The 72089-nt window shown below is 42.1% G+C and overlaps 1 protein-coding gene across 1 annotated transcript; it reads right to left on the minus strand.

Moving 5' to 3' along the window:
* Positions 1 to 11287: 11287 nt before the first annotated feature.
* Positions 11288 to 12469, minus strand: LOC126252379 (collagenase 3-like). The gene has a single exon (XM_049953270.1). It carries the CDS (start codon positions 12467 to 12469, stop codon positions 11288 to 11290), a length of 1182 nt encoding a protein of 393 aa, XP_049809227.1.
* Positions 12470 to 72089: the final 59620 nt, after the last annotated feature.

Raw genomic sequence — 72089 nt, forward strand, 5'->3', positions numbered from 1 at the left:
TGTTTCCTCAGCAGTTTCTCCAAGTTTCTTTCTGAGTACCTCATTCGATCCCGTTCTCTAATTTAATCTCGTTGGTGATCTGTTATGTTTACTCCCAGCCCATTCATTTCCTTCCTCTGTGAAGCTAAATGCACTTCTCGCTCTTCATCTGTTTCATTTCGTTGAACTCTTTCTGTTTCCTTCTTTTGACTTCACAACTGGAAAGGTCTCCGTCTCTTTTATATTTCGACAACGCGTTAAATGTTAATGTTGCTTAAGACAGCAAAATTCGACTTTTTACACTATTCACTATTTTTCATCAATTCATTTCCATTTAAATTTATTTCACTTTCTATAACTTTTACTTTTTCTTGATCCGCTCTAATCAGTTTCCGAAATTATAGTGATGCGTACAGGGTTTGTCCGAAAATATGGAAACATCGCTAGGAATGCATGCTCCAACATAAATTAAGATGTTAGCCAAGCCTGCAGGTTGGACTGTTGTGTTTGAGCTCGAACGGCAACTGTGCGTACCCTCAATTGGTTGGGGCAAGTGGCAGTCGCGGTCAGATCAGTGTTCTGTGTAGCTGTGAGCGCATAATGTCAGAGATAATTGAATAAATATGAAGGGAGACATAGGGCCAGAAATCTATCGACGCATCAAGCTTGGCTGGCAAGCATTTGGGAAGAATTCAACAGCATTCAGATCAAAAATGCCAGTAAATCTAAGAAAGTAGTATTTGATCAATGCATCCTTCCTGTGATGACGTGTGGCTGCGAGACATGGACACTGAACTCATTTACAAAAGGGAACCTTAGGACAGCACAGAGAGCTATGGAGAGATCAATGCTGGGCTATACAAGAAAGGATAGGAAAAGCGCAGATGACATCCGGTCTGTGACGAAGGCTACTGACATCTTAGAGACAGTAGGTTCCTTGAAATGGCAGTGGGCTGGCCACGTCGCAAGAAGAAAAGAGAACAGATGGACGAAGCTAGTACTGGAGTGGAGTCCGAGAGAGTACCGGAGGCCTAGAGGAAGACCACCAGACAGATGGGACAAAGACATCAAGAAGATCGCTGGTAACACCTGGCAGAGAACTGCCCAAGACCGTCCCACTAGGAGAAGACTGCTGATAGCCTACCTGAATCCACGACTCGAAGAGGCAAAATCATTTAATGATTGAATTGGCTGATGATGATGATGATGAATTGAATTGGAAGACGGGAAGATTATTGGTGCTCGTATCGTGTGTCCCACAACCGAGGTAGCCGAAGTATTTGATGTTTCAAGAGGCACCGTTTCGCACATTTATACGGCCTACTTTTGAAACTGAAATTAGTTTGTGGCAGCGGTTAAGGCTCTTTGGAATGATGTAAACGTCTGTACGTGAAGGTGTTAAGCTGTGATGTGTTCGTCACTGCGCCCTACGTGCCATCAAAAATGTAAGTGAATGCACTAATGAAATGATCCAAACATACAAATCACTTAATGTGCACACTAAAAACGAATGCATGTTTCTGTTCAGGAATATATTTCTATACATAACGTCACTGGCACACGCAGCGAATGAACCTAATGACACTTCAGACTGATGTAATGTACATGTAACTGGAATGCATTGGTGATGGCAGCATGTTTCCGAAACACGCTGGGCTAGTTAAACATCGCGAAAAATTGACTAAAGCAGTAGAAATTATTTCCTAAATGTAAATGTACTTTTATTATTGCTCTCAAATCTCTCAACTCACGAAACGCGTGTTTCTTGTGACAAGTTAATTTAATTCGTATGTGAAACTGCGAAGAGGTGATCAATGTTTTTCTTGGATGCCCAAACACACGTTGGTGGACAGATCTTTTGATGAAACTTCCTGGCAGATTAAAACTGTGTGCCCGACCGAGACTCGAACTCGGGACCTTTGCCTTTCGCGGGCAAGTGCTCTACCAACTGAGCTACCGAAGCACGACTCACGCCCGGTACTCACAGCTTTACTTCTGCCAGTACCTCGTCTCCTACCTTCCAAACTTTACAGAAGCTCTCCTGCGAACCTTGCAGAACTAGCACTCCTGAAAGAAAGGATATTGCGGAGACATGGCTTAGCCACAGCCTGGTGGATGTTTCCAGAATGAGATTTTCACTCTGCAGCGGAGTGTGCGCTGATATGAAACTTCCTGGCAGATTAAAACTGTGTGCCCGACCGAGACTCGAACTCGGTACTGGCAGAAGTAAAGCTGTGAGTACCGGGCGTGAGTCGTGCTTCGGTAGCTCAGTTGGTAGAGCACTTGCCCGCGAAAGGCAAAGGTCCCGAGTTCGAGTCTCGGTCGGGCACACAGTTTTAATCTGCCAGGAAGTTTCATATCAGCGCACACTCCGCTGCAGAGTGAAAATCTCATTCTGGAAACATCCCCCAGGCTGTGGCTAAGCCATGTCTCCGCAATATCCTTTCTTTCAGGAGTGCTAGTTCTGCAAGGTTCGCAGGAGAGCTTCTGTAAAGTTTGGAAGGTAGGAGACGAGGTACTGGCAGAAGTAAAGCTGTGAGTACCGGGCGTGAGTCGTGCTTCGGTAGCTCAGGTGGTAGAGCACTTGCCCGCGAAAGGCAAAGGTCCCGAGTTCGAGTCTCGGTCGGGCACACAGTTTTAATCTGCCAGGAAGTTTCATATCAGCGCACACTCCGCTGCAGAGTGAAAATCTCATTCTGGAGAGATCTTTTGATGGTCACAACATGTGAATGGAATCTTAATAAACAATACAGATAAAACAGTTTATTTTCATCATTTTATTTGCTGGCATTTACAAATGAACTGCGACCTCGTTACTAAGACAGGTCATATTTTCACAATATTAAATTGTACATATACAGGATACGAAGCATATTTGATTTCTTCTTTTTTTTACAAAATTTAACAATTTTGCAGCTTTTAATTCTTGTAAAGTTAAGAGGACCTTGACGTCAAAGGGCTGCATTTTTATACCTCTCTCTCAGTGCATATTACTCTTGATCTACAATGCGGAGAAAGTACTGTTTTTTTTTTACCAACAATGAATGACATTAACTCAAGCTGTAAAAGGAAATTTATTGAAATATCTGTTATAGTTTAAGAATTACAGTATGTTTCCTAATAGATGTTTTTATAATACATGTTCCCATTCTGGTACCATTTTCTGGTCCATCATCATATGAACCTCTCGCCCGCAGATGGCGTCATTCTACATCTACGTTAGGTTCCTTAAATGCAGCCTGTGCTGTCCTCTATTCCTGCATTTCTGTTACAATGTAATACGAGGTGCATTCAAGTTCTAAGGCCTCCGATTTTTTTTCTCCGGACTGGAAAGAGATAGAAACATGCACATTGTTTTAAAATGAGGCCGCGTTCATTGTCAAGACGCCCCAGAGATGGCAGCACCATACGGCAGATGGAATTTTACCGCCAGCGGCGAGAATGAGAACTGTTTTAAATACTTAAAATGGCGACGTTTTCCTTACTTGAACAGCGCGCAATCTTTCGTTTTTTGAATTTGCGTGGTGTGAAACCAATTGAAATTCATCGACAGTTGAAGGAGACATGTGGTGATGGAGTTATGGATGTGTCGAAAGTGCGTTCGTGGGTGCGACAGTTTAATGAAGGCAGAACATCGTGTGACAACAAACCTAAACAACCTCGGGCTCGCACAAGCCGGTCTGACGAAATGATCGAGAAAGTGGAGAGAATTGTTTTGGGGGATCGCCGAATGACTGTTGAACAGATCGCCTCCAGAGTTGGCATTTCTGTGCACACAACCCTGCATGACGACCTGAAAATGCGAAAAGTGTCATCCAGGTGGGTGCCACGAATGCTGACGGACGACCACATGGCTGCCCATGTGGCATGTTGCCAAGCAATGTTGACGCGCAACGACAGCACGAATGGGACTTTCTTTTCGTCGGTTGTGACAATGGATGAGACGTGGATGCCATTTTTCAATCCAGAAACAAAGCGCCAGTCAGCTCAATGGAAGCACACAGTTTCACCGCCACCAAAAAAATTTCGGGTAACCGCCAGTGCTGAAAAAATGATGGTGTCCATGTTCTGGGACAGCGAGGGCGTAATCCTTACCCATTGTGTTCCAAAGGGCACTACGGTAACAGGTGAATCCTACGAAAATGTTTTGAAGAACGAATTCCTTCCTGCACTGCAACAAAAACGTCCGGGAAGGGCTGCGCGTGTGCTGTTTCACCAAGACAACGCACCCGCAGATCGAGCTAACGTTACGCAACAGTTTCTTCGTGATAGCAACTTTGAAGTGATTCCTCATGCTCCCTACTCACCTCACCTGGCTCCGAGTGACTTTTGGCTTTTTCCAACAATGAAAGACACTCTCTGTGGCCGCACATTCACCAGCCGTGCTGCTATTGTCTCAGCGATTTTCCAGTGGTCAAAACAGACTCCTAAAGAAGCCTTCGCCGCTGCCATGGAATCATGGCGTCAGCGTTGTGAAAAATGTGTACGTCTGCAGGGCGATTACGTCGAGAAGTAACGCCAGTTTCGTCGATTTCGGGTGACTAGTTAATTAGAAAAAAAATCGGCGGCCTTAGAACTTGAATGCACCTCGTATTAATGTGATCTGAACATTCGTTTTCGTGACACTCCGATGACTATACGTTCAGTCTTTATTCTATGTTTGCCTGTCTTCACTTGTGTCTCTGTCGTGTGGCCTGCTACCACTGCTAGTGTTGCCTGTGGAGTCCCGCGCTGCCACCTGTACTCCCTACGCTGCAACTACTCTTTATGCAGCGCTCTAGACGTTCTGTCCGTGCTGTCGTCGAGATCGGCCCACAAGGTCTGATCTTCAAGTGACTGTGTAAGTCGCCTTGTGAGAGCGCTAGTCGTCTTACCTGCGACCAACAGTCACAGAACAAGAGTATGTGTTCTGGGGACCTCTCTTCTGACAGGCACAAGCAGCCTCCTGACCGAGATTTACAGGCAGCAAGTGAGTGGAGTAAAAGCGTTAAGAAATGGACCATGTCCTGGTTGAGATTAACATGTTTCATGTTCAATCACTTCATTATGACGGGGAAGAAAGCATATACCATACGATCCTTTTCACAGTTTTCCCACTCCCTATGCCAAGAATTCACTCTCCAGGTTTTGAGTTCATTTCCTCCCCTAGTAAGTCTCTGACAATGTCTTATCTGCCCGTTTGCAGCCAATTTGTTGCCGTGCGATTCTTAATAATTATGTTATCAGGTATCGCGAGCACTACGACTAGTGCCTCCACCGACATGGTACCTAAAGCTCCCGATAGCCGCAGGAGCACACTCCTCTGTCCGCCCCTTACCCCCCCCCCCCCCTGGTATTAGCTGCTGTGCAGAGGCGATATGCCCACACAGTGGCAGCAAAACAATAGAATACTGGACAAAAAAATTCACCAACCCTGGAAATAGGACTCTGATACCGTCTCTATACTTGATAATGGCCTCAGTTCGCCAAGGAAGAGGGTCCAAAAATATCTTTCAGTATGCCATATCCAGCTGAAATGATGAGGTTCTCCGCAGAATCGGCGAGGAAAGGAATACATGAAAAACATGAACAAGAAGAAGGGACAGGATGACAGGACATTTGTTAAGACATTAGAGAATATCTTTCTTGGTACTGGTGGGAGCTGGATAGGGTGAAAACTGTACAGAAAGGCAAAGATCTGAATGCATACAGCAACATAATGAGGACGTAGGTTGCAAGTGCTACTCTCTGAGACGAAAAGGAAGGCATTCGTTGTTGATTATACAGGGTGGTCGGAAATTCTCGTGACAAACTTCTAGACATGTAGAGGGTAGTGAGTAAATAACATTTTGAATAGGAACCCCCATGTCCGGAAACGTATCGTTTACGTTCTATGACAGTTGCAATGCTGATGATTATCTCATCCACACCCACGTGAGGAATGTAATTAGGCGTGACCCAGTACAACTGTTGCAATCCATTTGAAATGAATACTGACTCGTTCGCCACGCGGTTATACCATCACGGCCTATCCGTCTATCACCATACCGTCTGTTGAGATGTCGCCGGTCAGCCAGTGAAAAGTGAGGTGGTGCTCCGTCATGCTGAAACCACATTTCCTGACGGACATTCAATGGCACAGCTTCCAAGAACGGGTCCAGTACGTGTCGTAGGAAGACTAAGTATGCGGGTCCCGTGAGCTTGAATGGGAGGTATGGTACAAGGAATTGGGAGACCTAGCGCATTTTTCATATAATCAAAAAATCGCAATAAATCAAACATTTCTCGTAATTCACACACAAAAATCAGAAATAAATCGATTATTTTTATACTTTTAAAAAATCTCGATTTTTTGCGCCAGCCAAGCCTGCACGAAAAATCGCAAAATAAAAGAAAACAAGAAAATTAATTAAAAATAACATCAAAAACCTTAAAAAGTCATCCATTTAATCAAAATTTGAAAAATTACCCTGCACAAGCCTGCATCAGCCTGAACGAGCCTGCACAAGTAAATATATAAGTAAAAGAACATCATTGATTCATTCATTGGTTAAAAGTATTTCATGCATTGGTTTCCCAGTTTTCGTTTCTTTTAAACCTTTATATGTGAAGAAAATATTTTTTTCATCATTCACTGCTTTCAGAGTATGTTTGTCAAATATCTTAACATATCTATCTGGTAATGTAATTTTAAATTGTCCATCTAGGATACACTTAACTTTCTTACCGAAGTTAGTATCAGCAATTTCAAAGTTAGATGCTTTATACTTTCTATTAATCTCAAGTTCATTCAGCTTTATAAACTCATATGAGTTGTTTAACTTAGCGAACAATTGATTATTCATTTTCGTTTGTATTTATATAGGAATAAATTTACTAAATATTTATTAAAAAATTTCTTTCTTAATAAATGGAGGAAAAAAGTCCACTGTCAGTGAAAGTGTGTAATAAATGTGGTGAGACCAAGAGCTTGGACTATTTCTATAGAAATAAGAATACAAAAGATAAACGTTCCACTGCATGTAAAACTTGTTCAGATGAGATACATAAAGAATACTGCAGAAATAATAGAGAAAAAATTCGAGCATATTTTCATAACTATGTAGACAGACATCCAGAAAGGTATGCAATCACAAATAATGAAAAGCTAAAAAAATACCATGAAAATAAGGAAAAATTGCTTGAGAAAGTTCCTTGTGAGTGTGGTAAATATGTATGTAAAACATATCTCAAAAAACATCAACAAACAGGTGTCCATATGGAGAGGCTCAAGAATATGGAGAAAATCAAGAAAATGGAGAACACTAAAGTTATTGAATAATTATTGAATAAATTTTTCCCCTAATAAATGGAGAGAAATCTGAGAGCTCAGAATCTCAACACTATGAGAGTTGTTGATCTTAGACCTCTAGCTAGGTCTCTTGGTATAAGAGGATATTATAAAATGACAAAAGATGAATTAATCAGAACTATTGCTAGACATTATTATAATGTTAACCAAGTTAAGAAAGTAAATTTTGATACTCTACCATTTCTTGATGCAGATATAAAAGAAGAATATAAAGCAGAATCGAAAGATCTGAAGAATATATTTCCATTCTCTACAGATGTATTTCAAGAGCCATCAAAGAAAGATCTGAAGAATATATTTCCATTCTCTACAGATATATTTCAAACAACAGCAAAGAAGGAGTTGAAGGAAATATTCCCCTTCTCAACAAATGTATTTGAAAAGCCTAGAACAAGAAATACCAACAGGAGTTATTCTGCTGAGAAAGCTTTTTCAAACAGATTGCAAACCATCAATATTGAAAATACTAACAAGTTGATAGATCCAAGGTATTTCCTTACTTCTGTTGAAAAGGATGTGTTTAAATTAATAAAAGATAATTTAAAGATCCACAATGGCTTAAAAGTGAATATGCAATTATTCTGTGAATTTAAACTACCCAATAACAATAAAACTCAAACATTTAAATTTCAGTCATACAATCATACAATTACTCATGAGAAAGATATTAACAAATTTTTAAAGAATTCAAAAAGAGAACAGTTACCAAAGCTAACAGAGTTTCAAGCAAGAGGATCAGGATGGACTTTAGAAAGAGTTATTGGATTACAAATAGCAATTAACAGATATAATCCTCTAAGAGGATCATCTTATATTGAATTGCCAGAGGAAATAAAAAATAAAAAAGCGTGTATTAATGTGAAAAATAATGACCAAAAATGTTTTCTTTGGGCTATTAAATCAGCACTCTATCCAGTACAAAAGGATCCACAAAGAGTGACCAAATATAAAAAAGTTGGACTTGAAATTGATGAAAAACTAAATAAATTCCAGTATCCAATTAAAATAGAAGACATTAAAAAGATAGAAAATGTTCTGAATATCTCATTTAATGTATATTCTTATAATGATTTCTATTCTGTCTACCCACTAAAAGTGACAGGAAATAAAAGAGATAAACATATTAACTTACTATATTTTAAAGAAAAAGACAATGGACATTATTGTTGGATTAAAGACTTATCAAAATTAGCATCAATGCAGATTACAAAACACAATGGTCGCAAATTTATTTGTGATATGTGTTTACTCCACTTCAATTCTGAAGAAAAATTGAAAAAACATGTTCCAGATTGCTTAGTAAATAAACCGGTTAAAGTAGAACTACCATCTAAAGGAGACACAATCACATTTGAAAATTACAAGAATAAAATGAAAGTTCCTTTTGTCATATATGCAGACTTTGAGAGCTTGTTAAATAAAATTGACACATGTCAACCAAATCCAGATGAATCATATACGATGAAGTATCAGAAACATGAACCGTGCGGATTCTGCTATTATATAAAGTATGCTAATGGACATTATAAAGATCCAGTTATATATAGAGGGCCAGATGCAAAAAGCAAATTCATTGAGATGATTAAGAAAGAAGTGGAGGTGATAGGTGATATTTATTCTGAAAAAGAACCAATGAAACCACTAACAACAGACGAAAGAAAAGCATATTCTAAAGCAAAGATATGTCATATCTGTGAAGGTAAATTAAGTGAATTACCTCCTTTATTGATGAGATTAAAACATTCTATAGAAAATAAAATAAAACACATTAATGGTCAATTGGAGTCATTAAGGAAAAGAAATATAGATGAAAGTAATGAGAAGGTACAAAGATACAAAAACTCATTAGAATATAATAATAAGCAATTAGAAACTTTCAATGATAATGTAGAAGGTAATATTAAAAAAGTTCATGATCATGATCATTTAACTGGTTTATTCAGAGGTGCTGCACATAGTTACTGTAACCTACGATATCAGTTACCAAGATTTGTCCCCATTTATCTCCACAATCTCTCAGGATATGATTCACATTTATTTGTAAAAGAACTTGGATATGATGAGAAACCTATAGATCTGATTCCAAATAATGAAGAAAAATACATAAGCTTTGGAAAATGTACTGAAAATATAAAGATGAAGTTCTTAGATTCATTCAGATTCATGGCTTCTTCTTTAGATAAACTCTCATCTAATTTGAAGAAAGATCAAATGGAAAATACCAAAAAGTTCTTTCCAGAAGGTAAAGTGGATCTGGTTATCAGAAAAGGTGTTTATCCATATGATTACATGGACAGCTGGAAAAGATTTGAAGAAACACAACTACCATCAAAAACTGAATTCTATAGTAAACTGAGTGATTGTGACATAAGTGATGAAGATTATGAACATGCGAAATTAGTTTGGGAAAAGTTTAATATAAAAAATCTTGGAGAATACCACGACTTGTATTTAAAAACTGATGTTCTATTACTAGCTGATGTATTTGAAAACTTTAGAGAAACATGCATGAAAGCATATAGTTTGGATCCAGCATGGTACTACACAGCACCAGGATTAAGTTGGGATGCAATGCTGAAAATGACTAAACAACCACTTGATTTATTACATGATTATGATATGATATTGATGATTGAGAAAGGAATTAGAGGTGGAATATCACAATGCTGTAAGAGATATGTAAAAGCAAATAACAAATACATAAAAGATTTTGATAAAGAAAAGGACTCAAATTATTTAATGTATCTTGATGCTAATAATCTATATGGATGGGCAATGTCACAATATTTACCTTATGGTGAATTTGAATGGTTGAATTATCCTCAATTTTATGTAAACCATTGGAGAAAAAACATTATGAAAATGGAAGATAATTCTGAATATGGGTACATTCTTGAAGTGGATTTAGAATATCCAGAAGAATTACATGATGAACATAAAGATCTTCCACTTGCTCCAGAAAATAAAATTATTTCAGGAACAAAAGAGTCAAAACTAATAACAACATTACAAAACAAAATGAAATATGTGATACATTACAGAAATTTAAAACAGTATTTAAAACTGGGGATAAAGATGACAAAGATTCATAGAATTCTCAAATTTAAACAGTCAGATTGGTTAAAGAAATACATAGATTTGAATACTCAAATGAGAACTAAGGCAACAAATGATTTTGAAAAAGATTTCTATAAACTGATGAATAACTCAGTGTTTGGGAAAACGATGGAGAATATAAGGAACAGAGTGGATATAAAGTTAGTATCTGATGCTGAAGTATGTGATATATTAATAGCTAAACCGAATTTCAAGTCTAGAACAATATTCAATGAAAAATTGGTTGCAATACACATGCAGAAGATAAAAATACATTTCAATAAGCCAATATATGTGGGTATGAGTATCTTAGACTTATCAAAAGAACTGATGTATGATTTCCATTACAATATTATGAAACCGAAGTATGGGGATGATATTGAATTGTGTTATCAAGACACTGACTCATTCATATATAACATAAAGACTGAAGACTTCTACAAAGATATGAAAGAAATGGTTGAACTATTTGATACAAGTGACTATCCAAAAGATAATGAGTATGACATACCACAAGTCAATAGGAAAGTTTTGGGTAAGATGAAAGATGAATGTAGTGGAAAAATTATGACAGAATTTGTAGGGTTAAGAGCTAAAATGTATGCCTATAAAGTAGACGAAAAAGAGAATAAAAAATCTAAAGGTGTGAAGAAATGTGTGGTGAAAAATAAAATATCGTTAGAAGATTATAAAGATTGCCTCTTTAATAATAGGGAACAATACAGAACAATGAATCTCATTAGAAGTGAGAAACATGAGATATATACTGTAGAAGTGAATAAAAAGGCTCTAAGCCCACATGATAATAAAAGAATTGTTTTAGAAAATAAAATAGATACATTACCATATGGTCATTATAGTAAATCAACAACATAAATGACATTAGTTGAAATTCTCTAATTGATTAAGTGATTCTTTCAAATTGCTTATGATATCCAACATCTTGGAAGTAGATTTTGAACAATCTATTCCAAATAATGAAAGATCAAATTTACCTGCTCTAACAACAGAATTTGTAAATTCACTATACTCATAGAATGTTTTATCTTTAATAAAGTATAATAATCCATTTGTATATCTGAAACTAGATTCTATACCTGGAGGTATTCCTGAAAATTCTTTTGTAATACGTCCATATTTTTTACTTATTCCCTTACATTCATCAATTTCTACATAATAAACATCATCAAAAAATATAAAGCTTTTACCAGAATATGTGTTCACAGCTGAATGTAGAATTACATTTTTTCGTAATGAAAGAGATGTTAAAGATGTTGGATAACCAAATTTTAACCTAAAAGAGGGTATTTCCATTATATACAGTTTGTTGTCAATGAATAAAATAACATCTCCAGATGGTCTTTGATATGCAGCAGTTATATTGTTAAATCCTTTTGGAAGAAATGTTAACCAATCACTTATAAGTTGTGGTTTAGTGCGAACATCTAAATTATCCAAATCCATTATCCAAACCCATTTCTCATAGTAAATATATAGGACCTGATCGACAATCAGAAAGTTTTTAATTTTATTATTCAGCTTACATAATTCTGGAGGATCTAAATCTTTTTCTTCATCATCAGTCTCCTCATCTTCCTCATCATCATCATCATCTCCTACAACTGGTTTCCCATATAAACTTTGTACTACAAGAATATCATCTTTACTTAATTCAATATTGGAACTGTTATATAATGGATACATGATTGAGGTATTTTCTGCTGAATGAGGAATTCCTAATGTATGACCAATTTCATGAACTAAAACTGCATAAAAGTTTATCTTCTCTTTTGGAGTATTTGTATCAATCTCAAAGTACCAATCTTCATCTTGATCCATATGGATTTCTACAACATCATTATTAGAATTTGGGTAATTTGCATGAGCCAGTACACCAGATTTACCATCAAATCGTTTAGGACAATAATGTTGTCCACTTGATTCTTTCCTATGCAAACGTCTCTTATTTGAAATGATGATGTCATAATTTGAACTATCTTCTTCAAAAATTATATCTGTATGCTCTTTCCAAGTATTAAAAGCAATTTCACTCAATTCTTTCATTCTTTTCGATGAACCTGCATAATACCATTTAATAGTTTTCTTATTCCATTTAGCAATATGTGAGGTAAAAGATACTGCATGATCTTCTACACCACATCGAGGTTTGTTTATCAGATCTAAAGTTTCTTGATCTATTTCACCAGTAGGTTTCAAATTAAACTTCTTTTGGAATAAAATTAAGGCATTTTTGATATCTGAAATTTCCCCAATATTTGCTGACTCTGCTTCGAGATATCCAAATTCCTGTAAATACTTTATAATGTTTTCTTTTTCATTACTATCTTCTCCTGTAGCTATCTTCACTAACAACAAGGTTACAATTAATATTTTCATTTATATAGGTTAAAATTATTGAATGAATAAGAAAATAAAAAATCTCTACTTCCACATTATTTATTGTCTTTAGTGTACTAATAGCCAATGTCTACACTTAAAATAAAAAAGAAAGATAAAAGAATTATAGTATAACATTACTCTTATTAACCCAACTATTGTGAGAATTATCGAAGCCTAACCACTTAACATATACCTTATCACCTTTCTTCTTCAATATTTTTTCAACAAGATATACATCTGGGTAATTTGCCTTCTGTAATTCATATTCATAGAAAGAACCTTTTATCTCCTCACCACTACTGTCTTTTAATTTATATGTAACTGGATTGGATAACACAACATCTGTTATTTCAAATATCTCTGTTGACCAGTTAGCAGTATATCCCTTTTCAAATATTCCTTTCAGTTTACTAATTCTCACTTTATCTCCAACATTATACTTATTTTTCTCAGTGACTGTAACAACACTCTGTGGTTTGTAATTCTTATCAACTTCTTTTGGTTTCATTTTTGTTGTTCTATGCTTTGTATTGTTGTAATCATTGACCAATTTGGAGACTAAATCAATCCACTTATAATTACCTTGAAGAGCGAATCTCTTCCACATTTTCTCTTTAAGTGTTCTGTTAAATCGTTCTACAACAGATGCTTTCATCTCTGTAAAAGTAGAATAATGATTGATATCATACTGCTTCATGAGTTTTTCAACATCTTTATTATAGAATTCTTTACCATTATCTGTTTGTAGATGTTTAGGATACCTTTCATTGAGTATTCTTTGAAAAGCATCAGCTACATTTTTACCTGTTTTATCTTTAACTGGAATAGCCCATGCATACTTTGAGAAAACATCAATTACTGTTAATAAATATTTATAGCCTCTATTTATTTTTGAAATTCCTTTCAAGTTTCCAGAATCCATTTCTACTAAATCTGCTTGCCATAAATCATCAATACCAAGTGAAATAACACTTCTTCTAGGAAAATTTTTTCTCATTGGTTTATGCAATTCATTTATAATTTCTTCACGAATATTCACACTTCCAGAACCAACTTTATTTTGATCTAAACAAAATTTTTTTTAATGAATTTACTCTTTTTGCTTTGACATACTGTGCAAATACCTTCAATTCTCTGTCTACCATTTTTAGTTGTCACTCTTTGAGGATGATGTGTCTCTGTATACTTCTTACACTTTAAACACCAAATGTGATCATTCATTTATAAGTGATAAAAAAGATAAAATAATTTAAGATGATTCTCCTTCAGATAATAATTCACCAAATACATAAATTACAACATCTACAGGGACTGTTTTAACTGATTCTTTAAGCCTTACAGTTAGAAAATTTCCTTTACTTATTACTAGAGATTGACTTTCCGAGTTGATTAAGCTTAGTTTGTCAAATATACTTATAGCAATATCAAAATCTTGAATAAATAGATCACTATTTATATTTTTACCAAGTACCATGATTCTTCTTAGTTTGAAGTTATACTCAAAACTATGCATCTTTTCTTCATCTCCAGTAAGAAAAGTGAATTCAATTATCTGTTTATCATACACTCTGTTCTGAAAATTGTCTATTTGTGCAATATAAGGTGCTAAATCAGTTTTTGTGACATAATCAAATAAAACTTTCTCAATCTCTTTTTTACTGTAGTAGTTACTGAACTGTGTTAGAATACCTGAGTATTCAGCTTTACTAACAACATCCAATAATTTGTTTTCAAGATACTGTTTTGTAACTGCATCATATCCACTTATTGGATCAGCTATATTAACTATTCTTCTTCCCAGAAAATTGATATAACTCTTTGATTTCTTAAGAAGATCTGTAAAATACTTTTGAAACTTGAGAAAATTCTTTTCTACATCTTTCAGCTTGTCTAAATCGGGTAACACTATATCACTTGTCTCAGCTATCTTATTTCCAAAAATGTCCATTTAATATATTTAAAATTTCATCAAACGTATAACCATCAGAGAAGAGCATTAAAACTAGTAAACATAAGTGTCCACAGATATATTCATCAAATTTTTGAATCCTTTCTACATTATAATACAACTCATCTGATCCTAAATATTTAAGCAATTCTGTTGGAATATTTCCTCCGAATGAATCAAACACATACTTCTTGTTACTGCTTTTATAATAACAAATCCAGTGTGTGCCAACATGATCTGATGTATCTAAATTTACGATACCACATTCAATTTTATTTGGCTTTAATGGAAGTTCATCAATCATGAAAATTCCTCTAAAGTTCTTAATTTTCAGTTCTTTTACTAATTTTTCTATATCAAAATTACTTAAAGCGTGTTTATAGTTCTCAATTATTTTTTGAAATTTTTTTTTTTAATCCCAGTACCTTTCTTCTTCTCCATCTCCAAATTATGTCTCTTTTGTTCTACCAATTCAGCATCTTCTTTCTTTTTCTTCTGAACTGCACTTGTAATTGCTGCAGCACCTCCTGCTAATGATCCTAATGCACCTAATGCCGCAAATAATAGTGGGAGAAAACCTCCTTCATGTTCATTTAAACCAGAACCTTCTTTCTTTTGTTTCAAGTATTCAAAGATTTTTTTAATAACTGGAATACCTAATGTCAGAATAAGAGAGCCACCTTTTTTAATCTGATTAGACTTTTGTCTCTTCTGAACATCAGTTAAATAATTATCAAGGAAATCATATTTATTTAATTCATCTCTGGATAATTTTATCTTTACAGATTTTGGTTTAGTTTTACCACCTGGAGTAATATTATAGTCAATTGAAAATGACTTCATTTATATAGGAAAAAAATTTATGTTATAGTCCCCAGCCATTATCATCCATTTCAATACCCATTCCTAATTTTCTTTTTCCATACATTATTCCTCTTACAGCTGTTGCTGCTAGTTTTTCACCAACTGATGCATCTTTACTGTTCATTCTTTCTTTTGCAGCTAGTTGTAGTTCTTTATCAGCTTCATGCCTATGTTCTAAATCTTTATGATCTCTGTATGCAATATCATGTTTCTTACAAGCCTCATCTAATGGATTGATTCCTTTATCCCCTCGTGCCAATCTTTCTTCTAACTTCGTAAAGGGACCACAATATGAATATCCTGGAATATGCATCTCAGGAAATGGTGCATTGCTTAAAACCCAGTTGACTAATCCTTTACCATATTTCTCTGATTTCCAGAATGTGTGTGGTAAATTATTCAAAAATCTGATTAAATATGGAATACCTTTAGGATTATTAATTATAAAATCATTAAATTTGTTTGTTAACATTTTTGTTATTGCCACCTTTTCATTGTGAAAGTTTTTATTTCCAGCTAATTCTTCTCCATGAATAACAGTTAATCGATCGATTAAATCTCTCACATCATTCATCCAAACATATTCAACAGGTTTCTCTGTATACTTTTTTATCAATCCTTCACCAGATCTTGTTGGGCTTGATTTGTTTCTCAGTTTCTGCCATATTGGTTTAATTAATTCATTATATTTATCACTTACACTGGATTTGGGTTTCTTAGAATCTGGATCATTGTTTTGAAATATTGCATTAGTTAATAGTAAAATATCTTCGTATGTATCTAAATCTTCTTCATAATATCCATCACCATCAACACTATTTTGAGTTAAGAGTTTCATTAAATCATCTGTTGCTTTGTAAACTTTTCCTTTGATTAAAATGGTGTCATTATTAAATTTAACTTGTGAATCGCCTATATAATGTTTTCCATTTTCAAATCGTAGCCCAAATACTCTGTCATTAAGAGCTCCAAGGTATTTTGATACTGTTGGACCAATATAGGTAGTTGGAGGCAATAATTTCTCTCTACTCATCTTTTGTTTTTCTTTTTGTTCTACACTTTTCAGCATTTGTTCAAGTTGTTTCTGTTTTTGAGGTGATGGAGTAGAAACACTTGGAATATCATCATCTTTAGGGAATAAACTTTTCTCAAATGATGTTTCAGTTGGTGTTGAAGGAATCGGAAATATATCATCATAATTTTCTTGATGATGATGATGGTAAGGAACCATCTGTTTTTCAACTTCTCTGTTTTCTTCAATTGCTTTCAACACATTATCACCTAAGCCCTCAATTCCTTCCTTAACTTGTTGAATTGCATCAATAACAGGCTGATCTTCTTTTTTATATTTCTCATACTCTGTTCTCGGTTGTTTCTTCCATGTTCGAAAAGCTTCTTTCAACTCTTCTTTTTTCTTTCTATTTCTCTTTGCTTTCTTAACAATTTCAGGATCATAACCACTATGCTTACTAACCTCCTTAGAGTGATCGTATTTTGCGAACATTTATTAAGGAGAAAATATTGTCATTTCTGTCGATGTTTATTAATCATCTTAAACATACGTGTTTAATATTCACGTTGATGTTGATGTTTATTAATCATCTTAAACATATGTGTTTAATATTCACGTCGATGTTGATGTTCATGTTTGATGTTTATGTTCACATAACAAGAAATTTTTTATTCTATCTCTGTACTTTCCATCATTCGCTTTCCTTGTTAAATCTATTGTAATAAAACCAAAATCATCATTCCAACATTTACTACACATTTCTTTAAACTCATCAAATTTCAGATCTCCACCTACAAACTCGTGATAAATGTGATTCAAATTTGTGTCATCCTGTCGAAATATATTCAAGAAATTGAGATTATCTCTCACTAATTGTTTTGGAATCTTGGAATATGTCTGAGCTAAATAAAAACAATCTATTCCTTTATGCCTACCTCTAGTAAAGTATTCTCTAACAATGTCCTGATTTTCAAGAATGAAATCGTCAAACAAAACAACTGAATTATCTTCACATTCATCTAGACTTATTGAATCTTCATTGTTATCAATGAAAGTAACAATTTTGTCATCAATTTTTTCTTCAATTTTATTACACTTTTTTATAAACTCTTGGTATTTTGGCTGATCCAAACTTTTAGAATAAACATACAAATGATTTATTTTATCCCAATTTAACCACCCTGGAGCTAATATATAGTTATCGATCATTAGAGTTGTTTTTCCACATCCACTTGGACCAATAATTGCACATCTTATTGAGTTAGGTAATAATTCCCCATGCTTATTTTTCGTTTTCTTTTCTTTTAGGCGTATTTTCGGTTCCCAGTTAGTCATTTATTTAGATAAATTTTTCATCATTTAAATGAGTAGACTATTTCTATTGAATGGTAAGACCTCAGTATTGAGAAAACGATTAAATGTTCCATTAAGAGATGAGTTTAAACAAGTTGCATTAGTTGGCTTTTATTCAACATTTCTCACACCAAATGTTACAGCTAAAAATAATAAACTGTATTGTGATGGAGAGACTATTGTTATTCCAGAAGGGCAGTATAGTTTGAAAAATTTGGAAAGATTTTTTCACATGAACAAACCTAATATAAGTATTAAACCAGATGAAGTTTTAAATAGAGTTGTTATTGAAAGTGATGTTAAATTATATATGGATGTAAAGGATGGTATTGGAAGTCTGTTAGGCTTTAGTAATCAGACAATTAATGCAAATGAAAAGACTGTTGCTACTGATGTTCCCAAAATTATTCCATTTGAACTGATTAATGTAAGCTTTAATTTAGCAGATGGTATGTTTGTTAAAAATGGTGATCATTTTCACAGAGAAACGAATATTATTGCTTCATTTAAGCCAAATGTTGAATTTGGTGCTCCCATTATTTATGAACCGAGTCATCCATTATTTGTACCAATACATGATAAAGTTCAGGATATAGTAATAACTGTAACTGATGAGAATGAAGAAATAATCGATTTTAATGGAGCTGATGTGACAGTTATTTTAGAAATGAAATAAGAGTATTTTTAATCCTATATAAATGAACAGAATCGAGAGCTATCAATTTCAGTCGTTTCCAGTAAACGAGAAGAGTAAGTTTAATCTGAATGTTCCCAACAAAGATGTGGAGATTAATATCAATATCGGTGATGGTTGGTTACATCCTAATCGAGCTCAGCTGTATATGAGTTTTGATGTTATTCATGAAGATGGAACAGATTTTTCTGAATATGAGGGTAAAACAAACGCAAAATTAATTGACAATTTTGTTACAAAGCTTTTTGATTTGATAACAATAAAGAAGGGGAATAATATCCTTTCTAGAATTGAGAACCCTTTTATTTCCTCAACAGTTTTACTTCAGTTAACTTCATCTCTTTCTGATAAAATATCTTTGGAAGGTATTATAATGAACAATGGGAAAATAATTAGGAAGAAGAATGAAGTTCTATATCCATTAGAACTGCTTGGTGGATTCTTCAAGGATTACAAGGAAATGATGTGGGAAGGTGATTTAACCATATCTTTTACATGGAGTTCATCTGTAACTGATGCTCTTCTTAGATGGTCTAGTACAAATGCAGATGGAAGTGAAGTAGCTGGAACACTTCCAAAAGAAGGTAAAATAGTTATAAACAGCATGGAAATTAGAGTTCCAATCGTAAAATATGAACCTGAATATGAACTTGAATTAGAACAAGAAAGACTTAAAAATCCTAAGATTCCAATATCTTTTTATGATTTACAGACTCAAGAGGTTGCTGGATTAAGTGGTAGCAAACATTTTGAATTAGACATCACAAATTATTATAATTCAATGGAATTTGATATGCCTTACTTCATATTTGTAGTATTTCAAACAGATAGAAAGAATAATCAGCTTAAAGATTCGTCACTGTTTGATCATGTTAAACTGCAGAACATTTATCTGAAGAATGGAAGAAATGAAGTTTTTCCTCAGGAAATGTGGAATTTGAATCCACCAGATAACTTTATGAAAGCTTATGATGCATTTAGAGATTTTAAACGTGTTACACAGTTGAAGGGTGATATTGATGTTAATCCATATAATTTTATTACCAACTGTCCTATTTATGTTATAAATATGACCCGTAGAAAGAATGTATTAGCAACTCAAAAAACAACAATGAAGTTATGCGCTGTCTTTAATGATAAGATACCTGATAAAACATTAGCTTATATAGTTATGTATGGGAAAAGAAATTTAACATATGACTCACAACACAGAATTCTTACCGAAAATTTTTAATTAAATAAATGAATAAAAAATTAGAGAAAGTCGTTGATGTATTCACAGCATGTTTATATTTCATTGTGAAATATTTTAAGAAAGAAAAGTGTGATAAAAATTAAAAATTTTGAAATCTCAAGTTTAAGATAATGTTTCTTTTATTTTTTTCTTATTTTATTAGATAGCTCTTTTAATGTAGATTATGTTAGCACTTTGAATTTTTAAAATCGGTTGATATTTGTCTGAGAAATTAAAGATGCAATTTTTACCCCTTGTCCCTGCGAGTTATGCAACCCTCAATGGTGTTCTTTTACTTATATATTTACTTGTGCAGGCTCGTTCAGGCTGATGCAGGCTTGTGCAGGGTAATTTTTCAAATTTTGATTAAATGGATGACTTTTTAAGGTTTTTGATGTTATTTTTAATTAATTTTCTTGTTTTCTTTTATTTTGCGATTTTTCGTGCAGGCTTGGCTGGCGCAAAAAATCGAGATTTTTTAAAAGTATAAAAATAATCGATTTATTTCTGATTTTTGTGTGTGAATTACGAGAAATGTTTGATTTATTGCGATTTTTTGATTATATGAAAAATGCGCTAGGTCTCCCAATTCCTATCTACTCACATGAGCGTCCAGAATACCTGCCCGCACGTTAATTCAAACCTGTCTTGAAATCCATGGACATGCGTGGAATGAGGGTTTTCGTTCGCACAGACATGGCTATTTCGAGTATTCAGAATACAATCCCTTGTGAACCTACATTCATCTGTGAAGAGAACTCCGGGGAACAGGGGCGCGTCGATGCAACGGTGCAAGAACCATGCGCAGAAGGCGAGCGTTGTGGAAAGTCTGTCTGCTGGACCCATAGCGTGTACCCTTTGTAAGTGGTACGGATGTAATTGTTGCTCATGCAGGACGTCCAAGACGGCACTGTGACTAACAGCCATTGCACGCACAATTTTTCGCGAACTCGTTGACGGGCTGTCTTCAATGCGACGCAGTACACCTTCAAATTCGGGAGTGCGGCGTCGTCGTGGTGCACCACAGTCCTGCCTCCTGACGGTGAAGGCACCCGTTTCTCGTAGCCGTTGTGTAACTTGGGCAAACAGTTTGTGCGCTGGAGTGTGACGGTGTGGGAAACGTTCGTTATACAGCCGACTAGCAGCTCTTCCGTTACCTCCAGCTTCGCCATACACAAGGAGCATGGCTGTGTATTCCGCAAACGTCTACCGCGTCGTGTTTCCTCTATCGGTGACGCACAAGTATTGACTCGGTCTGACAGCAAAGCGGACAGTAAGTGACATCTGGGGATAGTTTGACGTAGTACACGTCACTTGTTGCATACCACGACAGGGAACTCAGATACGTTTCTCTTGCCCTAAACGTTGACGAGGTACACATCTGAATTGAAACTTTCGTAGAACGGAAGCGATACGATTCCGGACATGGGTTCGTATTCAAAATGTTCTGTACTCACTACCCTCTACATGCCCTAGAAGTTTGTAATGGGAATTTCCGACCACCCTGTATAACGTGGATAGAGCTACCTTATTGCAAAACTGCTAGGTTTCACCCGCTGTTCCAAACAATCTCAGATGTAAATGTCCTGTTTATATAGATATCATATCTGTTCTTTCGGACATGCATATCGATGTTTCAGTGCAGATGCACAGTAATGTCCAACTTCTCGCGGGAATACAGTAGGGCTGCGAGCGAACGTGAATAATAGGCATATGGTGATTTGGGTCGGACGGGAGACGTGCTCGGAGAGCCGAAACAGTTAAGACGACCGCTCGCATAGAGCGGAAATCCGGGTTCGAATCCTGGCCCACGTCCAGCACAAATTTTAATCGGTCCCTTTGAGTTATTTCAGTACCCAAAAGCAAAAAAGTCGGTAATTTCTTTCGTCTGTTACAAACATTCTGGTTCATGTTTACAGTACTAACCTGAATAAGTGAACTTAAGTTGCGGTACAAATAGCACCCTAAAACAACACAGAACAACATCTACCTGTTAACTCGATACTGGACCATCGGCATACTCGACACCCTTGCATCGTATGAACTGATAAAAATCTCGACTATTCGGACAACGCAACATTCCTCCAGTCAGATCCAGTACAGCTTTTGTGTTGTTTGGCCCACTGAAGACGTGCCGTTGTATGCGAGTAAGGGCCTATGGCGGGGTATCAGGGTCTACATGACCACTGGCTGGTGCTCCTTTCAGGAAGTTCACACGGAAACTGAGATAGATCTCGATTCACTGACAGCAGCGGTTCCTGATGGGTGTGCAACCCACTGTCATTGACAAGGCTTGACACTTATTCCTGTCACTGCCAGACAGGATCTTTTTCCGACCACACTTCATACGCCCTGTTACCTGAAGTACCAGCAAACTGTATAATTTCATTCATGGTGTTGTCATGGGCAAGCACAGAAGTGATAGCTCCTTTCTGTCTTCTTGCCACGTCTGCACGTCCACTTTGCTGCGTTGTTCCATATAACCAACTGCCTCATGCACGCCACTTCCCTCCTGTGCCGTACAGTACCGATGGAGCCTCACCATGACCGCTTTCGTATCAGCTCTACACCACATGTAACGCTCCAAAGTCACCAGTGAGCTTTTTAAGCAGGTGGCTAATACAAGGGGCGTTCAATAAATAATCCAAAGCAATTTTTTCTCGGCCAATTTCGCTTGAAAAAATGCAGAATTTGTTATGGGAAATCGTGAAATATTCCCGCTTCATATCCTATAGTTGCATAAAGTTTCAGTTGGTGGCGGCACTATAGGTAGCCTTCAAAATGGCATCAGTAAAGAGGTGGTGCGTTCCAAGCTTCTTTCGTCGGAAAGCCAGAGCATTGCAGATAATCATAGCTGCTTGCAGAATGTCTACGGAGACATGGAAGTGAACAAAAGCACGGTGAGTCGTTGGTCTAGGCGTCTGTCATCATCGCAGCAAGGTGGCGCAAACCTGTCAGAGCTCCCGCGCGCCGGCCGACCGCACACAGATGTGACTCCTGCAGTGTCGGAACGTGCAGACACTCTCATTCAAGGTGACGGGCGGATATGAGTCGAACACTTCACCGCTGAACTAGACATTTCTGTTGGTAGATGGGGTACTCAAATGTGTGTTCTTCTTCATCCACTCTACAGACTGTATTTCGCACCTTCCGACTTTTACCTATTTGACCCAATGAAGGATGCACTCAGCGGGAAGCAGTACGTAGACGACGGAGAGATTATTAATGTAGCAAGACTTTGGCTCCGACGTTGACCAGTAGAGTGGTACCATGTGGGCATACAGGTCTTCCTAGCAAGGTGGCGTAAGGCTGTCACAGTGAACGGAACGGAGATGACGTTGAAAAGTATTTGTAGCCGCAATAGTGGGGAATAATACGGTGCGCTGGAATCCTGAATAAAACCAACCTGCTTTCAGAAAAATAAGTGTTGCATTGCTTATTGAACGCTCCTCGTACTTGTCTGGTGAGCTTAGCTCAAAGTTCGATCTTGAGTGCTTGCGCCGTAAAACCGAAGTTCCATCTCACTGATCACGCTCTTCTCCACGAGGCAAAAATCGGACTCGGTAGATTCTTCCTTTCACGCTCACGCTTTGCAGTGTAGCGGAACGTGAAATTCCTCACTGTGACGTCACTAAACTCAACCAGCTCCTCGTCCACCAACGCATTCGCATCCCGCGAGAGGACGCCGTACGAAGCAAAAGCTATTCCAGCACGCAGTGCACTTCTTGCACCCACCGGTCTCTAGGCGTCTGCCGGCCGGTATGGCCGAGCGGTTATAGGCGCTTCAGTTTGGAACCGCGCCGAGCGGTTATAGGCGCTTCAGTTTGGAACCGCGCGACCACTACGGTCGCAGGTTCGAATCCTGCCTCGGGCATGGATGTGTGTGATGTCCTTAGGTTAGTTAGGTTTAAGTAGTTCTAAGTTCTAGGGGACTGATGATCTCAGATGTTAATTCCCATAATGCTCAGAGCCATTTGAACCATTTTTTTTTCTCTAGGCGCCTCTCGGAGCCGCCGTTGCAGCCCCAGTCGCTAAACGGGTCACCCACCTCCCGGTGAGATGTGAGACGTGACGTGTCGAGGCCGCTGTTCGCCGATCGTGGACACCGCAGCCGCGCCCTCTTAATTTTAGCCGTGCGCGCTGCCCCACAGTGCCTGGCAACGCTCCCCATATTCCCTACGCTGCCCATTTAAGCTGCGAGGCTTCCCCACCACTCCAGAAGCGACCATTGTTTCGCATAATTCTTCCTGGTAGTTAGTCTTTTCCTCTGTTTGTCTTCGGTTGCCTCTGGCTCACAGACTGCCGTCAAGTGACAGATTTATGGTACAAATGGCTCTGAGCACTATGGGACTTAACATCTATGGTCATGAGTCCCCTAGAACTTAGAACTACTTAAACCTAACTAACCTAAGGACATCACACAACACCCAGTCATCACGAGGCAGAGAAAATCCCTGACCCCGCCGGGAATCGAACCCGGGAACCCGGGCGTGGGAAGCGAGAACGCTACCGCACGACCACGAGCTGCGGACAGTGACAGATGTATCTGCACGTTTTCAGTAATATTAAAAAAATTACACAATGGCTAGAACTAGCAATATTTCTAACGAAATTGCACGAGTAGGTACTGATCTGTACAGGCTAAGGTTGTGGGCTGTTAAAGGCATACAGTGGTACTAGCTTCACTGTAATGACCACTGTAACTGTTAACTTCGTCCATAGGCCCTGACGTGCTCACCGGTACCGACCGACCACTGTGTCATCCTCCACCAATGGCATCATCGATAGTGGTATTGGGGGTGGGGGAGTGGGAGGGGGTCAAGACACCGTCCTCTCGGTTGTTGTCAGTTTTCGTGACCTGGCAGCCACTGCTACTAGGTGAAGTAGCTCTTCAATTGCCATCACGAGGCCGTCATCCCATTACAATAGTCCCACCAGGGACAAATTACTGGCAGCACCCGAAATCAAACGTGCCCTGCATCGCAGTCGGCCGCGCTGACCACTCAACTGCGTAGGCGGACAAAACTTCCCATTATTAAAAGTGGTGTCATTCTTTCATCGTTGTAATTATGCTGATCCTAAGCAGAAATTAGGAGACGCCATATTGGATTAAGTTATGTAGAGCTGAACTCCGTATTTGATGTTATTTTATATTGTAATGGACGTATTATAAATATAAGCTGTTTCATAGCACTAGGACATTGAGGATCTCTCGAAAACGTATCGTTTTTGGTACTGTTTGTTATAATTGTAAGACGTCGTGGTCTCCTGACCTTCATTGCTTGCATATTCCTCCCTCACAATCATATTCCGCACATCAAGACGCTTCATTCGAACCCAAACTCGATAAGATAGAGTCAATGGTGTATGAATTCATGTAAACGATATGCAAATAACTAATAAATCGCAAGTGCGCACCATGGTTGAAATACTCGAGGTTGGCGTACACACATACATTCCAGACACGAAGGTCACAGGGGCTTTTAGTTTGAGAGAGGCAACCGCACGCCAGGAGGCCGGTCCCAACCCATCTACGTCGGCTTGTGACCGCCCGTAGAGCAGACAGCGTTTGCCCGAGTGAAAGGACGACCCCGTGTTTGGCGTAAAAGCAAATTCCGCTACATTGTGTGGGAGCGGCCAGCCTATGCATTCTTTACACATAGCATGCAGTTTCAGAGATTTTCACAGGGAGACAGCAAACTCCAAACGCCGATACTACAGATTTCGGGATTGGTCGCCTTAAACGAAACGCCATTCTCCCGTTTTAGAAGATCAATGCTGATTGGCAGACGATATTTCTGACGCCTTGAGCTGAAGGAGTAATGGAAGAGACCGAAAGGTATACCCCTTCACGTCTGCGGTTGGGTTGTTTGGGGAAGAAGACCAGACAGCGAGGTCATCGTTCTCATTGGATTACGCAAATAAGGGGAAGGAAGTCGGCCGTGCCCTTTCAAAGGAACCATCTCGGCATTTGCCTGGAGTGATTTAGGGAAATCACGGAAAACCTAAATCAGGATGGCCGAACGCGGGATTGAACCGTCGTCCTCCCGAATGCGAGTCCAGTGTCTAACCACTGCGCCACCTCGCTCGGTACTCACGTCTGGCGTGGAGAGGGGCCGTTCCGTTGTCGCTCTTGGAGCGAGAACACGTAACGAGAGCGTGCGCGCTCGTACGTGTACTCAAAGAACGAGGAACAAGTCTCTCGTCAGTACTTCACTGGGAGAGCACCTCTGTCGAGAGCGAATCGAAGTGCGACTCTATATTGAGTCCTTGCGATTAAGCGTTGTTCACTGTGTTGGCCGACACACTTATTGTGCGGTGTGAAAGGACAGAGTTATAGTTAAACGCCTGCGAGCGAATTTTGAGTGGCATCTCGGTGGACTGGTTATCTGACCTGTGTACCACTCCAATAGTTAGACTAGGGGCGAACAGGAGTCCTTGACTTCATTAAGGTGTAGGGAGAGTTCGATTGGCGAAGGTGAATCCAGATAGAACGAGAGTTATCTTATTTGTCAGCAGCGAGCGGCGCAGACAGCAGTCATCGCAGCTTATACGGTATTGTGTGCTACAGCTATTGCGAGCCCCATATTTCCTCCACAACAGTACCCTTCACTGCATTTCACACACGACAGCCTCGACCGTACCTAGCAACATTCTAATGGATAATTATTCAAGTTGAGTAGGCGCGGGTCTCAGCCATTCTGGCAAGTCAATAACAATCTTAAACTCTGTATAGAAATTTCATTAGCGAATCATATCCTTGAGAGGTAACTTCACATTCCGAAAAGAACCAGGAAATAACGTGTTCCGTTCATAACTAAATGTGCCATTGTGATTTCTCAGAATTTTTGCAAAATAAATAATAATTTTCGTTAGTTTCATGTTTTTCTTACACTAACTAGCACTACTCCAGTACCCAAGTATCCCAGTAGTTACGTAAGAAATTTTGTGGATTTTTGTGTCATTTCCTTACAGCAGACGACTCCAGAAGATATTTATTGCTGAATGTTTTCAGGCATTTCTCTTTAGAACGTTAGGAGCGTCTGTCTGACTTCTGTAGTAGTGTGGGGGCGGAAATTGCATCTTGCAGGAGCCACAGGGTAAATTGTACATCTCAGATTAATCCGTTGCGCAGAATGACAGAATAGCAACCCCACACAGTCATATAATAAAATTTGTTCTCAAACATGAACGATATGTAGGATCGTTATCTGAAATGTTTGTATACCCAGAAAGCGGAAGCATGTATTTAAGTAGCGTTAGAAGATATGTGAACGACTTACAATACATTATGCCTTTCACAGTAACTGGTGGCTCCTCAGTGCATCATCACGTCACGTGATTAAACAAAAGTCGTAAGCAAGCCTCAGATTAAGTTGTGTAATTATTCCCAAGCGTTGTTGCTTTTAAATTATATAGAGTGGAAATATGAGGCTCATTACTCTCTTTACCCCATGCGCGTTCTTGACGCTTGCAGTTCACTTGAAAATAGTAGACTAACAGTCCGACATGTTGCATGCCATTCATGTTTACAAGCTGAGTATTTGACGATAATAATAGTTGGTCCACTCTGAGCTATAATGGGAGCAAACTATTCCAGTGTGTGTAACCGTCATCACATTACAATCATAATAATTGTAGAGAATGACGGTCGCGACTTTGTGAGTGCCACCACGACCGTTTTTTGTGCTTGCCATCTTAACGCCGGTTAAAACGGCAATTACAAATTTAATTTGTTTTTTACTACGTTGCGTTACGATAGTGGTTAATTTTAGATGTGTCCTCTAGAACGTGAAAGCGGCGTTTCACTACATCCTTTGTGATGTTGTCACTGCCAACATGAATGGTCTGTTTGCCATCTCGCTTAAATGCGAAAACTTCATGTACCGTAATTTGACATTTCTTCCGTTTTTCCATATGAATAAACTGCAATCTTTAAACGAATAAAGTAGCTATGTTCGACGTCTGCAGTCATACACATTTAGTTGTAGGTGGTTTTTACTGATTTTAATGAGCATTTACTAACATGACATACCTAAGTTGACGTCTGAAAAACGGCAATTTTAATTTCCTTTTTACGTTAATTTAAAAAGTACTTATAACCAATTATGAATCTTAGAAATGTGTTTACGCCCGTAAATGTGGTATCTCTGTACCATCCTTATGACGCCAGCAGATCAGACATGAATGGTCTTCCTAACTGCCGTCTGGTTTAAATATGAAAGTTGCATGCAATTTGAAGTTTGTTACCTTCATAAATATACGCAAATAAGTACGAGATACGTATGTTGTAAATAAACATATATGTTGTAAATAATTTTCTCTCCATATATTGCACTCTAACAGTTGTAGACGTAAGAGGAATCATGCCACCATGTCTGAATGGTATGTTTATGTTAGCGTAGGTCAGTGCCAATAGTATTAATAAACCGTTTCGTACATGACACATGTGTCTTAACGCTCGTAAAAGTGGCAATCATAATTTTAATTTGTAATTTTACTATGTCTTCTTAAAATTACTTCAGTAATCGGGTATGATTTTTAGACTTGTATGTGTGAACGCCTGAAAAAGCGACGGATATTTACCATAGTTTAATGAAATTAGTGGTTCAAAATGGTTCAAATGGCTCCGAGCACTATGGGACTTAACTTCTGAGGTCATCAGTCCCCTAGAACTTAGAACTACGTAAACCTAAATAACCTAAGGACATCACACACATCCATACCCGAGGCAGGATTCGAACCTGCGACCGTAGCGGTCGCGCGGTTCCAGACTGTAGCGCCTAGAACCGCTCGGGCACACTGGCCGGCTTAGTGTTTCTTATATTACATTGTCTTACATTGGGCTTTTTGAGGTAGTTTCAACCAAAGACAACATCAATGGACCTTTGACTTGACCAAAATGAAATGTGTCTTGCTATTTAATCTTAGAATGTACTTGACCGGAGTACACAACCATCTTACTCAATTTTACGTATGACGGTGACGCTATATGAGAGTGTTATGTAACGTGTGGCCCTCGGCTACGCAATGTATAGCGTTGTAAGTTGAATCTGTGAATTTATCTTATTCTGTGGAGGTGTGACACACTCTATTGCCATAGTCTTGGAAGTGCTCGCGTTGGTCGAGTGAAACATGTAAAATTAAGAAAAAGTTACAAGTGGGTTGTGGCTGTTCTACAATTTTAATTTTACTTTAGATATTTTTTTACAGGGTGTCCCAGGAGGAATGGTTAATGTTCAGGGGTATGGCAGGAGCGACAACTTGAAGCAAAAAACTTCATGTAGACATATGTCCAGTTCTGAATGGTTTCCGAGACAGGACGCATTTAATGTGCACAATTATTTATTTTCTGTATTATTCAATAATTGTCTGGTTTACACCTGTAGACAAATACGCACAAGTCGTGTGGTATTGTCACCAACGTGAAGATGGTGGGCAAACTGTATGTGAATTGGGTACAAGTTTCCCGCACGTAACATTCGCCATTCATGGGAAACTGACACGTGCAGGAAGTCGCCGCGTGCTGGCAGTAGATCTACGTTGTGTCATGTGGGATCCTGCCAACTCGTCTAATACATGGTGTATAGACAGCTGTTTCCTCGGATAGCTAGATAACCTTCAAGCAAATCAAGTAAATGCTATTTATTACAGGAAATTAAAGTGACAATACTTAACTTTGCCTTCTTACAAAGACGGGTCGCAAGCAATTGGCGACATGCAAATAATCAACGTCCTTCGATACATACAATTTCCACGCAAGCAAATAATAATGTTCACAAGTCACGGTTAAAGCGTTTATCTCATGTCTCCTCTTCTAGTGCGGCTCTTCTACTGTGGCCGAGGCTACGTGGAACGTACTGCAAATTGATACAGGGAGCCTGTGTGTCAGAATTCTCAGCCAGTGTGGCACAACGGCGTTATGATAGAAAAACGAGCCACTGAGAAGAGGTGTTGGTGGTCTGTTGGGCTGATGAGAGGTTCGTAAATCTATGGTCTGGGTTCGATTCCAACTTTTAGATAGGGAGAGACAGATTCCATTCTCTTCTGGCTACACCAAGTGAAGAAGATATAATGGCATTGTGGTCTGAAACTCACATTAAAAATGATATTCTTTCTCTACCAAGTAGACGTTAGGTTGAGCCACAATAAAGTCTGGAGCGGCGACATGTAGAAACTCTATCACCAGTAACCTTTCTTATACTACACTCCTGGCAATTGAAATAAGAACACCGTGAATTCATTGTCCCAGGAAGGGGAAACTTTATTGACACATTCCTGGGGTCAGATACATCACATGATCACACTGACAGAACCACAGGCACATAGACACAGGCAACAGAGCATGCACAATGTCGGCACTAGTACAGTGTATATCCACCTTTCGCAGCAATGCAGGCTGCTATTCTCCCATGGAGACGATCGTAGAGATGCTGGATGTAGTCCTGTGGAACGGCTTGCCATGCCACTTCCACCTGGCGCCTCAGTTGGACCAGCGTTCGTGCTGGACGTGCAGACCGCGTGAGACGACGCTTCATCCAGTCCCAAACATGCTCAATGGGGGACAGATCCGGAGATCTTGCTGGCCAGGGTAGTTGACTTACACCTTCTAGAGCACGTTGGGTGGCACGGGATACATGCGGACGTGCATTGTCCTGTTGGAACAGCGAGTTCCCTTGCCGGTCTAGGAATGGTAGAACGATGGGTTCGATGACGGTTTGGATGTACCGTGCACTATTCAGTGTCCCCTCGACGATCACCAGTGGTGTACGGCCAGTGTAGGAGATCGCTCCCCACACCATGATGCCGGGTGTTGGCCCTGTGTGCCTCGGTCGTATACAGTCCTGATAGTGGCGCTCACCTGCACGGCGCCAAACACGCATACGACCATCATTGGCACCAGGGCAGAAGCGACTCTCATCGCTGAAGACGACACGTCTCCATTCGTCCCTCCATTCACGCCTGTCGCGACACCACTGGAGGCGAGCTGCACGATGTTGGGGCGTGAGCGGAAGACAGCCTAACGGTGTGCGGGACCGTAGCCCAGCTTCATGGAGACGGTTGCGAATGGTCCTCGCCGATACCCCAGGAGCAACAGTGTCCCTAATTTGCTGGGAAGTGGCGGTGCGGTCCCCTACGGCACTGCGTAGGATCCTACGGTCTTGGCGTGCATCCGTGCGTCGCTGCGGTCCGGTCCCAGGTCGACGGGCACGTGCACCTTCCGCCGACCACTGGCGACAACATCGATGTACTGTGGAGACCTCACGCCCCACGTGTTGAGCAATTCGGCGGTACGTCCACCCGGCCTCCCGCATGCCCACTATACGCCCTCGCTCAAAGTCCGTCAACTGCACATACGGTTCACGTCCACGCTGTCGCGGCATGCTACCAGTGTTAAAGACTGCGATGGAGCTCCGTACGCCACGGCAAACTGGCTGACACTGACGGCGGCGGTGCACAAATGCTGCGCAGCTAGCGCCATTCGACGGCCAACACCGCGGTTCCTGGTGTGTCCGCTGTGCCGTGCGTGTGATCATTGCTTGTACAGCCCTCTCGCAGTGTCCGGAGCAAGTATGGTGGGTCTGACACACCGGTGTCAATGTATTCTTTTTTCCATTTCCAGGAGTGTAGTTAATTATTTCTAGTGATGAAACAAACGCTATGTAAGCTCACAGGACACTTATTCCATCTTTTATGTGAGATCCGTAAGTCAATAAAATTGGTTCTGAGCTGGGAATGCAACTCAGACCGCCCTTAACGCGGAATTTGTTCCCTTCGTGACAATACAGCTCGACTACAATTTGTTGTTTGTTCAAAACTGCAGATTCCTCAACATCTCCATATATTGCGCGTTAATGGGTTCGAATCCTGGCCCGGCACTAAAGATTTCATTGTGTATTATCAAGATCTAGCATGAGAACACCTATCTGCTGGTGGATAATAATTTCGATGTTTAATGTATTTTCGTTAGTTGTCAACACTAACGATATTTGTCGTTTTTGACTCCCAGTGAGACACAGAACTATTTGCGAGATCACTGTAAGTTCAAGATGTTATTCCGGTGGAGAAAAATTCGGTAGCTGACGTCTCTTTGCGTGAAGTCAATAACGATATCTGTGGGGCTCTATTCCCAGTCAGCACTGAACTCTTCGTCATATTATTTCTAGTTCAAACATGCTCACATGTCGCTGCTGGTGCAACAAACCCATATTTAACGTTCGTTTTCTTTAGAATATAACAGCGATAGGTGCCGGGTTGGAGTCCTGGGAAGGAAAAAATTAATGTTTCGTCTCGTCATTTCAGTTAAAACATCTAGCTACTGCCGAGAAAATGCGATATGTCACAGTTGATTGTGCTTCGATATCTATCTTATGGGTTCGAATCCCTGTCCAACACAAAGCTTTACCTCACGGCATTTCAAGTAAGTTACTTGTTAAGAAGCAATATTTAACATCTCTCGTAGTTCGTTAACAGGGACAATAGGTACTGGGTAGGAATTCGCGTCCGTTAAAAATGTTTGCGCTATGTAATTTTCAAGTTGGTATTTGCTAATTGATGCTGTCTAAAATCGAGGTATATCACTCCTTGTATGCCTAATCAGGAATGACAGTTTCCGTCAGTCACGAAATCTTTGCTTAGTCTGCATGACCTGGGTTTGAATCCATATACAGAACGAGACGGTTCGTCGTGTCATTTGATGTTCATACATATTCTCAACTAGCTGCTCGTGAATAACTTACATTTTTAATGTCATTTCGTGTTAAATAATAAATACGGTATGTTACTTTGAAGAGGAAAACATGAATACGACGAACTTACTACGTGCATTATCTATCTGACGTCATAATGAGAGTGGTAACATTTCAGGTATGTCATTTATTGTAATAAATGTGAGCTTACAAGCCTTAAGGACAGTCTTACCTGTGATAAGGTGTTCCCTGATATTTGTAGTATCATAGTATTACTTTACATCTAGAGTTATTGCGATACAGAGTAGTGTTTTCTAGTGGTGATTTGTTGGAACCATTTTCAATAGTCAAACGACTGTACCAAGAAGCGATTAGAGGACCTGCTAGACAGCTGCGTTATGTGGGTTGCATGCGAATCAGGCGAAATGCAATTCAGGTCGTTCGGATACTTACGAGTACGACTGTACGTGGCTTGCTCTGGACCCAAAACGCGGTGTGGTTGATATAATGAAAAGCATAAACGAAAGGCAGATAACGCTTCATATTTCTAAACTGTGCTCCAAGACAACTAATTACAGGGAGGAAATACCAACAGGTCGTTTTCGGACGTTTCCAGATGTCACCCCCTTTCATAGTCACCACTAACACTAGCAATAACCGTACTATCTTCCTCCCACAATATTTTTATGCAAATGATGAATCATTTATAAGTCAGATTTGGCTGAAAAGACTCCAGGCGTTCCTGAGTTATACTTCCATGTCTCAGCCTTTTCACTCCAAACCTTCGGCCACAGGGGTGCTAGGTGTGTTTTACCGTAACAGTTACTTTTCCAGACAGTAACTGTTACGTGTGCCTATGGATTTGAAACTAATGTTGGTCGTTTCCAACCCTTTTAACACGTCACGTCTTCTCATCCTCTTCCCATACCAAGTGGCGGTTGAGATGTATTACCCCTACAATATTTTCATAAAAATATCACATTTGGTTCAAATTGCTCCCGTTGTCCCTGGGTTAACCTTCCATGTCACCTCCTTTTCACCCCCGTCCCATGTGGGTAGTAGGTTGTTTCCACCCCGACAGAAACCTTCTCAGATGTGAGCACAACTCACTGGTTTCGTCATAATTGGACGGATGATACAGGAATGCACAGAAGATGTACAATCAAATGTTTATTTATATATATTAGACTTTTAGAAATGTTTCTTTTTCAGAAAAGATTTTGTTGCTGTTGTCAGTCTACATTTTACATTCGCTCTGCTTCTGCTATTGTCAGTTGTTTTGTTGCCAAAATAACAAAGTTCTTTATTAATCCCATCAGAATTGCCTTAGTTAATTCGACTACGTTCATCATTATCTTATAAGCTCTTTTTAAGACGTTGTTCTTTCCGTTCAACTGCTTTTCCACGTGTTTTGCCATTTTTAACAGAATTGCAGCGTCATCTGAAACACCTCAAAGTTTTAACTTCCTCTCACAGAGCTTTAAGTCCCTTGCGTTCGTCACAGCTTGCTCATTGTACACATTGAATAACATTGGGTATAGGCTATACCATTGTTTTATTTCCTTCCCTTTCATTTCCTCCTGCTTTTAAAACCATAGTCTGGTTTCTGTACTAGTTACAGATAACCTGTCGTTCCCTGTGTTTCATCTCTGTTACAACCAGAATTTGAAAGAGCGTATTTTAGTCAATGTTATTAAAATCTACAAGTAGGAGGGTTGGCAGTCAAGTGGTATACATCCAAAACTCAACTTTCTCACAAGAGCAAATTTAAAGTTTCCAACTCATGATAATACACTTCTTTGGTAAATTAATGCAAGGCAATGTCTTGAAAATGTAAACTTTCTGTCACAATGTATACATTTATTGTTGTTTTAACTACCTTAATACTAAAACTTTCAGTATCATTATGTTAAAAAATGACTTGGGAAGGGGAATGAACTTTAATAAAAGTATGCAACCTATTAAAAAAATGTAAGTGTAATTTATTGTCTAGAGATTCTAAAAAAAGCAAAATTGAAAAAAAATCAGAAACTGTCATTATTTTGATGTTGTGGTTTTAACAAATTTTCGGTTACTGTTTGAAGCGTTGGCATGAGCACATAGACAGAAATAATGCTGGCAAGGAGATATAAAGTTCAGTAAGTCTGCCATATCTTTTTTTTATTTGCTGTTGTGACGAGTCTTACATAATGGTAAGCTGTTTGAAATTGGCGCTGGGCAGAGCCCATTGACAGGCACCCAGGCCTTTTCTCACATCAGGTTCGTGGAATTTGTCATTCAGGGTTTATTTATTAAAAAAAAAAACAGATGTCCCAAGTGCTTCAGTGTACTTGATATGATGTGTTTTCAGGAAGTTGTTTTAATCTCCAGCTACTCTCTTTTTTCTTTCCTTCATGACAAGCTCTTGGTCTTTGTCAGAAAATCTGAATGTTGCATTTCATACATCACAGACCTTTCCTTCATCAGGCAGTGGTAGCAAACCTGTGTGCCATGAGCATTTTGACCATACCCCACTTTATTGGCAAGTTTCGTTCAGTTAAGGTTGAACTATGGAGCTAGGACCCAAGCCACTTGTCAGATATAAAGATCTGGTTGTCTTCTAATGACAGGTGGTGTAAGCCCATTTTTCAATTTTTGTGACTTATATCATTTGGCAGCCAGCCTACCCATACGGTATAAATGTAGTTTTGGTTTGCCTTTCTTCATTCCATCCTCTAAGATAAATAATTGGGTCAGCATTGCCTCCCGTGTATTTCAACGGATAACAAATTGATTTTCCCTGAGGTCACATTCTGTCAGTTCCTCCTTTCTTCTTGTAAGTAAAAGGCACTGGCCGCAACATTTCTCCTCTCCTACGTCGTCGCCGTCAGCAGCAGGTCTATTGTGACCCCCAGCAACAAGCGTGTCATTCATAATTACCGTTCTCGGATGTGTCCCTCTGTGCGCGAGAGCACGGCCCATTGTGTCAGTTACGTTACAGGCGCGCGGCCGCCGACTCGAGACCGTTAGGTGCCCGAGCAATTGTTCCGCGGCGTCGTAAACCGCGCTCGATGCCAGGCAGTGTCGTCGGCGCTGCTGTGCGGGGGCCGCGTCCAGAAAGAAAGCAAAACAGGAAGCGGCGGTTGCCGGGCGACGCGACGCCTCCAGCTGAGCAGCGCCGGTCTATAACAGGCGGCGCGCGGACCCACGTGGTCGCGCCCCCGCCCCCGCCACCGCCCGCGCCTACGACCGCGCACTCCATTCAGTTCGGCACGCCGGCCGCGTCACGCAGCCCATTTAAATGCTCCACGTCCGCCCGGCGGATTACGAGCGCGGCCGATGCAGCGCACCACGCCGCTGCGGCGCCGCCCATTCATCTCCCACGTGCGTTGCGACCTCCCGCACTCTGCGTCATCGCGGATCTTTCACACTCGTTACCAAATGACGACTGCACAATTTGTCACCACCTGCTGCAAAATAAAATAATAGATTGGTGCGTAAGTTCGTAGCGTTTTCCAGTAAGTTTAATAAACGCAACATGTTAACAAAACAGAGACTTCTGTCATCAATCATACACTACTGGCCATTAAAATTGCTGCACCAAGAAGAAAATGCAGATGATAAACGGGTATTCATTGGACAAATATATTGCACCAGAACTGACATGTGATTACATTTTCGCGCAATTTCGGTGCATAGATCCTGAGAAATCAGTACCCACAACAACCACCTCTGGCCATAATAACGGCCTTAATACGCCTGGGCATTGAGTCAAACAGAGCTTGGATGGCGTCTGCAGGTACAACTGCCCATGCAGCTTCAACACGATACAACAGTTCATCAAGAGTAGTGACTGGCGTATTGTGACGAACCAATTGCTCGGCCACCATTGACCAGACGTTTTCAATTGGTCAGAGATCTGGAGAATGTGCTGGCCAGGGCAGCAGTCGAACATTTTCTGTATCCAGAAAGGCCCGTACAGGACCTGCAACATGCGGTCGTACATTATCCTGCTGAAATGTAGAGTTTCGCAGGGATCGAATGAAGGGTAGAGCCAAGGGTAGTAACACATCTGAAATGTAACGGCCACTGTTCAAAGCGCCGTCAGTGCGAACAAGAGGTGACCGAGACGTGTAACCAATGGCACCCCATACCATCACGCCGGGTGATACGCCGGTATGGCGATGACGAATACACGCTTCGAATGTGCGTTCACCCCGTGTGCGGGAAGCGAGAACGCTACCGCAAGACTACGAGCTGCGGACTAATATACCCTGAACGACCGGGATACCTACATGCAAAACAAAAACGCTACGACCTTATGCACAAACCTAAAAAAAAAAAATGCGAGGACTATTCATGAATTAACCTCCAAGGCGCTCTTACAAATAAGAAAAATTTATCGTTCCCAGGTACACTCTCTGATGGAAAGTATCCGGCCTATGGCTCGAACTCTGCTGGTGCTGAGGTGTCTCAATACCTGTGGAAGAAAGGCAGCCAGTTCCTCGTCAAGAGACGATACCAGAGAACCGAACAACGTTGGACATTACAGTCTTGAACGAAGCCGATGTTCTAACTAGTCCCACTGGTGTTCCATTGCGTTCCGGTCAGTAGTCTGGGAAGGCAAGGCTATTTCAGAAATGTTCCCCACAAAGCATCACCCCGGAGGCGCTGCTATATGACAAGATGCGCTGTCATGCTGATACAGTCATAGTTTTCGGACTGTTGTACCACTGTACGCTGCACACGATACTGTAAAATATGTTCATGTCCTTCCGCATTTATCACTTCCTTAAGCGCAACAAGGGAACACTGACCATGGAAAATGCCCACATAGCGTCCACCTCCTCTGTACTTTACTGTTGGCACTGCACATGATGGTAGATATAGATCTCCAGGCATTGACCAAACACAAACCCTTCCATTGGACTGCCACAGGGTATAGCGTCATTCATCACTCCGAAACCTTCGTTTCCAGTCATCTACTGTCCAGTGGCGTTGGTCTTTATAGCACCTCAGGTGTTGCAGAAACATGTGGCGTATGAGGACTTTTCGACCATTGTATCCCAATTTATTTAACTCCCTATGTAGAGCCATTGTGCTTTCTGGACAGCTGGTACCAATTTCGATCTCATGAGTGATTGCTTCCGCTGAATCATGCGATCTTCTACAACCACTTTCCACAACGCTAGATAGTCCCTGCCGCCAGTGCATGCAGTTTGTTTGGCCTCTGTTTAGCTGCATCTATTCCTTCGCGCTTCCCTTTCACACTCACATCACCAGGAGTCGACCTGGCCAGCTTTAGAAGGGTTGAAACGTACCTGATGGATTTGTTACTTAATCCAAGTTCGTAGTCATTGCGCTTTCCTGTTCTGTCATTGTAAACGGCCCAGTCACATTAATGTGACCCACATATGTTCGACGTCAGCGTGCAATAACCACTCACAGATGGTAGGAGGTATCAGTAGCAGTGGAGGGTACATAAAGAGTATCAGGGGTTGGTGGGGATATGAAAACACTGCAGTTACTGTCGCAATGCGGAAAAGGAGCGATTTATCTGTCGTCCAAAAGGGCACGATCAATGGGTTTCGGGCCAAGGGCGAAGCATTTCCAAAACCACTAAGTTTTTGAAGTGTTCACCTGTCGCCGTGGTTAAAGTATACCGTGCATAGCAAAACGGCTGTTTCCAAAACTGGCGCCGAGACAACTGTGGTTCACCACAGGAGATCAACGGCTGTGCAGATTTGTACAGGTGAGTAGACATGCAACTGTTGAGCAACTGACTGTTGAGCTAAACCAAGGGGCTACCAACGGTGACTCCCCAATGACTGTGCAGCGAACGTTGCTGCTTATACACTCCTCGAAATTGAAATAAGAACACCGTGAATTCATTGTCCCAGGAAAGGGAAACTTTATTGACACATTCCTGGGGTCAGATACATCACATGATCACACTGACAGAACCACAGGCACATAGACACAGGCAACAGAGCATGTACAATGTCGGCACTAGTACAGTGTATATCCACCTTTCGCAGCAATGCAGGCTGCTATTCTCCCTTGGAGACGATCGTAGAGATGCTGGATGTAGTCCTGTGGAACGGCTTGTCATGCCATTTCCACCTGGCGCCTCAGTTGGACCAGCGTTCGTGCTGGACGTGCAGACCGCGTGAGACGACGCTTCATCCAGTCCCAAACATGCTCAATGGGGGACAGATCCGGAGATCTTGCTGGCCAGGGTAGTTGACTTACACCTTCTAGAGCACGTTGGGTGGCACGGGATACATGCGGACGTGCATTGTCCTGTTGGAACAGCAAGTTCCCCTGCCGGTCTAGGAATGGTAGAACGATGGGTTCGATGACGGTTTGGATGTACCGTGCACTATTCAGTGTCCCCTCGACGATCACCAGTGGTGTACGGCCAGTGTAGGAGATCGCTCCCCACACCATGATGCCGGGTGTTGGCCCTGTGTGCCTCGGTCGTATGCAGTCCTGATTGTGGCGCTCACCTGCACGGCGCCAAACACGCATACGACCATCATTGGCACCAAGGCAGAAGCGACTCTCATCGCTGAAGACGACACGTCTCCATTCGTCCCTCCATTCACGCCTGTCGCGACACCACTGGAGGCGGGCTGCACGATGTTGGGGCGTGAGCGGAAGACGGCCTAACGGTGTGCGGGACCGTAGCCCAGCTTCATGGAGACGGTTGCGAATGGTCCTCGCCGATACCCCAGGAGCAACAGTGTCCCCAATTTGCTGGGAAGTGGCGGTGCGGTCCCCTACGGCACTGCGTAGGATCCTACGGTCTTGGCGTGCATCCGTGCGTCGCTGCGGTCCGGTCCCAGGTCGACGGGCACGTGCACCTTCCGCCGACCACTGGCGACAACATCGATGTACTGTGGAGACCTCACGCCCCACGTGTTGAGCAATTCGGCGGTACGTCCACCCGGCCTGCCGCATGCCCACTATACGCCCTCGCTCAAAGTCCGTCAACTGCACATACGGTTCACGTCCACGCTGTCGCGGCATGCTACCAGTGTTAAAGGCTGCGATGGAGCTCCGTATGCCACGGCAAACTGGCTGATACTGACGGCGGCGGTGCACAAATGCTGCGCAGCTAGCGCCATTCGACGGCCAACACCGCGGTTCCTGGTGTGTCCGCTGTGCCGTGCGTGTGATCATTGCTTGTACAGCCCTCTCGCATTGTCCGGAGCATGTATGGTGGGTCTGACACACCGGTGTCAATGTGTTCTTTTTTCCATTTCCAGGAGTGTAGGTCTCCACAGTATGCGCCTGGTTCATGTACAAATGCTGGCCGTGAGAGGTGGCACGCCACTCTTTTAACACTGTCAGTCAGATTAATATTCATATTTTTGTCATGATCTCGGTGTTTCCCAATACTACATTTGGTATATGTGGTTCATTGCTTTTTATATGAGGAAATTGTGGGCAGGAAGTTCATATAATTGCATGAGTAGCCTGTGGAGAACTTGTACCTGAGGGGCTGTAGTGGAGGTGACAGACAACAGGGAGAAAGATGGATTGTGGACCAAAACTCCTGTGTCCAGGGACCTGTCTGAGCGAGTGATTCTGGAAAGCAGCGCTCTGTGGATTGAACCTGTAGAGGGAGTTCGGGCCATGGCACTTGCCTCTTCCCACTTAGGGTCGGAGCAGGAGCGGGCCAGTTTGCAAAACATTTTAACTGGACTGGGCCTCAGACCATTGCAAAGGTGGCCATTTGGTGTAAACTGAGTGGAGGAAGTCATTTAAGGGAGGCTACTGTTATCTGCGTTTTTGTTCAATGCTCTGATGGTCATAAAACGCCAAGCATTCTCATGTTAGAAATGGGACTATATGGACAGAGCGGCTGGTGCACGTGTTTAGTGGAGGAAAGACTGTAACTGCCCTGACAGAAGGAAGTCGTCAGGTTCTTTTAGCGAGCGAATAAAAGCAACATATATTTCACAGGCACGGCTGTCTGCGAAACTTAACAGCCTTCTTTCACAAGTTGGGAATGGTCGGCCTGGAAAGATTAGATCTCTTCGTAAGTGAGGAACTATGGTGCCGTCTGGGTAGACGATTTTTGCCGAAACATGGCCATGCTTACTGTGAGAACGACGCCTCCCTAGTCTAAAATCTTCTTTTTCGGACAAGAGAGATTTTTAGTCGCTGATGGCTACCCTCAGCATAATCAAAGCAGAGGCTTGCTCCTTCAGCGTGGAAAGCCCGGCGCTGTGTCTGGATTGGCTACTAGGCCCAGAACAGTCAAGGGGAGATTCAATGAGTAGAGTATAATTCGATTGGTTCGTGGATGCGGTTTTCTTTTTCAGATCCTGTACCGAGGCTTGGTGGAAAGTGATTGCTTCTTCATCTTCTAGTCCTCTCCTCGTGGAGAACTTCAGGTCTTTCCGTAGTGGGTGAGACCTGTGGTGAATTAAGAGCCAGTGGCAGTTTCCAACTGTACCAACAGTGGAACTACGTACCATCTCCAACATATCGTGTGTCACGAGGGTGAACTTATTCGTCCTGAGTCGGCTGTCTGACATTTGACAATTCCAGCATGCACCGTCGTGCCCGTGAGCCAAATTGGATTGGTCAGACCAGAGAATGGGTACATCTCACACTGAAATCTGCCAGGATTTCAGAACTCTGATAGGGAAGTTGCCTGCAATCTAATAATGAGAAAGCCAGTCCGTGTAGTTTGCAAATTTTCGTGGATGCGTCAGAACATTACAGCTGCCGTAGCGCGCCGCTCCTTACCCACTGTGTGCCGTTTTCTGCAGTCACCTCAATCAAGTTGGAAGGGTAAAGTATTGGTGCACCGGTGTAGGATTGTTAAATGATATTCACAGCTGCCTTTTCTCCGGTGAACCATACTTGTGGTATACTTGGCCGTAGTTGGTTCCATTAGAACAGAATTGGGCCTCTCGGTGGATTCATGTAAACAAAGTCAGATTGCGTTGTAAAAGGGATTAATTCAGAGGAGAATTTGTGCAGTTTCCACCCCAATAAATGATTTGCCGATCAAGCACCATTCCTTTCCTGATTTGTGATTGCGATTCTCTTTATTAAGATTTATCAGCTCGTTGTAGTTATAAAAGGATGAATAAACACTTGTAAACTTTGTAAACTTAAACCGCCACTGTTCTCATTCATACTCCCCCGCCCGCATCTCGTGGTCGTGCGGTAGCGTTCTCGCTTCCCACGCCCGGGTTCCCGGGTTCGATTCCCGGCGGGGTCAGGGATTTTCTCTGCCTCGTGATGGCTGGGTGTTGTGTGATGTCCTTAGGTTAGTTAGGTTTAAGTAGTTCTAAGTTCTAGGGGACTGATGACCATAGATGTTAAGTCCCATAGTGCTCAGAGCCATTTGAACCATACTCCCCCAACTATTCACCGTTTTTATTTTTTTTGTGGCAATACATGGGTACACCAGTAATTCAAGGTTCAAATTTTATTAAATTGGTTAATTTTATTATTAGTTTGAGTTCTGAAAGTAACCGCAAACATAAGCAACAAAAGTGCCATGAGTTACTTCACTAATTTCATAAATAAAAAGTTAAGGATGTACCTCACGATTTGAAGATAACTGAAAAGATAATACTTGTCTTTATGTAATGACCGTAACATTTAGCATCACTCAGAGATATATTTATGAATAAAGCAAACGACGGCTTGCAACTGCTGTTCACTGGTGACGAAGGCTAGAATTTGAAAGCCAGTACAGCAACTGGAAGTCCTCTGAGTGAGGACAGCTGGCTTTTTCCCATGCAAAACGTTTTATGCTCCGTCGACGTGAATCGTCTGAAAGCAAACACCCTGAAACAATATTCGGAAGGGTTCAGATCTGAGAAGGGACCATTACGGTCTGGGAAATGTTTTCACTGCATTCCATGAGTGATCTCGTCATTCTGGAAGGCAGAATGGATCAATGGAAAGATGCATCTATCCTTGGGGACCATGTCCACCCCCACATGCAGTTTGCTGTTCCTCGGCACGACGGCATCTACCAACTGGACAACACAACATGTCACACAGCTCACAGTATACATGCGTGGATCGAAGAGCACACGGATGAATTTACCATACTTCCTTGGCCTCTATGCTTTCCGGATTTAAACTCAATCGAGAATGTGTGGGACCACATCGATCGGGCTGTAAGCGCTATGGATCGTCAACCTAGAAACCTAACGCAGGTCGGTACCATTCAGAAACTCACTGACTCCCTTCCTGCACATCTCGCAGCTGTCTACAGTGCAAAAGGTGGTTATTCACGCTTTTGATAGGTGGCCACATTGATATGACTAGATAGTGTACGTTTTGTCATTTGCTTTTTGCAAGCAGAAGTCAATGGTTCAAATGGCTCTGAGAACTATGGGACTCAACTGCTGTGGTCATTAGTCCCCTAGAACTTAGAACTACTTAAACCTAACTAACCTAAGGACATCACACACATCCATGCCCGAGGCAGGATTCTAACCTGCGACCGTAGCAGTCGCACGGTTCCGGACGGCGCGCCTAGAACCGCGAGACCACCGCGGCCGGCCAGAAGTCAATGGCCTAGATTGTGTGTTGTGTATGGGGTGGTGAAACGGGGGATGATGTCGTGAGGGAATGATTCAGAAAATTCAACATTGTTCGTTGACGGTGGTCGATGAGGACATTCAAAAAATGGTTCAAATGGTTCTGAGCACTATGGGACTTAACATCTGAGGTCATCAGTCCCTTAAAACTTAGAACTACTTAAACCTAACTAACCTAAAGACAACACACACAGACATATCCATGTCTGAGGCAGGATTCGAACCTGCGACCGTAGCGGTCGCGCGGTTCCAGACTGAAGCGCCTAGACCCGCTCGGGCACAACGGCCGGCGAGGACATTCAGATGAGACTGATGAACTAGTGCAAATTATTGATGAAATGGTGTTTGCAAAAAATCGGTTCACAATTTCCGAACTTTCTGAAGACCTGACTCGGATTCGGACAGTCGTCTTTAACACTATCTCAGTGACATTAAACTACAATACGTTGTGCACTCGGTGAGTATCAGAATGTCTAACTGATGTTCACTAAACTGAAAGAAAAGATTCTGCCTTGAGATTGCTTCATTGCTGCCAGAAGAGACCATTACGATCTTGGGGAAAGTTTTCGTGGCATTCTCTGGGTGATCTCGTCATTCTGGAAGAAAGAGCGGGGAGAGATCCGAACAGGACCGTGACTATTGGAGGTTATACGTTGGTGCAGTACGTTAATTGTGAAACTGAGGAACATGCCAGGTAGTGGAGGCACCTTCTTTCTCCCAATAAGCCCAAAAATTTCAAGCAGAGACTGTCTAAGCGCATAATGATTGTTAAAGGTTTTTGAAATCGCAAAGGAATTTTGGCAACACGTGTCATGAGAGTAAAGCATGAGAATATTATGATGTCACACGTTTACTGTGAGACACTGTTATAGCTGCGAGCGACAGGCGAGCGGTACACGGCAGAGAATGGACACACGAATCCGCCAGGCGGTGGAGCTGCTGGAGGTATCGCTAACAACGAAACAGACAGGACAGACGAACAAGTAGGGGACGACAGACACTACGACCGACCAGGACACAACACGAGGCAAGCAAGCAAGAACTGAGGTCATAAACACGGAGAGACAACAACAGCAGTATGTATCTCGACACACGGAACAGGAACGCACTGTGGCCGATATTCATACGCGAACTACGGAGAGTACCAGACTGATGGGGTACTTTTTTTTCCTTTATTGAGTTTCGATTCTCCCCAAAGGGGGCGGGCTGGCAGCAGCTTAGTACGCCGCTCTTCAGCCTACAGATTTTTAAAAAAGAAGAAGAAGATAATAAAGAATAAAAGCGGGCTGTAAAAACGATGGGAGGATGGTAATGAAATACACAGGAAGCAGACAGGGAAAATAGTAGACAGACAATTAAAAAACACGGCGATAATCTGATTTCTGTTCGCAACACTTCGGAAAAGATGCACAACACTTAACACTCACTTAAAACACTGTTCTAAAAAGTTGGCACGAAGGTGACACACCACAGCCAAGGGCAGATAGGGGGGGGGGGGGCATGGACAGATGAGGTGGAAAAAGGGGGAAGGAGAGGAAAAACAAAGTGGTGGGGAGGAGCCAACAGAGGGAGAGGACTCACAGGGGGCAGGACAGATGCGAGAGGGAGTGGGGAAAGGCAGAGGAGGGGAATGCAAAAGGACTCAGGGGTGAGAAGGGAGGCAGAGAGAGGGTAGGCGGGGAAAAACAGGATGGAAGGGGGAGAGAGGGAGCCCGGGAAAAGGACAGAGGAAGGGAGGGGGAGGTGAGGATCAGAGTTGATAGGAGGGAAAAAAGGAGGGAGAGAGGGCATCATCCGAGAGGGGGAGTCGACGGAAGCCGCCTTGGGAAAGGAGATGAAGGGTGGAGGGGTGGAGGGTAGGGGGGACACAACGGTGAAGGCTCGGCAGAGGGTGGGGGTTGGAGAGGAGAGGAGCAACCAGGGGATGAAGGGGATCAAGGCAGCGGGAGGTGTAGAGGACATGTTCGAGGAAAACATGGGGGAAAGGAATCAAGTCATAGAGGATCCACGTGGGGGACGGGAGGCGTATACGGAAGGTGAGGCGGAGTGCATAGCACTCGAGGATCTGGGGGGACTTATAGAATTTGGGGGGGGGGGGGCGGATATCCAGGTGGGACTGGCATAACAGAAGATGGGACGGATTAAGGATTTGTAGGTGTGGAGGATGGTAGAGGGGTTCAACCCCATACTGCAGGGGTAGCGCCGCGAGGCCGCCTAAATACACGACCGCGGGAACCGCGATTGGCCGCGGACTTCACGTGGTACAGAGAGTGGCGCACAGAGACCCCTAGTGGGTATCCAGGTCTATTCCCTCTGGCCCGCCTTCAACTTCAACGCCTTCCGACACCAGACTTATTATACGTCGAAGGTCAATTCAAAACAAACAGCCCGGGATAATTACCGAAGAAATCATTCTCCTTCACGATAATGCGATATCGAATGTTGTGAATCAAACGAAGGAAAAACTCAGATGTTTTGACTGGGCGATTTCTCAACATCCTCCTTATAGTCGAGACTTGGCACGAAGCGACTTTTATTTCCTCCCTGAGTTCAAGGTATTCAGCATTTCACGACCGGCGATGAGATCAAGAATGCTGTCAAGAACTGGCTGAAACGCCAGAGGGCACCATTTATTGATGAAAGGCCAATGAAGCGAGTGCCACGGCCAGAAAAATGTTTGAATTTGGGTGGAGACTATATGGAGAACTAATGTCAGTATAAAAAAAAAATGGCATTTACTTTTCTGATCTATTGTTTTTAATAATTAGCTGGAGGTTAATTTATGAACAGCCCTCGTATTTTTGAGTAGCCCCTATCTGCAGCATATATAGCAGCTTGACCAGCTGGTAGTTGCTCTGGAAACCACGGCTTGTTGGTGGGCTGTTGCTGCTGCACCAGACCCACCTCCCCATGTGCTTCATCGTAGACTCAGTCACTTCAGTCCTCTGTGATGCAAAGGATTAAATGTGAAGGAAGTTCCTGAAATCCAAACACATCAACACTCGGCAACTGTAAAGGTCAGCCACCAGACTGAGTCGAAATGTAATACTAACCGAAATCGAGTTTAGACTTACTGATAACGACTAGGAGACAGCAGTAGGCAAATACGTTTTAGAAGTAGACTGCAGATGCTTTATTTCAAATGCGGGTTTATTCCACTGGCCTGAGGTGTCAGCTTTTATCAGTCAACCTTACAATACATCAGACTATAAATAAAGCTTGATTTTCCGAATTCTACACTGTATTAATGTAATCATTACTGTTCAAAAATGTTCAAATGTGTGTGAAATCTTATGGGACTTAACTGCTAAGGTCATCAGTCCCTAAGCTTACACACTACTTAACCTAAATAATCCTAAGGACAAACACATACACGCATGCACGAGGGAGGACTCGAACCTCCGCCGGGACCACCAGCTGCACAGAATCATTACTGTTGCCATAGCTGTAGGCATTGAGCTAGCAACCAGTCATGTGAGGTGTTTTCTTTAAAATTTGGGCTTTCCCTCCACCCCCCCCCCCCTCTTGATGAGATTTGGTAAAATGTTGTGAGACCCACCCCATCCCCGTCCCCTCACAAGAGGTTTATCCCATAGTAGGGTAAAAATTCGTAAAAATTAAATTTGTTTAATAAAACCGTGTTTTATAAATTTAATTAAACTGTTTTTAACTGGTGATTAAAAACACTTTAGTTTAAACATGCCAACACTGAGAAGTATTCAGACGGACAGAAAGACATAGACAGACGGACAATAAGCCTCCACGAAATTATTAACCGTTTCGAGGGATCCGTAAAAAAAAATGACCTCTTATTGCTACATTATATCCATTAAATGTAATTGAAGTTTTCTTACTTTGCAGATGAAAGACAACATTGTTTGTACATTCCTTTCAACCGTATGATTACGTAGCTTTTCAGTCTCTTGATTTATATGATTACTAACACAGTTCCTGTCGGTGAAATCACAGTTCCTGTCGGTGAAATTTGAAGTTCTTTGAACTTTAGCTTAGCTTCCCTCCACAAACGATTAACTTCTTACTAGCACGTGTGTTTTGACTTGTTGACACGCCGCTTAACATAAACTTTGTAATAGTTTTGATACAAATTGATGCTGAACGCAGTAACACCGACTGTACATGAGTTACAGAATATCACAACTGACTCACTGACCGCCACACAGTGATTTCGAACGGCGGCGGCGCGGCAGAGAACTCTGACTGAAATGTAACAATGGCGCGGCACTTGTTTCAAATCGGGGGATCTCAGGCTTGCACACGTGTAAAGTATTCAGGTTAGGTCGGAGAGGCCCTAAAGATTGGAGGGACTTTAATATTGTCTGTGCTCAGAATTAATTATATAAAACAATATTGTATTCGATATAATATTAAAAAAGTAAGCATACAACATAAGCGCCGCTACAACTCAGAAACGAGTCCCGGCACGATCGAGGGAATTACACGGTGTGGTAGCCCACTACACCCATCCACGAGGAAGGTTCCTGTTTTTACCTGAAGGGCGTGGTTTTGAAGATATAAGGGCTGGGAAGTTCGCCCTCTAGAAATTTCTAGAACAATCAAGAGTATTCGAGAACATTCCACAACATTCCAGAATGTTCCCGAATGTTCCACAATGGTCCGAGATGATTTGGATTGTTCGGGAATAGTCTGGATCATTTGGGAAGATTCCAGAATGTCCGGGAACATCCCGGAACAACCCAGGTCATTGTGGAACATTCCAGAACACTCTCGAATGTTGTGGAATGTTCTGGAACACTGTACATCATTATTCAAAGCCTTTTTGCTACGTTCTGGAATTCGCCACTGGTGGGTCTACCCATGGGTAGGTGTATAGAAAGCAAGACCTGTTGTGAGTTTTAACGTCAGTTTCTTATCAGCCACAAAGAGAGGAACCGAAAGAGTGCACTGAGTTATTGAGAAGAAACAGTGAAACGTGAGTAGTCAAAGTGATACAGTGACTGAATTTAAATCGACAATAAATGTGTAAAGCGTACTTGGTGTATTTGTTAATACAAAGTTGATTTGATTTATATTTTAGACAATGCCCAAACGTAAAAGAGGAGGAGATCTTGCCAGCTCTGAAGCAGAACGGCGAAAACAAGAAGAACAGCGAAAAAATGAAACAGAGGAAGAGCGCGATGCACGAGAACGAGAATGAGCTCACAGTGAGAAGTAGAGAAACGGAAGAACAACGAAATGAACTGATTGAAGACTCTGGAATTGTGACATAGTCTTATAATAAAAGACCGCGGACTCAAGTCAGCCATTAAAATATCACCCTACGAGAAGCGCGGGCAAGGACAAGTAAACAATATAACCAGAGCGAAGCCGGGGACCCCACTGTTATACAAAACAATACGTTATCCGTTAGAATAATGTATATTCTCTGAAGTAAATAGCAGATGTGAGGTTTTCATTGCCGCCGCCTCCACCTTTAAAAAAGGTATAGTGAGATTTTGTCGGACAGTTCCTACCGTTTTGAGTTCACGTAATTAATGGACACCCCCTAAGCACACCGAACAAAAAATTATACACCCTGACGGAGAGAACGTGCTAATATCGTCTAACACTGCTTCTCGCCTTGATAATGGCCTCAGTTCGGCGAGGAAGAGATTTCACAAGTTTATCGGGTGTAACGTGTCTAACGGATATCTTTCACTGATGATTAGGCTCCACACAGCTACGAAAGTATGGGTATGTATGCTGGTTGCTGCGTTTCACCTTCTCTCCCAAATACTCCCATATATTTTCTATGGAATTAAGATCCGATGATTTAAAGGGCCATTTGAGGTGGGACACGGTGGCTAAGCGAATTAGGAACATATATGGGCATTTCTGTGATCACGGCTGTTGTCGTCTTGGAACACGGGAGTGTCTACAGCATACTTATCATGAACATGCAGAAGTACGGGCAGCACTTGGTCACGGAGAATATTGATACAAACATCTTGGTTCATGATCTCTCTGGTTTCCTCGGCGTGATTGATTAATAGTGAGCTTCCGGGTGTTCAGCCTAGTTGTTTCCATTTGCTGCGCAATATTTCGACGAAGCTCACTATTAGTCAGTAATGCTGGGAAAACCCGAGAGATCATAACACTTCACTCCACAGACAGGAGATGTTCCGCAACGAACACAAGTTGGATAAGCTTCACCGAAAAAAGGTCGACTTCTCTTATAGCACACATACCAGCAAATCTTGCAGCATCTGAAGAAGATGGCTGGGTCGGTCGTCGAAATATTGTGCAGAAAATGGAAACAACTCGGACGAACGCCCAGAAATTAACCGTTAATTTTGGTTCGTGTTCACGGTGATCTGAATGAGTGAGCCCACCTCGTGGTGCGCAAGCGAAGCTTTACAGAACCGCCTATGGCCTGAAATAAACGCTCCAAACACTGCAGTTTAAATGTTTCATTGCGCCATAGGTGCACTCGACGCGTTGAATCCTTTGAAAAGAGGGAAAATGCGACTCGCAGGACCACACCCAGTCAGCTACTGTCTAGTTTCTGTGATGTCTGGCCCACTGAAGACGTACAGGTTTATGTGCCGTTGGAAGCAACGGCCTTCTACGAGTACCTGATTCCAAACGTCCATCGCATGCAGATCCCTTCGCGATGTTCTCTCAAAACTGGTTGAGATGAAACCGTCACTGTCTTAAGCCGCTCTTTGGACCAGCACGCTTCAAGACCTGGACAGAACTGAAATGGAAAGAGGTGTCTGATTCGACTTTAGTCGTGTGAAATTTGATGTAGATTGCATTGACCCATACTTGTCCATTGCTACTGCGGCATTCCACTCTCAAGTCGACTTGACACGTGTTGTGACAGTTGCCGGTAAACAGTGAATCGGACAACAACACATTTTTTTCAGATTCTGTTTGTGTTTTGTGTTTAATGTATGACAGCGAACCTGTCCAGTTGTCAGGATAAAATAAGATGGGTAGCACTCCAGAATGTGTATTCTTGCAATTTCACCTGTGTAATGACCTACATCGACTTAATCTAAAATACTATCGATATTATCTAAATCATTCGCTTCAAAATTTCCTCTGTGTGGCTCCATTTTTGTAAATGGCTCTCCTACAACCTTAATAGTATAGTTAACGAGTTGAAGTTTATTTTCGTTCTCATACTTCCGTGTTTTTTAGCGGAAAGTCATTTACTGGGCGGCAATGCCACACGGTAGACAGTTGTGCTACACTGCACAATATTCTGCAGTAATGCCCGATGCCGACATCACTCCACATAATTCTGTTGTACGGATATGTCATAAACGAAGATGCTCCCTTCCCGAACGATCGGTTATTTGAAGATGTACAGGAAGAACGGAATAAGGGGATCCCGCATTGTCGGGAAGGTTTTACGCACAAAGATTCCCGTGAGAAAACGATGCGTGACGTATTCCATCGGCTCTGGCACCTTTCATCCATTCATCCAGAAATTCCAGAAAATGACAATCGAAGAAGATAAACAGATGGTGCCTGAAGTAAAAGGTCTACTTTTCCAGTGGAAAACCTGCCAGCGACTACTCTAAAAGCGATAATGACGCAACGACGAGCGTGGATTCGATTTCGATTTAAAAATGTAAAATATCGAATAAAACATCTCAGTGAGGCATTTTCGACTTCTGATACGCTATCAGCGGCCTCCAAATGCTTTATACCCGACGTTTTACTCGAATCCGCTGAATTTATAATTTTTGATCTGCCAAACTGGATCCTCCATTTTAAAGTTTCTAATTCCGACATCAGATGCGTAATAAGCGATCCCAGAAATCTAAAAAGAACACAGTTTTGTAGGATTTTACATCTATTTTTCTATTATATCCAGGTTTTCACTATAGTTCTATCGCTGCCCCGTGTTACATGGCTGCGAGTGATACATCACTCTGGTAAACGCTTTGGACAGTCCGCACTGATGTACCAACAAATCGGGCAACTTCATTCACTGTGTAGAATGCCTAATAATACACTGCCCAGTCGCATTAATGTGTCCACCTGTGAAAAGCGAATGTAACCACCTTTTACATCGCTTACCGCTGTGAGACGCGCAGAAAGAGAGACAACGAGTTTCTGGAAGTTGCTGAGAGGGATGTAAACCCATGCCAACTCTGGTGATTTTGGGTAGCGACATTTTGCCATGCACAATATGCTTTAAGCACAGCGACACGCAAACAGTTTACAAATGTAGCCGTTTCGGAAGTTCTTCCACCCTTGGACCGCCAATGGTCATGCCTCTTTAAACGTCAGAGAAATATCTGCGTTTCCGCATTACGACGACATTGCACTGTTTCCAGTATCTCCCCCCCCCCCCCCATTCTTTACATACCCTCCAATGCTAGTGCTCCCATTTGCCGTATGTGAGTGAATATCGCAGACTGACGCCGAAAACAGGCATTGGTCACATTAATGTGACTGGGCCGTATATGTCCGTTGAGCTCATGTTGAGCGACAACCCTGACGAAAATATTACCACCCACATTCTTTGCCATCGATGACTACCAGCCGATGTTGAAATGTTGGTTTCTTGAACCTTTTTTGCATCAACTGAGGGAGCTTAGGCGGCTATGAACATTCCCTCGCCCTAGTTGTAGGTAAAGTAATTTTGGCCGCTGCAGAACCTGATGCTGAAACCGTCATTCAAACTTCAATAATGATGGACGCTGTTTGGCACGGAATTTGTGCGCTTGGATTGTTCAAGAGCAAAGAACAGGCGACATGCCATTATACAATTGCACTGAAGAGCCAAAGAAACTGGTGCACCTTCCTAATATCGTGTAGGGCCCTCGCGAGCACGCGGAAGTGCCGCAGTACGACGTGGCATGGAGTCCACTAATGTCTAAAGCAGTGTTGGAGGGAATTGACGCCGTGAATGCTGCGGGGCTGTCCATAAATCCTCAACGATGCGAGGCGGCGGAGATCTCTTCTGAACAGCACGTTTCAAGGCATCGCAAATATGCTCAATAATGTTCATGTCTGGGGAGTTTGGTGGCCAAGTGGAAGTGTTTAAACTCAGAAGAGACACTCTAACAATTCTGGAAGTCTGGGGTGTCACATGGTCCTGCTGGAAGTGTCCAAGTCCGTCGGAATCACAATGGACTTGAATGGATGCAGGTGGTCAGATCGCATGCTTACGTACGTTTCCCTGTCAGAGTCGCATCTAGACGTATCAGGGGTCCCATATCACTCCAACTTCACAAGCCCCACGCCGTTACAGAGCCTCTACCAGCTTGAATAGTCCCCTGTTGATATGCGGGCTCCATGGCTTCATGAGGTCGTCTCCGTACCCGTACACGTCCATCCGCTCCATACAATTTGAAACGAGACTCGTCCGACCAGGCAACATGTTTCCAGTCATCAACAGTCCAATGTCGGGCCCAGGCGAGGTGTAAAGCTTTGTGTCGTGCAGTCATCAAGGTTACACGAGTGGGCTTTCGGCTCCGAAAGCCGATGTCGATGATGTTTCGTTGAATGGTTCCCACGGTGACACTTGTTGATGACCCAGCACTGAAATCCGCAGCAATTTGCGGAAGGTTTCCACTTATCTTACGTGGAACGATTCTCTTCAGTCGTCGTTGGTCCCGTTCTTGCAGAATCTTTTTCCGGCCACAGCGATGTTGGAGATTTGATGTTTTATAGGATTCCTTATATTCACGGTATACCGTGAAGTGGTCGTACGGGAAAATCCCCACCTCATCGCTACCTCGGAGATGCTGTGTCCCATCGCTGGTGCGCCGACTATAACGCCTCGTTGAAACTCACCTAAATTTTGATAACCTGCCGTTGTAGCAACATTAAACGATCTAACAATTGCGCCACACACTTGTTTTCTTATATAGGCCTTGCCGAGAGCAGCGCCGTTTTCTGCCTGTTTACACACCTCTGTATTTGAAGACGCATGCCTATACCAGTTTCTTTGGCGCTCCAATGTAGCTCCCTTGTCTCGACGATGCGTGGAAAGGGTTGTTGGTTGGGCCGTAAATATCGACGTGGTCGTTTCGGACAGGCCTGTGACGTTTGAAAACCCTGCACCGTTCTCTTATTGTAGTGCAGAGTGTAACTTACACTAAGTGCATTTAATAAACGATTTGAAGACTCATGACATTCTTGCTTCCAATAGACCCTGGCGCGTTTCCCCCGACACGTCTCTGCCATGACACTTTGTCGTCTGTTCACTCCACACTTTAGCTGTGCCACTTAATTGACTTAATACACTTTCCCTCTCACTATGAAACGGTCGGGTAGCACCCACTGGTGTCATATGGAATAATTTTCTGGGGCATCATAGATAACATCTGATGTCCATCCTTTGAACGTAATATAGGCAACTGTTTAAAAAATCAAGAGTGCTAACAACTGTACCATAATACATTTACTCTCTTACGAAGTTTGTTTGGAATTTGAAAATAATTTTAGCATTCCTAAATACAGCTACCTAACAGCTTGAACAGAAAGGACGAAGTATACAGGGATAAAATATTTGAGCACCTCGCTTGTGAATTAAATGCGCTGGCAAATAATGAATGTTTTAAAAACAAACTGAAATCTTGTGCATTTGACAAGATAGTGTGAACAATGTCAACTGTAACGAAATATTTGAAAATATCAACAGATTATTCAAGGCAATGAATATTAACAAGACTAAGTGCAAACAATTCAGTACATCTTCACTGAACTCTATTGACTTAAAAATAGTCCACGGAAAAAATGAAATACAACAAGAAGAAAAAGCTAAGTTTTTATAATTACAGATACATCTCAACATTAATTGGAAAACTCATACCACTGAATTAATGAAGCGCACTAGTTCAGTTACATTTTCAACAATCACGATTACAGCTTTGGAAATTTAAAGGTGAAGAAATTAGTTTATTCCTGCATGTATCCATTTGGTAACAAATATTTTTTGCCGGTGGAGAGGGAGGGGGAGAGAGGAGGAGAGTGAGGGGCGCTCCCCAACTTAAAGGGATAAGGCAGTACAGTGATAGATTTTCATAAAATATTGCATTTGTCGAGTGATACTGAGGAAATTAGGTTAGGAAATGAGACACATAAAGTAGTAAAGGAGTTTTGCTATTTGGGGAGTAAAATAACTGATGATGGTCGGAGCAGAGAGGACATAAAATGTAGACTGCCAATGGCAAGGAAAACGTTTCTGAAGAAGAGAAATTTCTTAACATCGAGTATAGATGTGTCAGGAAGTCGTTTCTGAAAGTATTTGTATGGAGTGTAGCCATGTATGGAAGTGAAACGTGGACGATAAATTGTTTGGACAAGAAGAGAATAGAAGCTTTCGAAATGTGGTGCTACAGAAGAATGCTGACGATTAGATGGGTAGATCACATAAATAATGAGGAGGTATTGAATAGAATTGGGGAGAAGCGAAATTTGTGGCATAACTTGGCTAGAAGAAGGGATCTGTTGGTAGGACATGTTCTGAGGCATCAAGGGATCACCGATTTAGTATTGGAGGGCAGCGTGGAGGATAAAAATCGTAGAGGGGGACCAAGAGATGAATACACTAAGCAGATTCAGAAGGATGTAGGTTGCAGTAGGTACTGGGAGATGAAGAAGCTTGCACAGGATAGAGTAGCATGGAGAGCTGCATCAAACCAGTCTCTGGACTGAAGACAACAACAACAACAACAACATTGCCTTCGTAGTGATTTTTGGTGTTAGCTATGAAAATTCTTTAGAGAGCAAAAACTTGGTATTTTGGCAATGGATTCACAATTACACATTGATTTAGCTCCTTCTTAGCTACAAATACTTCAGTTTTCTTAGAAACGATAATGCACAGCACGACTAAAACACCAGGACGATTAGCATTCTCTTCAAAGACTTGAAGAACTTAACGTTAGTACCGAACGGAGTTAGATACATGGATATGCATGTGTTCAACAATCTGCAAGAGCATATTAAATGTCTTTCAGGCAATGTGGTGGAGTTTAAGACTGAATTAAATTACTTTTAGTTGGGCAACGACAACTCCTTCTACTGCACTGTAGGAAATATTCACAGAAGCTCTTAAAATTAATATTTTAGGTTATTTGATAATTAGCATTAGGACTGCAATAGAATAGTATAATATAATGTTCAGCCATTTCTTTATATTGCACTGACACAAAATAGACATTCTTGATTTATTCCCGCATCCCAGAGATCCCTGGAACACAAGTGAAGTAGTGTAATGCACATAAGTAATAATTAGGACGCACCTGACTTCCAGATATATTCTACCCTTATAGAACTTGCGAATGTGTAGCCGGTGAACTACGTGAGAGTAATGTGCTTTAACTTGCACTTGGGAACTGTGTGTGACAAAACCTATTGCTTAAGAAAGCTTCTTATTACCTTTTCTGTACAGCTTGTACACTTTAGCTGTAGTATGATCTTTTATTTTTTAAGTTTCTGCAAGAATACACGGTTTCAATGTACTACTAGCAATGTGAAAGTTAGTGATCTGAAATGTGATAACACTGTCGCCCATGTATACTGACACGGAATAGCCTTTGATACACTTCATTTGAATATAAATATTAACTGTGTACATTACTTTCGATGTGTGTGGCGCCAATTACTCTAAACAGACTGTGACTGCCTGTAAATGAAACTGTATATTAGGCTAAAAACAGTAGATAGAATGACTTCCGCAGCAACCGCTACACAAAGGCTATCTGTCGCCTGTTGAAACTGTGCAGTGTTTTAAAATGCACCTACTAATTATGTAAAAGATTTGCAAATGACTACTATTTCCTAACTTCGTCTCACGAAGTTCGTTTAGGCCCTACGACTGATTCTTACGTGCGCAACAACAACTCACCTCTGCTCTCCTTGCTTGAGTGCTTAATATGAAATGCTGAACTGCGTGTATCTGAAAGAAATCACTGCGCCCCTAGTTGCCTTATCATTTACTTTACGCTCCTTGGCCAAATGAGATATTTTTCTATGTTTCGAAAAATGCAGCTAGCTGTTATCGCAATAATGCAACGCGTGACAGCGCAGTAATGTTAAGATTTGGAATCAAACTGTGAGGATAAACTTACTGAAGTATTTGCAAATGAACGAGATGGTTGGTTTAAAAGCGAAGTGGTATTAAGAGTCTTTAATAGCACAAAAACGTGAAGGCTATATTCTTTCTTTAGCATTACTATGAACAACGACAACTGGTTCAGACAAACAACATTTAAAGTTACAAAATTCACTTTTTGTTTTTCTTATGAAAAACTTTTAACTGAAAGAGGAGCGTGACAAATGCTAATTAAAATTTTGGCTCATGAATGCCAATTTGTGCTGGATATGAAATGCACAATTTGTTGCTCGAAATGCAATCCTTAAACTACAGTACTTCGCAGTTGGGCCCCACAGAAAATAAGAACTGTGTTCATGTTACCTTTTTCCAGAGGTGCCGTCGCCCTATCAAATCACCTCAAAATCATCCTCTATCCTCAGCCACACCAGGGGCCATCTTAAATACAATTCATCCTCTATTCAGCACCTCAGCCATCAAAGCTTCTCACTCATAGACTCTTCGACATTGTCTCTCGCAGTAGATTCTCTGTGCAGTGTTGCCAACTCTCCAAAACGAAGTAAGTTGAATGTGTTCACAAAAACAGTCCAGAAAAAAAGCTGTAATGAAATAAGGTGCGTTATGAGCAGTCTTGTACTGTGTGAAAGACTAGGATGAATTTACATTTATTTTCTCAATTTGTAGTCTGCTGGACATAACATTAATACAAATAATTAACTGTGAATGAATAACGTTATTTGAATTTCATATCCTTGATTATACGGAAACAACAGACCTGCACTCTTAAACAAAGCGGATGATATGCGTCACTATACATGTTTATTTAAACGAAAAACGAAATTTGTATCCATGAAACCTATACTTAGTACTGTTTCATCCAAAACGTCCGTGCATTCTATTGACATATTGACACCTTAGGCGAACTGCTGCACTCAGCAGAAGTTGGTTGGTCCTGTTCTCATTTCAGTCGCTGGCTCATCATTTGTTTGCAACCGTGAAGCGTACGATGTCTGATTCATTCTGCACAGAAAGATGTCTGCCTTGTTTAGAACATCATCCTTCATTATTGTGCAGGTGCGATACTTTGGCAGTGACGGCCATGCTGCGACAGCGTTTCCAATCACTCTCTCAACTGTTTATATTTCCTAGTTACATTTTTGTTCTTGTGTATGTGTATTCCGACGAACCTGGAACACCCATCAACACAACTTTAGTTTGGTTTTTTGCTTTTTAATTGAGTCTAATAATAAATTTTCAGGGAATATTAAAACGTGTTTGAAGTATTAGTTTGTCGGCTGCTGTGGCCGAGCGGTTCTAGGCGCTTCAGGCCGGAACCGCGCTGCTGCTACGGTCGCAGGTTCGAATACTGCCTCTGGCATGGATGTGTGTGATGTCCTTATGTTAGTTAGGTTCAAGCAGTTCTGTCTAGGAGACTGATGACCTCAGATGTTAAGTCTCATAGTGCTTAGAGCTATTTGAACCATTTTTTAAAGTCTTAGTTCGATATAAATAATTTTTGTGTAATCAACATGTTCTATACTCCTATAGCCAAGAAAAAGGTATCCACAAAAAGGCAAATTATTACGAAAAAAGCCATACTCCCGAAAGACAGCTAAATCAATCCTTTACGTACTAAATGGTATTAAACAGAAGCCAGCGCCAGCCGTATAAAAGCTGACTTGGCAACACTGCCTCTGACGTATACTCCTAATACAACCCGTGGTACCCAAAGAATGTGTTCAGCCATCCAAAGACGCTCATAATGGCAAAAATTCCAAACATAAAGGGTGATCATTAATAAAACCGACAAACTGCAGGGACAGAATCTTGGCTGTAAATGGAAGAAAAGACTCCTATGGACATGTGTCCGGAAGTGGATGGTGTGCCTGCAATGACAACAAATCGTCTCGGAACACAGTACAGAGCTGCATCGCATCCATGTCAATATAGGTGTTCAAAGTGGCCCCCATGGGATCAGCCGGCCAGGTGGCCGAGCGCTTCTAGGCTCTTCAGTCTTGAACCGCCCGACCGCTAAGGTCGCAGGTTCGAATCCTGCCTCGGGCATGGATGTGTGTGATGTTCTTAGGTTTAAGTAGTTCTAAGTTCTAGGGGACTGATGACCTCAGAAGTTAAGTCCCACAGCGCTCAGAGCCATTTGAACCATTTGAACCCATGGGATTGCAGGTGACAGTGATAGTAGCGGTTGTCACGCAGGATGCATAAAATCGTACACTGGCATAGACCACATCGGCGGGCAACTTGCCTATAGCTTGCACTTGGGTTAGTTTCAGTATCCTGTATGTTCAAATGTTCAAATATGTGTGAAATCTTATGGGACGTAACTGCTAAGGTCATCAGTCCCTAAGCTTACACACTACTTAACCTAAATTATCCTAAGGACAAACACACACACACACACATGCCCGAGGGGGACTCGAACCTCCGCCGGGACCAGCCGTCAATATCCTGCAGTAACCGGGTCTCCAGTTCTGGTATATGCACAGTACAGCACCACCGAGCACGTTAGTCTGTCTGAAAGAACATATGATCACACAAACGCCCAACAAGGGCTTGAAATGTATGATGTTCAAATGGCTCTGAACACTATGGGACTTAACATCTGAGGTCATCAGTCCCCTAGAACCTAACTAACCTAAGGACATCACACACATCCATGCCCTAGTTAGGATTCGAACCTGCGACCGTAGCGGTCGCTCGGTTCCAGACTGAAGCGCGTAGAACCGCTTTGCCACCACGGCCGGCTGTTGTATGATGCGTTGGATGCCTGTGAGGGTATTTGTTTTGGTACAACCGTGCTGCCTCTCGACCGTTTTCATCTACTTGGGCGTACACAAACACCGTCTCGTCTGGAACTGTCATTCGTCAGCGCCATCTGTCGTGGCAATGGTGCAGTTCATAGAACCTTTTTTCCTTCATTTCCACTCTGGAATGCGTTCCTGCAGTTTGGCGGTTTTATTAATGTTCACTCTGTATTAACCTTACAAACCTCTTCTACGAGAAACTAAAAATTAAGAACAGCGCAAATACCCTTCATCTATTTTTTGTAGTTTTTTATGCTTTTCGTGATAATTTTCAGTAAATTACAAGTGAAAAATGAGACAATGGCGTCTGACTGTTGAGCGAGTCAAATACTCACCTCTGGACAAACGAGCGCAGTGAAAGGTCCGTCCCACGGAGAGATGGTTTCAAGTCTTGGCGGAGGACGTGGCTGCGAACAGGGCGTTACAAACGAGATCTTTTAAACCGCAGGCGAAGCCGTAATTCTCAGCAGTTGCCTTCTCGCTTTTCAGAGCTGGTCACCACTCGAGGAAGCAGAATTTCACGGCCGAACGCCGCTTTTCAGCGCATAACTGTACAGCCGGCTCGTCTTGAAATACTGTGTTTTCCCTCTGCCTGACAGCGGGAGGCGCGCGTAAAAGTCGGCGCGAATGGAGCAGTTAGGCGGCGGCAGGTCGCGCACGCGCCCTCCGCTTTATGACTTTACGGCACTATTTTGCTAAGTGGCCCAGGCGAGCCCTCGGCTTACGAGATGAGGGCGTGAAGGATGCTTCTCGCGACAAAAAGCGTCGGCACGCCTGTGGCACAAAATATTTACTGCATTCCAAAGGCGAAGAGCGGCAAGAGGAATAAAAAAAAAGGGAAAGCGCGCCCGTGGGTGATCCACTATTGCCCGAGCCTTAGGGTGCCCAGGGGTGACCAGCCGCGAAGCGCTCTCCTCACGGACCACCTGCAAGCGCTGGCTGCCCGCGTCCATTCATTTACTAATACGCACAGCTGAATTTTGTACCTTATTGATTTAGTACTGTTGAGGCAAATACCCATTGCAAACGTTCTGAACAGAATTTGGACTCAGCCACTGCGGAATTACTCCGTTTTCACCACATACAGCAGGCATGGCAACCTTTGGTACCCTGCAGGCTTATTCGCATACTTACTTAAGTTCGCGGGCCACCACCTCACGTGACGCGGCAGCAGATCACTTTTGTGCATAAAGTCAAAATTACGGCGTCAGTGACAATGTCCGTGGGAAAACGCACTGATATGAGTGGCATCCCTTCCCCACATGCCACCCAACAAATTAATCTTAAAACATGCATTATTGAGTTACATTCATTTTATATTCACCCCATCTTCAGAACTTTACGTTTATTACTTAAGAAAACGTAAGTAAATACGAAAATAGGCGCGAAAACATCGCGAAAAACTAAATTACATTCTAGAAAATAGGTTAACTCCCAGCAAAAAACGTTCTCATCAACATCGTTTGGTTGCAGATGACAAGCTACCTGTAGTAATTAACGCAAAAGTGATACAGAAAGTTCATGCACACCAAATGTAAAGGTATTTACAAAAAGAAATGATCTGTTGTTTGAAGTAAAAATGCAAATAATTTTATAATCATTTAACAAAATGTTCACATTGCAGAATAAATAAAAAAAAGAAAACCCACTGATGATGGCACAGTGGTGCCGAAACATGTTTGGGTACTGAGAAAAACGGTGTTTTGCATAACTGGCGGACCTCACATCCAAAAATTTTTGCATTTATTAACGCTTCGTGCACATTATCTCTTTAATATTAAAAAGGAAAGCACTTTCTAATGTTGTACAAAATTACATTTATTTACTTGTTTTGTAAATAAAACTGTCTTTAATTATTGCAACTTATTTTTTCTAGATGCGTTTCGTCTTTGTCTTACTTTAAGGCATCTTCAGCAGCATCTAGAACGATATAGTTTTATTATTTTTAGATTATCAAACAGTTCAGGTCGCTTTTTTTTGTGTAACTAAGTAATTACTTACGGTTTGTTGGCATCTGCGTTTCCTTTCATCTGGTCTCGAGGTCGCACTACCACTTCATTTCCGAAACATAAGCACAATTTTGTATTCTGAACCTTTCCTTTCACCCTCTTCATCATGTTTCTCCTTCTTCTTTGTGGTGCACTATTATTCCTTTGCCACCAGTTATAGTCATTTGTTCGAACACTGTGCTTTTAAAAAGGTAAATATTGTGAGTTCATTAAGTTATTGTGAGTTCATGTTTGGTTTGTTTACCTACATGTTGCCAACTTAACAAGGTATAAGTTGAAAACTAATGTCTATTCATGGTGTTTGTGTGTGTTTGTATGTGTGTGTGTGTGTGTGTGAGAGAGAGAGAGAGAGAGAGAGAGAGAGAGAGAGGGTGGGGTAACACTGTGTATATGGATTTTTTTTAATAGAGTGCGTGTGTCTACGTAATGGGGAGGGGGGGGGGGAGGGTGTTAGTGGTTTGAGTTGTGAAGTGTTGAATATGAATGTAGGCAACTCAAAAAAACTTTTTATATTTACTTGGTCACGAACCGACTTTCGGCTTCTCAGGCCATCTTCGGGCGACAACTCAGTACCACAAATACAGAAAATACCACAGATATTATTTATAGAGCAGATAAAAAATAGCAGAGAGTTTAGGAATTTTTATCTGCGGTACATCCACAAGTGTTCTGCAACGTGTTCACGGTAAACAAATCACTACAGTTGTACTACAAATCTGCCACGGTTGCAAAGGTATACAAATACAATAAAGCATTTTACAACTGTGGCGGTTTGATTATATTTTTTGCCACGTAGAAGTAATTACGTTAACTAAAAAGGGGGGATAAACAAAGCATTTATGTAGAGATACATTTAACAACACAGGGGAAATAAGATGAATTTACAGTCTGAGGCCAGTCTTTGTAACGAAAACTTAATTTAACAAAAGGGAAAATGGAAACAGAGTCTAATCATTTAATGGTAGGCTGTCATTCTTTGTTGATGTCCAGGATTTACAATAGCTTCATCTTTCTGCTTTTTCATAAAGAATGTAAAGTTTCTCATCCTACATCATATGAATGATTTTCTGCTGAAAGACGATCAGCAAAGGTAGAATCTTTCTTACTCAATCGCCAGCGTCTGTCATGTTCATGTAGCCCAATTGCCACAGCTCTGCCTGATTCACCAATACACACTTCTTCACAGTATTTACAAGTGATGTTATATACACCATTCTGTCCAAGGGTTGCAGTTTATCTTTACTGTTGAATAAAAGTTTTGATGTGCTACTGGTATTATAAAATGGAGGTCTGTAGTTGCAAGACTCTAACTTTTTTTGCTAAGTTGTGTGGAATGTTGCCAGTGTATAGGATTTTGCACGAGGCTTTGTAACCACTGGGCGGCTGCTGTTCGTCAACGTACAGAAATGATGTAATATTATGCAGGTTGGTTGGTTGATTCGGGGGGGGGGGGGGAGGGGAGGGGGGGGATGGGACCAAACTACGAGGTCATTGGTCACATTAGATTAGAGAAGGATGGGGAAGGAAGTCGTCCGTGCCCTTTCAAAGGAATCATCCCGGCATTTGCCTGAAGCGATTTAGGGAAATCACGGAATACCTAAATCAGGGTGGCCGGACGCAAGTTTGAATCGTCATCCTCCCGAATACGAGTCCAGTCGATACTATGAGTTTTCTAGTTGCAAAGCCTAATGCAAGACCGTTGTAAAGAGTTATCGTTACTGCCTGTATACGATAAGATATGCTGTGTAATATGAGGATGTTAATGTTTTTATAGTGTTAAAAATTTAATACAAAAAATATAGAGCATTTTTTTCTTTCTTTATTCTTTTTCGCGTGAGTGACGCAGAGATTCTGCGAGAGCTGACGGCTGTTCTCCGCGTCACGTATTAGTTTCACGTTACTGGATAGAATCTTGATCAGATAGATGGCCGTCTACCACAAGAAGAAACACGATGCTAGATATCGTCTTCTGCGGCGTCTGTTTATGCTAATGAAACTGTAAAATTTCAATGTTAATTCTGCGTCCAATTCCTTTTCAGCCACGACTGCTTCCACATAGGTCTGTTTCTTGAGCAACTTAAATCTTATTACTTGGTAGCTAATTTTGAAAATATTAAAATGAAAATTATTTTGCAATTTGTGTAGTGGAAGGACACTAAATATCTTTGCTATTTCTGAATCTACCATAGGAAACCACGTACGACACAAAACTACAACTGTACATTGATCTCTGGTCTTTAAATATCACGACTGAGTGAATTTGCCACAGGTTTTGTTAATAATTAATAACGATAAGTCAAGTGCCAGAACATTAAAATAATAACTCTAATATTTCTGAAAGGAAAGGAGTTACAAGTTGTCTATCACTGAAAAATACGATACTTAATTATCTAGAAACTGACTGTAAGAACACTTTGAATTTATTTCAAATAATTAATCCGTATCCAGAATAATAAAAGAAATGCGCTGTAGCAATATAACATCGTTGGTTGTCCTAAGCCACCTAAAAAATCAGCACTGTATTACCAATAATTACGTTGACATTTATACCAAGCAGTCACCATACGTTCTCACCGTACTTCCACTGATAAAAAAAGAACCTGCAAAGTAATAAACCAATGATAAATATACACTCCTGGAAATGGAAAAAAGAACACATTGACACCGGTGTGTCAGACCCACCATACTTGCTCCGGACACTGCGAGAGGGCTGTACAAGCAATGATCACACGCACGGCACAGCGGACACACCAGGAACCGCGGTGTTGGCCGTCGAATGGCGCTAGCTGCGCAGCATTTGTGCACCGCCGCCGTCAGTGTCAGCCAGTTTGCCGTGCTCCATCGCAGTCTTTAACACTGGTAGCATGCCGCGACAGCGTGGACGTGAACCGTATGTGCAGTTGACGGACTTTGAGCGAGGGCGTATACTGGGCATGCGGGAGGCCGGGTGGACGTACCGCCGAATTGCTCAACACGTGGGGCGTGAGGTCTCCACAGTACATCGATGTTGTCGCCAGTGGTCGGCGGAAGGCGCACGTGCTCGTCGACCTGGGACCGAACCGCAGCGACGCACGGATGCACGCCAAGACCGTAGGATCCTACGCAGTGCCGTAGGGGACCGCACCGCCACTTCCCAGCAAATTAGGGACACTGTTGCTCCTGGGGTATCGGCGAGGACCATTCGCAACCGTCTCCATGAAGCTGGGCTACGGTCCCGCACACCGTTAGGCCGTCTTCCGCTCACGCCCCAACATCGTGCAGCCCGCCTCCAGTGGTGTCGCGACAGGCGTGAATGGAGGGACGAATGGAGACGTGTCGTCTTCAGCGATGAGAGTCGCTTCTGCCTTGGTGCCAATGATGGTCGCATGCGTGTTTGGCGCCGTGCAGGTGAGCGCCACAATCAGGACTGCATACGACCGAGGCACACAGGGCCAACACCCGGCATCATGGTGTGGGGAGCGATCTCCTACACTGGCCGTACACCACTGGTGATCGTCGAGGGGACACTGAATAGTGCACGGTACATCCAAACCGTCATCGAACCCATCGTTCTACCATTCCTAGACCGGCAAGGGAACTTGCTGTTCCAACAGGACAATGCACGTCCGCATGTATCCCGTGCCACCCAACGTGCTCTAGAAGGTGTAAGTCAACTACCCTGGCCAGCAAGATCTCCGGATCTGTCCCCCATTGAGCATGTTTGGGACTGGATGAAGCGTCGTCTCACGCGGTCTGCACGTCCAGCACGAACGCTGGTCCAACTGAGGCGCCAGGTGGAAATGGCATGGCAAGCCGTTCCACAGGACTACATCCAGCATCTCTACGATCGTCTCCATGGGAGAATAGCAGCCTGCATTGCTGCGAAAGGTGGATATACACTGTACTAGTGCCGACATTGTGCATGCTCTGTTGCCTGTGTCTATGTGCCTGTGGTTCTGTCAGTGTGATCATGTGATGTATCTGACCCCAGGAATGTGTCAATAAAGTTTCCCCTTCCTGGGACAATGAATTCACGGTGTTCTTATTTCAATTTCCAGGAGTGTAGTAGTGTGTGCACTTACGCAACGATTCAAATGGCTCTGAGCACTATGGGACTCAACATCTTAGGTCATAAGTCCCCTAGAACTTAGAACTACTTAAACCTAACTAACCTAAGGACATCACACACACCCATGCCCGAGGCAGGATTCGAACCTGCGACCGTAGCAGTCCCGCGGTTCCGGACTGCAGCGCCAGAACCGCTAGACCACCGCGGCCGGCCTTACGCAACGAAGTCTCGTCGCTACGTATTATAAGTAACACACAATTTACAAAGTATTCGTTACACGTTACTTAACGTCATTACTGAAGTAGCAATTACACAAATACTTCTTTGTTAACCTAGCGAGTCGTGGGCGTAGCTGTGCTCGTGAATGCTCTGTCTGAGCGTGTTAGTCTATCCTGAACAGATATTTCTCCATCAAGTTACCTTCCATTAGGAATAGTAGCCTCGAATGAACTGTGACAGGAACCCAAACAACAGGGGACTGATGTACTAGGACATGTACTAAACCTTTGAAATAATGGCTAGTTACTATCCGAAATCTAGATTTGTGTTAATTAAGCCCGAAAGGAAAGGACGATTGGTTGCTGTGCTCCATCATTTTGAACGATATTTCTCCTCTACCTACTGGTGGGCAGTCACAATGGTCGTGCTGGCATTGATGCTAACAGTTGAAGTTGCAAGACTTCAACTTCCTGTTGCATGAAAAAATTCCGAGTTGAAACGTCGCGTCACTGTCTGATATGGGCCACTACAGGCAGACTTGGGAATTCATCTGTACAGCGGCCGACATCTGCGATGGCTAGGCTCGGCAACATACGGTCGACAAACGGCCACTCAAGTCCGTAATAACAGCAACTGGGCCCCACTCGGACAACAAACTGCTTGCGGAGAAGAAAAGGTGCGAGTCACGAATTGTTTTAGGCACTAACCTGAAATATTCGTTACTTAGTAATGAATACATAACATGTGCAACAGCCCTGCTAATAAGGCAAAACAGGACACAGGATATCACTTGAAAAGATTAAATTTATAAAGAACGACAATCATGAACAAAAATTAATGACACGGCAATATCGAGGATACTCCAGACAGGTACAAAGGGTTTGAACTCTGTCAACTTTGAGTAAACATATGAAAGTTTAATGCTAAGAAAAACAACGGATAAGTGATAAGAGCGACTGCAGAGAATAAGACCTGCTTAAAGATAATTTGGGGTAATTTTTTTTATCACGTCTCTGATGGTTACGGAATTCCATATATACAATGGGTGAAAGAAGTAATCATACACTCGTCCTATTACACTTATTTTTATTTGTGTTACATTTAACTTAAAACTGTTATCAAACTTAATAATTAAGAGAAACAGAAATTGCATCTAAAGAGTTTTCATACACTACTGGCCATTAAAATTGCTACACAACGAAGATGACGTGCTACATCCGTGAAATTTAACCGACAGGAAGAAGATGCTGTGATATGCAAATGATTAGCTTTTCAGAGCATTCACACAAGGTTGGCGCCGGTGGCGACACCTACAACGCGCTGACATGATGAAAGTTTCCAACCGATTTCTCATTCACAAACAGCAGTTGACCGGCGTTTGCCTGGTGAAACGTTGTTGTGATGCTTCGTGTAAGGGGAAGAAATGTGTACCATCACATTTCCGACTTTGATAAAGGTCGGATTGTAGCCTATAGCGATTGCGGTTTATCGTATCGCGACATTGCTGCTCGCGTTGGTCGAGATCCAATGACTGTTAGCAGAATATGGAATCGGTGGGTTCAGGATGGTAATACGGAACGCCGTGCTGGATCCCAACGGCCTCGTATCACTAGCAGTCGAGATGACAGGCATCTTATCCGCATGGCTGTGACGGATCGTGCAGCCACGTCTCGATCCCTGAGTCAACAGATGGGGACCTTTGCAAGACAAAAACCATCTGCACGAACTGTTCGACGACGTTTGCAGCAGCATGGACTATCAGCTAGGAGACCATGGCTGCGGTTACCCTTGACGCTGCATCACAGATAGAAGCGCCTGCGATGGTGTACTCAACGACGAACCTGGGTGCACGAATGGCAAAACGTCATTTTCTCGGATGAATCCAGGTTCTGTTTACAGCATCATGATGGTCGCATCCGTGTTTGGTGACATCGCGGTGAACGCACATTGGAAGCGTGTATTCGTCATCGCCATACTGGCGTATCACCCGGCGTGATGGTATGGGGTGCCATTGGTTACACGTCTGTCACCTCTTGTTCGCATTGACGGCACTTTGAGCAGTGGACGTTACATATCAGATGTGTTACGACCCTTGGCTCTACCGTTCATTCGATCCCTGCGAAACCCTACATTTCAGCAGGATAATGCACGACCGCATGTTGCAGGTCCCGTACGGGCCTTTCTGGATACAGAAAATGTTCGCTGGTGCCCTGGCCAGCACATTCTCCAGATCTCTCACCAACTGAAAACGTCCGGTCAGTGGTGCCCGAGCAACTGGCTCGTCACAATACGCCAGTCACTATTCTCGATGAACTGTGGTATCGTGTTGAAGCTGCATGGGCAGCTGTACCTGTACACGCCATCCAAGCTCTGTTTGACTCAATGCCGAGGCGTATCAAGGCCGAAATAACGACCAGAGGTGGTTGTTCTGGGCACTGATTTCTCAGGATCTATGCACCCAAATTGCCTGAAAATGTAATCACATGTCAGTTCTAGTATAATATATTTGTCCAATGAGTACCCTTTTATCATGTGCATTTCTTCTTGGTGTAGCAATTTCAATGGCCTGTAGTGTATTATCAGACCCTCCTCAGCCACTCTAATATTTCTGTATTGGTCTATGGTTCTTTAAGACATCGGCTTCACAATTTTAGCTGTCACCTATACCTCTCTTTTCCCAACCTGTTTTAAGTTAATGTTCAGCTCTTTTCGCGGTGGGCAGTAACACTTCGCAATTCTTTTCGGCATTAAGTTGTTGTTGTTGCAGTCATCAGTTCAACGACTAGTTTGAAGCAGCTCTCCTGTGCAAATCTCATATGGAACACATGTGGGACTTTATCGAGTGCCAGTTCCACACCTACAAACTACCAATCCGTAATCAATTGGAGCTGCGTCTTCTGGGCATAGACGTCTGGTACCACCTGCTCCTGGAATCTGCCAAAACCTTGTCAAAACGGTGCTGCACTGCATCCCAGAGGGACAAAATGTTATTAAGAAGGTTGTTCGGCCTTATCAGTGTACATTGGTGTCCCAAATTAAAGCAACAAACCATTATTTCCTCATCCTATGTCTAATTCACGATATAATCGTACAAACTATCAACAGATGAGCGTACGATCGTGTCCTGCGCGGGAGGTTGCATCCTGGTCAACAGACAACCACGGCAACTACGATGTCAGAGCATCTATCAATGTGATAATGTTTGCCGGCTAGTCCCACATCCACAATCGCTGTGTACACAGTCACAGACGATGCAGTATGGCACAGAGAAGAAGCCTACCAGGATCTCTGCGGTGGAGGGATATGGGAAGAATGGAAGCGGGACAGTCACAAACTGAAGTGGCCCGATGGCTCAATGTGAATCGTTATATTGTTTTTCGGATGTTGCGACAGTTTATAGAGATCGAAGCTGTATCCCGAAGACCAGAGCTGGGTCGACTACGTATAACATCAGAATGAGAGTACCGTTATTTGGCTGTAAGGGCACGACGTTACCGCCTTAGTATTGCACGGCAACTTGCGTCTGCCCTCACAACATTCACTGGATGTGTTGCAGCGGGGCAAACGCTGTACAGAAGACTTCGGCAGAGAGGCCTTTATTGTCGGAAGCCTGCTGCAAGCGTGCCTCTGACGCGTTTTCGTAGAAGGGAATGTCTAGCGTAGATCCGTCATCGTGCCACCTGGACAGTTGAACAGTGGGCCAATGTTCTTTTCATAGTTTAGTCCCGCTTTGGTTAGGACAGTGATTCTCGACGGATTCGCATCGGGATTAAACGTGGAACACGATTTCACGATCCAACCATTGTGGAAAGAGAGTAATATCGAGGATGGTCCCTAATGGTGTGGGCAGGGATTATGTTGACCACTGGAACAACTCTTCATGTAACTGTACAGTTAAATCGGCAAGGTTTAACTGCTGTCAGCTATCGTGACGAGATCTTGGGACCTCATGTGCGGCTGTTGCGAGGTGCTGTGGGTCCAGACTTCGTATTGCTGGGTGATAATGCTCGACCTCATAGAGCACGCGTGGTTGACGGTTTGTTGGAAACGGAAGATATTGACGCATCGCGTGGCCTCCTCGCTCTCCCGATTTGAATGCCATAGAGCAGGTCTGGGATGCACTAGGGACACAGCTTGCACCACGTCACTATCCACCAACCACTCTCTAAGGCTCACAAGCAGCGCTGCAGGGAGAATGGGCATTATTGCCTCAACATTAGTTGATCGCATCATTCACAGCATGCCCTGTCGTTTGTCAGGTCTGTATACCTGTCAGAGGTGGTCACAGCCCATATTGTGCACATTAACCAGTTGTCAGGATGTGTGTAAATCCGTTAAGAGGGAAAAAACGAAGAACATATTTGTCTAGCGTTATGCATGTCGCAGCTGTTTACGTTCTGTGTTCTTTATGTTGTCTCTACTTCATTATCACCTCATTATACTATTTTGTGGCAAAATAAACGCAATCTTGCAAAATTTCAATTGGTTGCTTTAATTTTAGATAGCAGTGTATTTTTATGCTAAGGGGCGAGGAAACCATAAAACACTTATTTCAAATGTTGACTAGCTATCTTTACAGTGAACCTTTCCCTCAATCATGGGAAACAGCTGAGATTGTACTACTGCGTTAAAGAGAATATACTCCACAACATCAAAAACTTACGTCCCTTTAACGTCCTGTCTTTGCTTTACAGAGTTTCTTAACCAAAATCAGTACTATCCGTAATTCACTACAGTCCATTGAGTAAGCTGGATTGTTGAGCGTCTGTTTTGCACGGTAGACCACGCAGCGTCTTCTGAATGGTCGACTACCGACCCACAGTGCGTAACATTTTTGTGCACACCTTCTTTCACGAAACCTTTCCTCCTAAAAAGCTGCGGTCTCCCTCTGCCTTCCACCCCGTCTCTCCCTTCCTCCCCTCCTGCTACATCATCTGGATAGTCTACCCTGGAACTGCTTCCACCGCCGAGGGCGAGAAAGTACCACCCTCGGCCACTTATCGTGTCGTCTGCGGATTGAAGAGGACTCCGTCAGCTCCCCTGTCATTAGGTCGTCACGACCCGGCCGCAGAAACGTGGTTCACTTTGTGAAAGTGCGAATACCTGCACGCTTATTTCTTTTTCCTACGGGACTCTTTCTCGATTGTCCCCAAGAAAAACCGCGAATCTTTTTTTCTTTTATCTTCTTTTATTTATTTTTTTTATAGCCTCGAGGTTCCATCGAGGCTGTACTTACTGAATACAAAATGGAACCTACTGTGCAGTTAGCGTCCATGGGATAATTTAATTTAACTATTGTTGAGCGGTTCACTATAATTATGCATTTATGTGGGATTTTATTATTGTTCCTATCCAACAAGTCGTATCTATAGTACTTACTGACACAGAAAACCATACTATTATTTGTGTCTTTTCTTTAGAAAGTGTTTCTAACTATGTTTTAGTTTATTTATTTATGACTGTAAGTAAAATGGTCATTCAATAAAAAATTGAAATTTTTTAAAAGAATCACTTACCAGAATGGAATACAAAGTTTGTTTACTTTTCAACTTAATCCCTCTCAAGTTCTGTGTACTTATGCCAGCGCTGGACAAGCTTCGCAATTCCACGTGCACTGTGTGTCTAACCAGTTACGCACTGCCGCCTGGTCTTTTCATCATCAGCGATCCTTGAGCCACTAAGAGCTTCTTTCAGTTTGCAAAATGTAATAACCTGAAGGCGCCAGGTCCGGGGAATACGACGGTGTGCGGCAAGCACACGAACGTCAGGTCTTCCTGCACACTTGCACGCGGCTTCCTTTCATTTCAGCCGGCCGGAGAGGCCGTGCGGTTCTAGGCGCTACAGTCTGGAACCGCGTGACCGCTACGGTCGCAGGGTCGAATCCTGCTTCGGGCATGGATGTGTGTGATGTCCTTAAGTTAGTTAGTTTTAAGTAGTTCTAAGTTCTAGGGGACTGATGACCACAGATGTTAAGTCCCATAGTGCTCAGAGCCATTTCAACCATTTTAGCCTTTCATTTCCGATGTCAAATGTTTTGAAACCCACCTCGCACACACTTTTTTGAACACCAGTACGTCATGAACAATACGGCTGGCTGATCCCACAATAATGTTCATCGTTGCTACAATATCACTCACCGTTTACGCCTGCTATCCCGCATCAACTCTCTTAATATTCTTCTTCGTGACTGCATAGCACAGGTGCTGTACGTGGCGAATCTTCAACACTTGTGATACCCCATTTGAACATATCTACCCAGTCGTGTAATTGTGTTCGACTCAGATAACTTTCACCATATTACACTGCCTTCCAACGGTAAATTTCGGTTGGTTTCAACCCTCAACTAGCAGAAATCTAATGACAATCCGTCGCTCCATGTTCCTGAAAACCTGCTAGGGAGCCGTTATCTTGTTTCAGTGATTCCCAGCACCCCGTTCGCAAGGCTGGCATGCCAGCCACATGTGACAGTTTTTGCAGGACACCGCCAGAAAATAACAAAGACAGTGTACGTAATTGGATTTGTTGTCCAATAGCACGTCGACGTATCCTGCTGGATATCTAACCAGGTATGCAACTCGATCGAAAATCTCCTGATGGGCGGGATGCAATACTTTACTCTGAATGCAGAGCCGCCTCAGACGCTGGAGTCTTGTCTGGTGTGCCCTGCGACCTTTGCTCTTCATATTATACATTAATGACTGAGCAGATAGCATTGCTAGTAATCTCAGGCTTTTCACAGGCGATGCAGTTATCTATGAGGAAAGTCTGCCTGTAAAAAAAAACTT

This window comes from Schistocerca nitens, chromosome 4, assembly GCF_023898315.1.
Source record: "Schistocerca nitens isolate TAMUIC-IGC-003100 chromosome 4, iqSchNite1.1, whole genome shotgun sequence".
Lineage (NCBI taxonomy): Eukaryota > Metazoa > Arthropoda > Insecta > Orthoptera > Acrididae > Schistocerca > Schistocerca nitens.

Excerpts from the sequence above, each read along its gene's own strand:
- LOC126252379 (XM_049953270.1), bottom strand. The coding sequence starts at position 12,469 with ATGAAAGAATTGAGTGAAATTGCTTTTAATACTTGGAAAGAGCATACA.